The sequence below is a fragment of the Lycium barbarum genome, chromosome 10, assembly GCF_019175385.1.
Source record: "Lycium barbarum isolate Lr01 chromosome 10, ASM1917538v2, whole genome shotgun sequence".
NCBI classification, from domain to species: domain Eukaryota; kingdom Viridiplantae; phylum Streptophyta; class Magnoliopsida; order Solanales; family Solanaceae; genus Lycium; species Lycium barbarum.
Genome location: NC_083346.1, coordinates 124,560,434 through 124,632,522, shown reverse-complemented (window position 1 = coordinate 124,632,522; position 72,089 = coordinate 124,560,434). Strand labels below are relative to the sequence as shown.

The following is a 72,089-nucleotide window of genomic DNA, read 5'->3' as shown; positions in this document are numbered from 1 at the left end:
AGAGTGAGGTTATCACGCAGAAGTTGCATAATCAAAGTGCTGTCCTTGTAGGACTCCTCTCCAAGGGTATCAAGCTCCGCAATTGCCTCATCAAAGGCCTTTTACACAAACATACAAACCATAAACATCATTCAATAGATCCAAACATCTATTTTCTTTCCAGAATTACTCTGGATGCTCATTTGGGAAACAAGAGACACAATAAATTTGTTACCTGTTTGGCAAGATTACAAGCACGATCAGGAGAATTCAATATCTCATAGTAAAACACTGAGAAATTGAGAGCTAGCCCCAATCGGATCGGATGTGTAGGGGCTAATTCGCCATTAGCGATGTCCTGGAAATGAGAGCAAGATGTCAACTTCATACACTACATTGTTCAGCACAAGAAAACTTCTTTTTCCTTTGACAGTGACTTTTAATGGATATATGTTATTTTCCCCATTAAAGATTGTCATTCAGCAGTACTTCTTATGCAATTTACAAATTTGATACATAGAGAACATCGCCATTCTTTTCCAAGCAGAAAGAACATCATATTTTTCTCCAGCATTTGCAAAACGATAAGGAATTAAAACCTAACCATAGGGTTAATAGTACTTTTGGTCCTTCAATTATTCGTTCTAATTTTGCTCCTTGTGACACCTGACATTTGGCTCCTTGTGACACCTGACTACGCACATTTAACCTCCAATTAATTGAAATGTGTGCTTTTGATCCCTTTGCTTGTGAATATTCACAAATTAACCATAGTTATCAGTGTCATATGCATTATGTTAAGCTTGTACTGTTACTCCATATTTGACAACAGTATATTTCTAAAAATAGTTCAAATACAACATACTTCTTACATAAAGGACAAAAAAAAAACACATTTCGATAGGTTAAATATGCTTCGTCAAATATTGCAAGAACCCAAATCAAATTATACCTATAATTTAGGCACCATAAATACTATTATCCCAAGAATAAACCAGCCTGAGCAGCCTTGCAAAGGTTGTAATTTTATCTAAATATGGGCTAAAGCGTGTAAGTATTTTCTCCCAGTAGACATAAGGCGTAAGCCTAAGGAATGAAAATAGGGAAATCTTCAAAATATACAGCCCCACATAAATTATTCCGCCACATAGCCCAGTATACAACATTTATACATAATGTATCAAGTATAATAGTGTATAAAAGATGTTTATACACAAATATGGGCTAAATCGGGTAACAAACTCAAAGTATGTGCTACGCGGCATAAATAATTTCAAAGTATGTGCTATGCGACATAAATAATTTCAAAAATAGACATAGAGCGAAATTTTCCCATAAACAACAACCTGAGCAGCCATATTTTCAGTTTATACAACATTATACCTGGGAAAGCATTATACATAATGTATCAACCTTGTACAACCGCATATAACAGTGTATAAAATGTATTTACACACAAACATAAGCTAAATCAGGCAACAAACTCAAAGTACATATTTTTAAAAATAGACATCAAGCGTAATTTCCACACAAACCTGAGCAGCCATCTTTTCAATTTATACAACATCATACCTAGGAAAGCATTATACATAATGTATCAATCTTGTATTAGCACGTACAATAGTGTATAAAATGTGTTTACACACAAACATAAACTCAAAATATATATTTTCAAAAATAGATACAACATTAAAGCATTATACATAATGTATCAACCTTGTATAAGAGCGTATAAAATGTGTTTACACACAAACATAAACTCAAAATATATATTTTCAAAAATAGATACAACATTAAAGCATTATACATAATGTATCAACCTTGTATAAGAGCGTATAAAATGTGTTTACACACAAACATAAACTCAAAATATATATTTTCAAAAATAGATACAGCATATGTTACCTGTTTCAAAAAAAAAAAAAATAGATACAACATTAAAGCATTATACATAATGTATCAGCGTTGTATAACCGCATATAACAGTGTATAAAATATGTTTACACACAAACATAAGCTAAATCGCGCAACATAGAGTGTAATTTTCCAACAAACCTGAGCAGCTTTGTAAGCCGAAAGAGTATTCTCAGCAGCTTCTTTCCTTTCAGCACCAGTTTTAAACTCAGCTAAATACCTAAAATAATCTCCCTTCATTTTCAAATAAAACACCTTGGAATCACCATTACCAGCCATACCAATCAATTTCGAATCAAGCAACTTAAGTATACCATTACAGATCGAAGTTAATTCAGTTTCGATCTGAGATCTGTACGTCTTAATTGACGCCACGTGTTCTTCGTTACCACGACTTTCCTCTTTCTGTTCGATTGATGAGATTATACGCCACGATGCGCGTCTTGCTCCGATCACGTTTTTATACGCGACGGAGAGAAGGTTACGTTCTTCGACGGTGAGTTCGTCGTCGGTGGTGGTGCTGCACGCGCCGACGACCTTCTCCATGAATTCTACCATTTCTTCGTACCGTTCGGCCTGCTCGGCCAGCTTCGCCATGTAGACATTCTCTTCGCGTGGGGACGCCATTGATGGTTAGAGAGAGATTTTTTTTTTTTTTTTAGAGAGAGAAAGTTGTGAGTGTTGAATGAGCGGTTTTTGAGATTCGATTCTGAAATTTTGGGTTTTAGAGCATGTAAATTGGGCTTTGTGGGCCGGACTGATAGTTAGGTTGGCTCATTTGGGTCTTTTAATTGTACTGGTAAAAAAAAAGGAAATCTACGTGGTGTGGCAAACACTAGTAGGTAATTATATTTAGTAGCTACATTTTACTTTAATTACATTTCATAACTAAATTTGGTATATCAATTACACAATGTAACTATTTTCCTCTTATTTCACTGTATCCGTATTTTTCCCTCAAACCCCCCTATCTCTCTCCTCCCTCAACTCTCTCTTCTCTTTCACTCTCTCTTCTTCGTCGGAACCATCGCTATTCATCTTCTCTGGCGAAACCCGATGCTTTCTCTTCACCTTTCGACCAGCGACGCCGGAGCTCTGCTGTTATCACCGCCGGTGCATCCCCTCAGATCTGGTTGCTAGCAACAACGTCATTCAGATCTAGTTGCTAGCAACAACGTCATGCCTCCCGTTGCCGTCGTAGCTCCGTCGTGACAACGACCTGTTGTTGTTGTTGGCTGTTGTTGTTTTTATTCCTAAAAATCTATAGTTTAAGCTTTTCTAGGAAGAAATTTCTGTTTGCATTTTACTATTTTTAACGCTATATTTTGGTTTGGTTTAATAGGACTGTGAAAAAAGAGCAGTTACAGAGCTCTGAAAACTCAACAATGGCAGCTAGGTATGTGTAATAATCTCAGTCATTAGTTTTGGTTCCAAACGCTTTTCTCTCTCTCTCTCTCTCTCTCTCTCTCTCTTGTTGGCTGTTGTTGTTGTTAGTGTGAAATTTCCGGCCAATCTAGTCGGAAATTGTTGGCAGATCTGGCTGGAGCTAGTGGTTGGTGTTGTTGTATACACGAATACGGCGGTTGTATTCACTTTTTTGAGTTTTTTTTGTTTGTTAAATGTTTAGATTGTATTCATTTTTTTTATAGTGTATTTATTAATTTTTTGTGTATCTATGTTTTTATCTATTCAGTTTTTACTCGTTGTATTCATCAATATAGCGAGCTCATTTATGAATATAGATAGTTATTTCATGAATACATTGAAAAAATAGCTACAAATGAATACAATTGAGTTGAATATATTTGATTTGAATACAACTTTATTACCAAAAAAAAAGATTTGAATATAACTTATTTGAATACATCTGACTTGAATACATCGAAATTTGACTTGAATACCGCGAAATCTGAACTTGAATACAACGAAATTTGACTCAGCTAAATTTTGAATACAATCTGAATTTTGAATACAATTTACTGTAGCGTGTATCTACTGTAGCTACGAAATGTAATTAGCTAAAGTGTAGCTATGCCAAATTTTTAACCCTCAAAATGTAGTCATTTTTATAAGTTTCCCAAAAAAAAAATAGGGATAACTACGCTTTATGTGTTATAAAACTGTATAATTGGAAGTAAATAAGAGAAACAAATTAAAATAACTTTATAGAGAGAAATGACATATTGTATTATCACTTGTTAATGATGTCTCAAATGAGAGGGAAAATGTTTCTATTTATAGAAGAGTTTTTTCCCTTAATCTTCAACATACAACTTGTACAAATTGATTTACAATATGCTACAAGTAAGATACAACTAATCTACAACTAAAAAGTACAACTAAGATATAACTTGCTATAACTAAGATACATCTTGCAAGTGCAAGTTGTATTTTTATCACTTAATGTGCAAGTGATATAATTTAGACTTAGTAATACATCTAAATATCTTGTAACATAGTTCATAACACTCCCCCTTGGACGTTTTATTAATAGATAATGTGCCTCTTTAAAACCTTACTAAAAAAACCTGTGGGGAAAATTCTAATGAAGGAAAAATAGTACACATATCTAGTAATACGCATTGCTAGCTGCCTCGTTAAAAACCTTACCAGGAAAACTCAATGGGATAAAACCTTGGTTAAGGAAAAAAAGAGTACAACACGTATTTCACTCCCTCTAATGGAAACATCAAGTAATGATACATTCCAGTCTTGTATATCAACTTCTTAAATGTTGAAGTTGGCAATGCCTTAGTGAACAATTCCGCAAAATTATCACTTGACCGAATTTGTTATACGTTGATATCACCATTTTTCTGGAGATCATGTGTGAAGAATAACTTTGGTGAAATATGCTTCGTTCTATCTCCTTTTATGAATCCTCCCCTTAATTGGGCTATGCACGCTGCATTATCTTCGTATAAGATCGTGGGTACTTTGTCACATTTTTCTCGAATGAGATGTATCATTGATCTCAGCCACACACATTCCCGGCTTGCTTCATGAATAGTTATTATTTCGGCATGATTTGATGAAGTAACCACAATAGATTATTTTGTAGATCGCAAAGATATAGCAGTGCCCTTACATGTGAACACATAGCCTGTTTGAGATCGAGCTTTGTGTGGATCAGATAAATACCCTACATCGGCATAACCAACAAGATCGGGACTGCAATTGTTGGAATAAAACAAGTCCATATCAGTAGTCCCTTTTAGATACCGCAGTATGTGTTTGATTCTGTTCCAGTGTCTCCCGGTTAGAGCATAGCTATATCTTGCTAATAGATTGACTGAAAATGCTATGTCAGGCCTTGTAATACTAGCAAGATACATTAGTGCACCAATCGCACTAAGATATGGTACTTCAGGACCAAGAATCTCTTCATTCTTTTCTTGAGGTCGAAACAGATCCTTATTCACATCAAGTGATCGGACAATCATTGGATTACTTAATGGATGTGCTTCATTCATGTAGAATCATTTCAACACCTTTTCTGTATAGGCAGATTGATGGACAAAGATACCGTTTGTCAGATGTTTAATTTGTAAACCAAGACACAATTTTGTCTTTCCAAGATCTTTCATCTCAAATTATTTCTTTAAATATTCAATTACCTTTTGAAGCTCTGCTGGAGTTCCAATAAGGTTTATGTCGTCAACATAAACAACAAGTACAACGAATCCCGATGTTGTTTTCTTTATAAAAACACATGGGCAAATGACATCATTTATATAATCTTCCTTCGATAAATACTCACTAAAGCGGTTATAACACATGTGTCCTGATTCCTTCAAACTATACAATGATCTTTGCAATCTGATTGAGTATATTTCTGTCACGACCCAACCCCGTGGGCCGCGACCAGTGCCCTATCTGGGCACCTATACGTACCCGATACCCAAATTAGCATATTATCAGAATAATAATATAATAATAACATTAGTGGATGCTACAGAATTTAGCCGAAGAGCAGACTTGGCACACAGAAGCCGATAAGGCTATCATAAAACAAAACATCCCAAACATATGTACAGAACCCACACAGATGTATCCACAGACCTCTACAGAACATATCATAATCATAAGACGGGACAGGGCCCCGTCATACCCTGAACAAAGTACATATCCAGATAGCAGTGACAGACTGTACCAAAAGATGGGCTCTGTAGAAGAGGGCGCCCCAAAATAGCAGAAATGGGATCCTAAACGTGCGGATCAGCAAACCTGTCGTCTGTACCTGCGCGGCATGAAAACGCAACCCCCGAAGAAAGGGGGTCAGTACGAAATATGTACTGAATATGTAAAGCGGAATCACAGAAGTCAAATCATAATGATTACAGAAAATGGGTACAAAATCCAGAGTGTCAAATGCATATTTCCAAATCAGACAGAATGTGTACAGAAACATATGTCATATCATATCCGATCCCTGCCACGGGACTCGGCAGACAGAACGTGGTCACCCTCCCGACACTGGTGCCACAATACAGAGGAATCAGAAAAGGGGCGTGGCCCCGTATCATATAATATCATATCAAAATGGCCATAACAGATCAGATCAGAATAGGCGGACATGGCACATCATACTCCACAGACCCATGTACGCGTATACCTGCCCCCTCACATCGGGACGCGGCGAACAATGCAGAGAATTACGCTTGACAACATATCCTGGCCCGGGCTCAGTGGGGGAAGCATTGAGGCATCCACGAACGGAGTAGTGAGAAACTAAATGCACTAAAAATACCATATATATATTTCCAGAGACTCAATGAGGCATATCGAATGTCAAATCAAATCAATGAAATCGGATGGAAACATAGTAAGTAAATTTAGATGTCATAACGGGTTACGGAGGCATAATCTATCCGAGATCGTTTTCAAGATTCAAAACAATTTATAAGACTTAATGAAATATTTAAAATAGTTTTTATTTAGTAGATAAAGGAGTAGTTAGAGTATCTCTAACGAAACGCTCGAAGACAAGTCATAGACACATAAAGGGTAAAATTGGAAATAGTGGGCCCACCTTGGGACAAACGAAGCGGTGGGCTCAAATTACGTATTTTAAGCTTATAAAGTCACCTACGGAGGTTCTAGGGACATTCCAAAATTTTCTAGACAATTTGCGGAAGTTTGCACAATTCTTTCAATAAAGCATACTTATAGGGTTCAATTCAATTGAATGAAAAAAGGGTATTTTCAAATGCAGATTCCGATGAGCAGAATACTTTCCGAGGCTCAAATCCGATCCTAGTACACCTAGGACATGCCAAAAGAAGAATCGGGATAGCCTTACATACCTTATATGCTCTTTACGCCTTTCCAAATTCAATTCCCGTTTCGCCCAAAATCTGCAATTGGTCACATTTACCAATTCTCAATTTCCAATCTTTAAGTATTCAATCTTTATTCATAATTGCCTACAGAAATTTGGGCAGCATCTCCCCTATACATATAGCATCCCCGAGAATTTAACTCGGCTAAAACAATCAACAACAACCCAACAACAACATCAACAACAACAACAATCACTATAAACACAATATAACTTAACTAGCTATCTTTCCAACATAATGTCATAACCTTCATTTCAACTTCAATTTCCAAACTAATCTCAATGGTTTCACATTCATCATTAATCTAGATCATCACAATATAATTTGGAAATATTTCATATCATTTCTACGAAATATTCACAAGATATACAAAATATACAAACTTTCCACCAAAACATAATTCACCCAAAACTTCAAATCTTCAACCTACATATTCATAACATATTTCCATCTTCCAATTTCATCAACCATAATCATAATTCACATCTTAACAACTTCATTTCCATAATATCACAAAATCATTCTAAAGTGACATAATCTTCTACATTCCAACTTCAACCAAAATTCATTCAACTTTCATTCCCAATATAATTTTCACCATAACCACAACTAGAATACAACATAAAATTCAACTCATATATGTATACAACATATATACACTCATGGCTACATATATATATACATACCCACTTTGCAAACTTCCTTATTTCCATAATTTCTACTCATTTCCACATACCACAACATAAACAAACCTTCATAACATAAGAAAAAGGAATTGATTCTTACCTTTTTCTACAACTCCTTCACTTGAACAAGTTGTCAACTTGAAGAAATAAGTGCTCCTTCTTCCAAAACAATTACACCAAGTTGTAAAGGACCCTTAAATTAGTAGGAATACCACAAGAAAATAATTTTTGGAGGAAGATTTGGAGGGGTGAATTTTCTATGGCCAAACCCGAAATGGCCCTTTTTTTTGCTCTTGTTTTGTTTGTTCTTTCTCCTTCTAAGTTTCTTGAATCATCTAAGGGATAATGATCCCTTTATAATTAATTTGCCACATGGAAATTAATTAATTTGGTGGGCTTGGACCAGGTATGGCCGGCCACCCTCTCACCTTGGGCCTAAATTTTTCTTTTCATTTTTTTGGGCCAACTCGGTTGGTCCCGAGTTGGGCCTAGCCCACTGACCTTTCGACCTTAAAACGTCCATATCTCCTTGTACCGACGTCACCTGGGAACCCACGACCTATGGTTGGAAAGATAATTCAATTATCTACAACTTCTACTTCTTGGTATTTTTCCAAATTCCAAACATATAATACCGTTTTTGCCCCCCAAAGTCAGGTCACCCGAAAACGTTTTCTTAAAAATATTCGTTTGGAGGACTTCCACTTTGATTTGGCCCAAGGGTCCTTCTTGAGTTGTGTTTAACTTCACATATGTGATTCATATAATTTGTCACATGTCCCAAAAAAAAAAAAAAAAAAAAAAAAAAAAATCTTGACGTGTGGGCCCCACCTCAGCTTACAAATAATCCGACGTTCAAAAATACGGGATGTAACATCCTCCCCCCCTTTAGAACATTCGTCCTCGAATGTTAAATTAATCTTATAGGGTCTTGTAAGCATTTTGGGGAAAATATATCACAAAGTAGAGGCTAGATCTGTCAATACACTTATATTTCGAAAAAGACATTAGTATACCTGTATCCGCGTTTGGTAGCGCCTCCGGGTCCTGTCGACTAGTCAAGGCATAGATGCGGTTCGAAGGACCGCTTGAACTGGGAGCCCCGCCACTACCTCTGCCGCGGCCTGCTGATGTCGACGTACCCTGCCCCGCAGGGCGCATGGCTATCGAAGGAGACGATGACCCAGCGACTGATCCGGTAGGCTGCGCTGCACCTCCCAAATTACCCTTATACGGACACTCTCTCACAGTATGGCCCTGACGGCCACAAGAATAACAAGCACCTGTGGCACGGTAGCACTCTCCAGGGTGGTATCTCCCACAATAAGAACACTGAGGCCTGGGTGGCCTCGTCTGACCGGAACTCCTGTCTACCCGCGAACCTGAAACCCCGGAGCTCTGGCCTGCTCCTAAATACCCTGGGCTATCAAATCTCCTGCCTGAGAACTGCGGAGGTGTGCTCTGTGCCGGCTGGGAAGAATGCCTGCTAGACTGCTGCTGCTGCTGAGGCTGCCCACTCCGAAATTCCTCAAAATACCCAGATGATCTGGCCCTCTTGGGCTGTCTCCGATCCTGACTCCTATCGGGCTGATGACCCCTGTGCCGGTCCTCCATGCCCTGAGCGTGCGCCTGAATCCGGGCAATATCCATATCGGGCTGAGCGGCCAATACCAAGCAACTGTCGACAAAATAACGGTCCAGCCCCATAATATACCTGTGCATCCTGTCAGCCATAGTAGCTACCACAGCAGGTGCATATCGGGCCAATGAGTCGAACTCCATACTGTACTCTCGAACACTGCAGCCCCTCTGTCTCAGCAATAAGAATCTGTCAGCCCTGGCCCGCCGTAACTCCGGAGGTAGAAAATGGCTAAGAAAAGCCTCAGAAAACTCATCCCAGACTGCTGGGGGAGCACCAACGCCTCTGGCTAACTCCCAAGACTCGTACCAATTTGCTGCTACATCATACAACCGGTACGAAGCCAACTCGACTGACTCTGTCGCAGATGCCTTAATCAAATGTAACGTGCGCCGCATCTTCCTGATAAACTCCTCAGGATCCTCCTCGGGCTTTGTCCCGAAGAACTCTGGAGGATTACAGGTCAGGAACTCACGAGCTCTCGAACTGTCACGTCTGTCTGCACGACCATCCCCAAGTTCGTGCCTATGAACCTGCCCTGCTACCAGTCTGGTCAACAACTGGACCGCATCTCTCATAGCCCGATCCTCAGCCCCTGGCTGTGGAGCTGGAGGCTCAGGTACTGGAACCTCTGGAGCTACTGGTGGAGCTGCCCCAGACTCCTCTGATGATGAAGACGTAGCAGAGTCTGCTGGCCGGGACGCAATATCACGCATCATCTGAGCAAGGGTCCGAGTACCCTTCTGAGCCCGGCTGGTCTCTCCTACCACGCCCTTTTTCTTCTGGGCAGCCGTCGCCTTTTTCGGAGGCATCACTGAAAGAAAAACAACAACGGATCAGGACAGAATCATCCTAATAGCACAGCTCTATCGCACGATCTAAGATTTCAAAAAAAGAAACACCCTAAATGTCCTGTAGCTTCCTGTTTATAGGTGTGGTGCACAACACACCGATAAACAAGACTCTACTAGACACGGTCTGTGGACATTCCGAGGACGAACCGCTCTGATACCACTTTTGTCACGACCCAACCCCGTGGGCCGCGACCAGTGCCCTATCTGGGCACCTATACGTACCCGATACCCAAATTAGCATATTATCAGAATAATAATATAATAATAACATTAGTGGATGCTACAGAATTTAGCCGAAGAGCAGACTTGGCACACAGAAGCCGATAAGGCTATCATAAAACAAAACATCCCAAACATATGTACAGAACCCACACAGATGTATCCACAGACCTCTACAGAACATATCATAATCATAAGACGGGACAGGGCCCCGTCATACCCTGAACAAAGTACATATCCAGATAGCAGTGACAGACTGTACCAAAAGATGGGCTCTGTAGAAGAGGGCGCCCCAAAATAGCAGAAATGGGATCCTAAACGTGCGGATCAGCAAACCTGTCGTCTGTACCTGCGCGGCATGAAAACGCAACCCCCGAAGAAAGGGGGTCAGTACGAAATATGTACTGAATATGTAAAGCGGAATCACAGAAGTCAAATCATAATGATTACAGAAAATGGGTACAAAATCCAGAGTGTCAAATGCATATTTCCAAATCAGACAGAATGTGTACAGAAACATATGTCATATCATATCCGATCCCTGCCACGGGACTCGGCAGACAGAACGTGGTCACCCTCCCGACACTGGTGCCACAATACAGAGGAATCAGAAAAGGGGCGTGGCCCCGTATCATATAATATCATATCAAAATGGCCATAACAGATCAGATCAGAATAGGCGGACATGGCACATCATACTCCACAGACCCATGTACGCGTATACCTGCCCCCTCACATCGGGACGCGGCGAACAATGCAGAGAATTACGCTTGACAACATATCCTGGCCCGGGCTCAGTGGGGGAAGCATTGAGGCATCCACGAACGGAGTAGTGAGAAACTAAATGCACTAAAAATACCATATATATATTTCCAGAGACTCAATGAGGCATATCGAATGTCAAATCAAATCAATGAAATCGGATGGAAACATAGTAAGTAAATTTAGATGTCATAACGGGTTACGGAGGCATAATCTATCCGAGATCGTTTTCAAGATTCAAAACAATTTATAAGACTTAATGAAATATTTAAAATAGTTTTTATTTAGTAGATAAAGGAGTAGTTAGAGTATCTCTAACGAAACGCTCGAAGACAAGTCATAGACACATAAAGGGTAAAATTGGAAATAGTGGGCCCACCTTGGGACAAACGAAGCGGTGGGCTCAAATTACGTATTTTAAGCTTATAAAGTCACCTACGGAGGTTCTAGGGACATTCCAAAATTTTCTAGACAATTTGCGGAAGTTTGCACAATTCTTTCAATAAAGCATACTTATAGGGTTCAATTCAATTGAATGAAAAAAGGGTATTTTCAAATGCAGATTCCGATGAGCAGAATACTTTCCGAGGCTCAAATCCGATCCTAGTACACCTAGGACATGCCAAAAGAAGAATCGGGATAGCCTTACATACCTTATATGCTCTTTACGCCTTTCCAAATTCAATTCCCGTTTCGCCCAAAATCTGCAATTGGTCACATTTACCAATTCTCAATTTCCAATCTTTAAGTATTCAATCTTTATTCATAATTGCCTACAGAAATTTGGGCAGCATCTCCCCTATACATATAGCATCCCCGAGAATTTAACTCGGCTAAAACAATCAACAACAACCCAACAACAACATCAACAACAACAACAATCACTATAAACACAATATAACTTAACTAGCTATCTTTCCAACATAATGTCATAACCTTCATTTCAACTTCAATTTCCAAACTAATCTCAATGGTTTCACATTCATCATTAATCTAGATCATCACAATATAATTTGGAAATATTTCATATCATTTCTACGAAATATTCACAAGATATACAAAATATACAAACTTTCCACCAAAACATAATTCACCCAAAACTTCAAATCTTCAACCTACATATTCATAACATATTTCCATCTTCCAATTTCATCAACCATAATCATAATTCACATCTTAACAACTTCATTTCCATAATATCACAAAATCATTCTAAAGTGACATAATCTTCTACATTCCAACTTCAACCAAAATTCATTCAACTTTCATTCCCAATATAATTTTCACCATAACCACAACTAGAATACAACATAAAATTCAACTCATATATGTATACAACATATATACACTCATGGCTACATATATATATACATACCCACTTTGCAAACTTCCTTATTTCCATAATTTCTACTCATTTCCACATACCACAACATAAACAAACCTTCATAACATAAGAAAAAGGAATTGATTCTTACCTTTTTCTACAACTCCTTCACTTGAACAAGTTGTCAACTTGAAGAAATAAGTGCTCCTTCTTCCAAAACAATTACACCAAGTTGTAAAGGACCCTTAAATTAGTAGGAATACCACAAGAAAATAATTTTTGGAGGAAGATTTGGAGGGGTGAATTTTCTATGGCCAAACCCGAAATGGCCCTTTTTTTTGCTCTTGTTTTGTTTGTTCTTTCTCCTTCTAAGTTTCTTGAATCATCTAAGGGATAATGATCCCTTTATAATTAATTTGCCACATGGAAATTAATTAATTTGGTGGGCTTGGACCAGGTATGGCCGGCCACCCTCTCACCTTGGGCCTAAATTTTTCTTTTCATTTTTTTGGGCCAACTCGGTTGGTCCCGAGTTGGGCCTAGCCCACTGACCTTTCGACCTTAAAACGTCCATATCTCCTTGTACCGACGTCACCTGGGAACCCACGACCTATGGTTGGAAAGATAATTCAATTATCTACAACTTCTACTTCTTGGTATTTTTCCAAATTCCAAACATATAATACCGTTTTTGCCCCCCAAAGTCAGGTCACCCGAAAACGTTTTCTTAAAAATATTCGTTTGGAGGACTTCCACTTTGATTTGGCCCAAGGGTCCTTCTTGAGTTGTGTTTAACTTCACATATGTGATTCATATAATTTGTCACATGTCCCAAAAAAAAAAAAAAAAAAAAAAAAAAAAAATCTTGACGTGTGGGCCCCACCTCAGCTTACAAATAATCCGACGTTCAAAAATACGGGATGTAACAATTTCCCAAGACTTTGTACTATATGCTTCAGGCATCTTAAATCCTTCAGGGATTTTCATATGTATCTCACTATCAAGTAACCCATAAAGATAGGATGTAACCACATCCATCAAACGCATTTCAACTCTCTCATAGACAGCGAAAAAAATAAGATAACGTAATGTTATCGCATCCATAATCGGTGAGTATGCCTCTTCATAATTGACATCAAGTCTTTGTGAAAAACCTTATGCAACAAGGCGTGCATTGTATCTTTGTATTTCATTTTTCTCATTTCTTTTATGCACAAAAACCCATTTATAACCAACAGGCTAAATACCCTTAGGTGTTTGGACTACAGGTCCAAAAATGTTGCGTTTGGCAAGTGAATTCAACTCTGATTTAATTGCTTTTTGCCACGTTGGCCAATCGCATCTTTATCGACATTCTCTAATAGATTGAGGTTCAAGATACTGCCAATAGAATGAGTTTGCAAATGAGTCGGGCTGCTGGTTAGGTTAGCCCATCTCTATCTCAGGTGTTTTGTTGGGTCATTTACATTTTGGCTCGTTTTGTGCTGATCTTTAATTTTTGTTCCCCAAGGAAAATGCTCCTTCTGTCCCCAATTTATATGGTACAATTTCCTTTTTAGTATATCCCAAAAGAATATCACATTTCTATATCTAAAAGCAATTTAACTTTATGAGACGACTAAGGCTTGTTTCAGATCATAAACTGCAAAACTCTTCATTTCTTTCTTAAATTCCGTGCCTAGTCAAATGGTGTCACGTAAATTGGACGAAGGGAAAACTTTTCCATGGAACATAAGTTTAAATTTTTACATAATAACATCTCACAAGTTATGCTCTGCGGCCTTAAAGAATTTATGTCCCGCTAGTCATTAATTCGATTTTGAAGGTTAAAAATTAAAGACCAGCCCATTTGATGGTTAGAGAGAGAAAGTGAGTTTTCTAGAGTGAAAAAGTTGAGAATGGAATGAGCGGTTTTTGAGATTCGACTCCTTCCATTTTGGTTTTAGAGTTTGTAAATAGGGAGATTTGGGATTTGTGGGCCGGAGTGATAGTTAGGTTGGCCTATTTTTACGGACTGGGCTGTTTGCTGCTCTCTTTGGTGTGCCTCATTTGGGACTTTTAACGGGACTGGTAAAAAGATAAGGAAAATTACGCTCTATGTTTATTTTTTTTTGAAATATTTACGTCACCTAGTCAATACTTTTTTGTATAGACACATGATTTTCAGCATATTTGTGTATAACAACTTTTATACACTTTATTTAAGATTGATAATGTTTTCCCAAGACAGAAAGGTTTTTTTTTTAGAAAGAGGAAGTTGTGAATGGGCAGATTTTGGGATTTTCTTCCTTCCATTTTGGTTTTAGAGTCTTCAAATTGGGAGATTTGGGCTTCATGGGCCAGGCTGATAGTTAGGTTGGCCCATACATATGGACTAGGATGTTTGTTCTCTTGGATTATTTGCAATTTTGGCCCTATTTTGTGCTGGTCATTTGTTTTTGGCTTGCAAAACTTTTTTTTCTTTTCAATTTTATATTATCACATCATAATAGTCCACAAATTATGTCTCACATCCTTATAGCCCTAATTTGTGCTAGTCTTTAATTTTTGTTTCTCAAGGTAAATAACTTTTTGCGAGGCCTAAGTTTATATTTTCGCTTTACAGTATCCCAAAAGTTATGTTCACTGCTTTTAAAGAATTTATGTCCCACTATGTAAAATTCGATTTTGAAGGTCAAAAATTAAGGGCCAGCTCATTTGCAGAGTTAGATGATTTCAATAATATACAATCCAACATAAATATTATATTCATATAGCCATATTAATTTACATTTGCATAGCCATTTTTTTTGCAACAGTGTTTATACATGTGATATACAAACATAAGCTAAATCAGGTTGCAAGACTTGCAACAGTGTTAATCTACCATTTCTTCACGTGGGGAAGCCATTGATGGGTAGAGAGACAGAGAGTTTTACAGAGACAAAGTTGAGAAAGTTGAATGAGTGGTTTTGGGGATTTTTGTCCTCCCATTTTGGTTTTATAGTCTGCAAATAGAGAGATTTGGGCTTCATGGGCCGGGCTGATAGTTAGGTGGCCCCATATATGTGGACTGGGGTGTTTGTTGGGTCATTTTTACTTTTGGTCCTATTTTGTGATGGTCTTTAATTTTTATCATAAATGCAAATAACTTTTACATAGGATATAAGTTTATATTTTAGCATTGAAATATCTCACAAGTTATGTTCCGCATGCTTAAAAAACTTATGCTCAGTTGGACTTTTGATCCTACTTTGTGTTAGTCTTTAATTTTTGTCTCTCAAGATAAATAATATTTTTGTGGCGGCATAAGTTTAAATTTTTGTATCATGATATCTATGTCCCGTTATACATAAGTTCTGTTAAAAATTAAAGACCTGACCATTTGAAGGGTAAAATTAAAGACCAGCCCTTATGAAGGGTTAAAGTGTAAATATTTGGTTTGTTCTCTTTGGTGTGCCTTATTTGGGCCTTATGACTGGACTGATAAAACTAAGAACTAGTGAGCTTCACATCAAAGGTTACTACACTATTCGCATTTTGAAGAAGGTGTTATGGAATTATTGGTTGATAAGATTGGTATAAAGGATTTCACATTTTCATTAACTTTGCCAACTTGTTTGAGATGTTGTTGTTATTGTTGTTTATAATGTATCGAAGTACTCGATCGAGCTAAAGCAAATGCACCTAAAGAATAGTTATTGGCGAGTGATTTTGCAAGACCCTAGACTAATGTCATATACACTACTTAAAAAATGAGAAAAACAATAAATCTTTTAATCTTTTTTTTAAAGAAGACTGGCGTACTTCCGTCAGTTATTTTTAGCGCAAAAATGAGCGTAAATTATTATTATTTTTTACTAAAATAAACTGACGGGCTCCATCGCCTTTTTAATTTTTTTTTATACAAAAAATCGATGGACTTCATCAGTTTTTAGAAAGCAAAACTGCGGTTTAAGAGTATAAATTAAAAATGAAAATATTTGATCAAAGAATATGAGTGTCTATCGGTAGGGTTGCTCAATGCCAGGGTACATGCCTGAGTTCAATCCTTAGTTGCTACATTTTATTAAGTTATTTTAATTTATTTAAATTTTACATATCGGACTTTGAATAGTTTTTTAGTAGTGATATAACTTTCAGCTTATTGATTGGGCTGCTTAAAATAAGCTTGCTCACGAACTTTTGTTATAACGAGAAAAAAAACGCGCTATAAAGCTAAAATGCTAGATCCGTCTCCGAATTTTCACTTTCTTGTCTGGCTCAGGATTACGAGAGAATGATCCATTGAACTTTATGCCAAACGTTTTCACTTTTCAATGAGTGGAAGCTGTTTTCCATTCTGATCACTTGGAGCACCTAATGTTGTTAGAATTTCTAGACAGTGAAATCGTCATTTTGTAAGCTACATCCATCTTAATGTATCATTACTTATTAACTAATACGAGTAAATAGATCTTTTAGTATTTAGTATTTAAATTCATCTTTTTGATTTTGCCGAGTTCAGAGAATCAAGGTAAATTTTTGGAAACAGTACTAAGTCATGATATATAGCTCAAATAATGAGAAAATTTTCAATTTTGAGATACTATTACTATCGCTTTCTTTCTACGGGACCATATTATAACAAACATATAACAAAGTAAATGCATATAGAGTTAAACGAAGTGCTACCAAGTAGTAGTCTTCATTTTTTCCTTGTGTTTCTCTTAATTTCTTGTTTTGGGAATGCACTAAAATCATACCACGTTGATGGCAGCAATTTGTTTTTAGCTATTCCCAAATTGTAAATCATGGAATGGGTGACAGGTGTTCACCATTCTCCAAAGTTTCAAGTGTGATTCATGTCCTTGCAAGACATAGACATTCATGATTGATGAACATGGTTAGGAAAATGACAATGTCTATGTCTTAATTAGTTAAGGTTCCAATTACAAGAAAAGTGAGTCATTCATTCACAATGAATGAAGTTCAAAAGGCTCAAAGTCAAAAGAACCAAACTTAGCAATAAGAGTAACTAATCAATTGTTCCTTCTCCATTTTGAAATGGAACTGCCAACACACATGAGCAATCATGCAGTATGAAACTTTCTATTGCTTGTTATTTCTTTGATTGATTTTGTTATTTTTATTCCTTTTTGCTTATTTTTAAATTAAAAATATACCATACAGAATTTAGGACTCGTTTGGTTCAGAAGCATGCGGATTGAGATGACTAATGCAACTATGCAAGGGCTGGCATAGGCTGTATATATATATATATATATATATATATTGAAATTGGTGTTTAGCTTTTACTATAGGAGTGTAATTTTTGTCATTTTGGTTGTCAAAATTCATCTATTACTAATTTAGTATTTATAAGATTCAAATTGTAAAGCATAGAAATGTGTGACATGTGTTTACCATTCTACAAAGTTTCAAAGATTCATGTCTTTGCAAGACATAAACATTCGTGATAGATGACATAATTTAGGAGAGTGACCATGTCTATGTCTTGGTGTGTTTGGTACTGAGGAAAGCATTTTTCCGTTTTCTCATGTTTGGTTGGTCAATTTTTTTTTTTTTTAAATGATTTTGTCTAATGAAAATAGGGGAAACAAGTTACATAAGTAACATTCTACATTGATTGTTTCATTCTCACCTTCCACCCCCACCCTCGTATCTCCCACCCCTACCTCACATAATGTTTGACGAAACTATATACAATGCTCTTGGAACAATATTTTCTGCTCAGTTATCAAACACAAGGAAATAAGTAAGAAAATCACTTTTTTTCCATAATAAAATATTTGACGTGAGAAAAATTTCCTTCATAATCCGACTCTGCTAATGCGGGATGCTTTGTGCATCATGTTGAAACAAGCAATTTCCTTCATACCAATTTCCTTTCTCGGAACCAGCTAATGCGAAATGCTTTGAGCACCGCGCTACAAAAAACAATTTCCTTCGTGTCAAACACACCCAAATTAGTTTAGGTTCCAACTACAAAGAAAACTGAGTCATCCATTGACAATGAATGAAGTTCAAAGGCTCAAGGTCGACAGATGGACGATAGTGAAGATCGTCCAAAAAAACCAAACTTAGCGATAAGAGCAACTAATTAATTTGTTTCTTCTCCATTTTGAATTGGAACTGCCAACACACATGAGCAATCATGCAGTATGACACTTTCTCTTGCTTATTATTTGTTTGTTTGATTTTGTTATCTTTTCCTTTATTAACCAGCAACAACAACAATGCAATCATTGACCTTGCTGATTTGTAAATTAAAAATGTACAACCATATAATATACGTACCATATAAAATTTAGGAGTCGTTTGGTTCAAAAGCATGCAGGTTATGCGGAGATCAGAAATATGCAAGGATGTGCATGGATTGAAATGTAGGGATTAATTCTAATTGAAAAGTTATTTTTCATAAAAAAAAATTTAGTGTATAATGTAAAATTTGAAATATGTGTTATTTTTTACTATGGGAGCGTAATTTTAGACATTATGGTTGTCTAAATTCATGTATTGATGATACTTGTATTTTTATTTTGTATTCTATCTCGTGTAGAATAATACAATAGATTTTCGTATCACTACCAATTTCAAGTTTTATGTGGATGCCACCATCCATACGTCACCTAAGCGTTTAACACGTGCCATTATATTTTTCCCTTAAATTATTTTTAAAACTGTAAGAAAAAGCTAAAAGGGGACCAAATTCACAAGAGCTAATGATAAGGGTGGACAGAAAAAGAGGTCAGTTTTCATCAATACCAAAAATGCATGCACTTGTCTTCTTTTTCAGCTTGGAAACAGTTGATTTCTCAAAACTAGTGGTGGACACACCTTCGATAAATTAGTTCATCCAACAGTGGTTTGTGGAAAAAACTAAATTACACAATAAATTTATGTATATAAAAAAAAATCTAAAAAATGATGTGTATATATAAGTAGGCCAATCCTAATTGAAAATTAGAGCAAATGACAAATTAATTATGGATAGGAAGTGAGATTTTAGAACTCTCGCAAATACGAGCCCAATCATAATAGAGTTTATTTGCTTAAACAGTAATTGAACTATTGAAAATAGTTGAACAATGTCATTTGTTTCCTTTGGTACAAAAGAGTCACCTCTTTTTTTTTTTTTTTAATATATCAATCAAAAAGTCACCCAAACCGAAAAGTATATATCTGGTCACTTTTTAATGACTTCGTATTAGGTTAGCTAAGAGGTTTTTAATAAAAATAGGTGGGGTTTAATATTTTCTATTTTTTTAACTAAAGAATCAGATGCCCGTCATTACAATGTGACGAGGTATATCACGTTTTGATTTAAATGACTTTTGAGTGAAATGGTAAATAAGTGACTTTTTAAATATCAAAACTGATTCACTTATTTTCAAATTTAATTTGTCGACCATTTAGGCAGTAACACATTAACACTTCTTATACAAATGTTTAATGTATCTTAGGAGTTGTTTGCTAGATATCTTAGAGTTAAGTTATACATGTATTATATTCTGGATAACTGATAAAAATAATATACAACTTTCTATTTGTTGAGTGACTCAGTGAGAAGAGAAAATGGGTCAATTATGAATGATTTGTTTAAATTTTAACAAAAGGACAAATGTAGCATTTTCCTTTGAATTTCTTTATACCTGCCTATTTGCTTTTGTCTCTCCAATCGTTAACTTCATATTTGCAAAAATAATTGAGAATTTTGATGTTAATTTGCGTGACGGCAACGTCGTTTTCTCCTTGATGTGTTTGTCGTTTCAATGTGGTGGTCCAATAGTTTGAGAATTTTCATAAGAGGAAAAAAGAAAAGGAACACGAGAAACTAAAGAGAGTGCTTATTTAAAGAACATCAATGAAAAATTCTTTATATGAAAGTTGAATACGATGTGTCCTTTTTTATTCATTTCATGGACACGTCATTCTTGTGTGTAAATTTCACATTTAATAGGTGTAACATATAGGGTTTTATTTTCATTTTTATTTTTTTATGCTCCATAACTTTTTCCTAGTCGGGCTTGGGTGGAATAACAGGTCGGTAAGCATTTGTGGGGAGAGAATTTACCACATGAATTCAGGCAATGTAATTGGACTAAGATAAATATTTATCTGGTAGGCAAGAGAATAACAAGAATCAAAATCTGTTTTGATAGGAAACATTCTTCTATTACGATATTTCTAAACGAGTTCATGAATAATAAGCCTAAATGTTTTTTTCTTATGAGATTGATATTAATGATAATGACGACAACTTTGAGAACGTATAATGTCTAATAAGTCACTTTTAAGATAGAGTGGTTAGTGGAAAATAATGCAGAATTTAAGGAATTGTCAATGCATTTCATCTTATAAATCATACTTACGTACAAAGAACTGTTTAATTCACATACATTGCACTTCTGGGCTGTGTAAATCAAAATTTCTAGAGGGAGAATCTGTGGCTTTTCAGTTCATACATACATACTTGTTTTTTTGCTTCTCTTTTTTTTTTTCACCTCACTTTACGAGCACTGGTAGTATTCTCATTTATCTGTTTACAACTAAAACCTTTAAATGATGGTCTGTTTTAGAAAAAAATACACTTGTCACTCGCTTATTAATTGTGTACAGGTTTCCAAAGAGATTTATAATATTCTTGGCCGTTTCATTCATGATCTTATGGTTTTGATTGAATGTTCAGATTCGTTCACATCCCATCAAAACTAAAGTTTGATGTGCTCAGTTGCATAATAATTTTTTCTTCAAATTCTATTGCCGTAGGCCTCTTTCTCTCATTCAGCCTATCAGGCAACTTATATTATTTCAATTCATTCATTAGCCTGTTAGAGTCTAATCGATACTCTCTTTACCTTAAAGAAAACTTTGGTCCACGAATAAATGTAAGGATTGAATTACACGTGCAGAAAGACATTACAGAAAATACGTTTATCGGTTATCGATTGTGTACAAAATTCCCAAAGAATTATACTCCCTCCGGATAAAAAAGATTGTCCAATTAGCCTTTATCTTTTGGTTCAAAAAGAGTGTCTACTTACCAATTCAAGAAAGAATTAACCTTACTTTTTTTTTTTTTTTCAGATTTACCTTTATTAAGTGTTAAGTGACCAAATCGAAATACCTATTTAATTAGGGTCAGTTTAATCAAATTACCTATTTTTGTGTTAATATTTTCTTAAGGGTTGTACAAATGACTAAGCAGACACTCTTTTTTATCCGGTGGAGTAATGTTCTAGTGAAAATCTTGACAGTTCAAAGTTGAAACTTTTGGGTTGGTATGGACAAAATACTACTACCTCCATACTCTTCATCTCTTGTCACGCATCCCAATGATCTGAAGTACATGAAATGAAAAAATAATTGCACTTAGGAATCATTTGGTCGGTGAAATAAGGAATTATAATTTCGGAATAAATTGTTTCATATTTGATAAGGAGTATAGTTTTAATTTGGGGACTAGTACTCCAAGATTGTTTGTATTATAGGATTCTTCCTTTTTGGAACTTCCGGAGAAACTTGCTGCCACACGAGAGATGTAAAGCGCACTAGGTGATAAGCTTTGACTGAGAAAGCTGCTGGTCAGAGAAATCAATCCTAGGTCTCTGATGTGGAAAATCACTCACCCAACCAACTCAACCAAACCTTGCGAATTATAATATTATTTCTATTACCACAGGATATTTGAGACTACGATTTCAGGAATAAAAAATAACAAAATGCACATTTTTCCTTGTCTATAATTTTTCTCCCAAAGTTTTTAAAATAGACAAGATTAAATCGGGGAAGTTTATCCAATTTAAATCAAACACATATTTTATATTATGTCTCATATATCTTAGTTTTAGTCCTATAAATTAAAATATACCAATAAAAGTATATCTACTAAATAATTTTTTTATTATCATCTCATAATAACTTGTTCCCTGGTCAAAGTCCCTCTATACTTTCTCTATTAAAATAATCGGGATGGAGCAGCTGATATAGGGTATGCGTCCACCAAACAATATATGAGAGACCTAATTATCCACTAGTTTCCTGAGACAGTGCAGAAGTAAATAGATAAGATATTATCGTGGAAAACTCTTTGCTCAAGGGATTTAAAACCACGATCTACCTCGTAGGATTTCCAACTTACTGAGCAACTTCATATTACAACATGTTGTAACCTAGGAATTAAACCCTTAATCCCTCACAATAATCTTATTGTAAGCTACACGCTATGACTAACTCTAGTCACACACTCAACTAAGTTTGACTACCTCTAGCCAAACCAACTAATACACCTTGACTAACTTTAGCCAAGGGTACCACTCAATAGATTCAATAGGTAAGTTGCCTACAAACTACTATTGAGAATTTAAGCTACCTACAACAGCTTCTTTAGAGAAGAGTAGGTTTACAAGTTAAAGCACATAAACAAAGCTCAAAACAAACTAAGAGACATTGACATCTTCAATTGTTGGGATATGGTCCTTCAGTTTGTGCTCAGCTTTGTTTTGAACACTTGGAGAATCTCTTGATGGCTACACTTTTAAAGTGATTCTAGGTTTTCCAAGTGATGCATAATAAGTTGTAACATGTTGTATATATATATATATATATTGGAGAGCATGTGGGATGATATAGAGACCATTCATCCTTAAAACACGGCTGCAGCAACTCTGATGTACTAGTGCAGTGAGCAATGCAGCTTTACAACTGTTACTGTTGAATGTACGATGTACAGAGAAAACACATAGTAGACAGGTCCTTCTCTGCTTCTCCAGCTATTTGACAAATCATCAAAACATAGAATGTAACACAGCTTATCACTAGCTCACCGGGTGCGGGTTTGGTCGAACTCAGTAGCTGTGGTCCAAAACCTTATATTTATATTAAAATATCCATTGAACATACACAAATTATTAATTTAGAACCCAATAACTTTAAAAAATTAAAATCTCCAACCCATAAATGTCAAATTCTAGCTCTGACTTTGAAAATAACAAGGATATATTGTCAAAAGTCAGTGGTCCTTAGATTCTATTGGTGGCCGGTGCGTCTGCAAAGTCATCTTTAGGCACAGTACACTTATTTTCGAGAATTAAATATCTATCCAAAGTTTGAAGATTTTATTGCATATAAATCTGCTAACTTGGATAAATAACAAAAGATACAAAATGATCAAATAGGTAAAACAGTACGTAATACTGTTACTATTGCTTTTGCATTAATATTGCTTATTGTTGTTTCAACATTACATATGAGCTTCCTATTTATAGGAGCAAAATACAATGGATAAGTAACCAAGTAGACTTGGTGACTAATCCATAAAACTTACACGTATGGATGTCCAAGATAAGCACAAGATAATATCTTGGCGCATAAGATAATTAATGAACATCCACTACTTAGGATATTTACAACACTCCCCCTTGGATGTCTATTAATAGATGATATACCTCGTTAAAACCTTATTAGGAAAAAACCCCGTGGGAAAAAGTCCCAATGAAGGAAAAGAGTACACATATCTAGTAATATGTTTTGGGGGCTGCCTCATTAAAAACCTTGCCAAGAAAACGCAATGGGAAAAAACTTTGGCGTAGGGAAAAAGAGTGCAACGCGTATTCTACTCCCCCTAATCAAGACCACGATTCAAATGTTGGAGTTTTCGCATTCCAATCTTGAATATCATCTTCTCAAGAGTTGAAGTTGGCAAAGATTTGATGAACAAATCTGCAGGATTGTCACTTGAATGGATTTGTTGTACATCAATATCACCATTCTTCTGGAGATCATGTGTAAAGAATAATTTTGGTGAAATATACTTCGTTCTATCTCCTTTATGAAGCGCCATTTTAGTTGAGATATGCATGCATCATTGTCTTAATATAATATCGTGGGTATTTTGGTATCACATTTCAAGCCACATATTTCTCTGATGAAATGTATCACTGATCATAACCACACACATTCTCTACTTGTTTCATGTATATCTATTATCTCAACATGATTTAATGAAGTAGCTACAATATACTGCTTTGTAGATCGCCATGATATGGCAGTACCTCCGTATGTAAACAGATAGCGTGTTTGAGATCAAGATTTATGTGGATCAGATAAATAACCTGCATCTGCATAACCAACTAGATCTGTACTACCATTGTTAGCATAAAACAGACCCATATCGCTAGTTCCTTTCAGATATCGCAATATATGCTTAATCTCGTTCCAATGTCTCCGTGTAGGAGAAGAGCTATATCTTGCTAGAAAATTAACGGAAAACACTATGTCATGTCTTGTAGCATTAGCAAGATACATAAGTGAACCTATTGCACTAATATATGGTACTTCAGGACAAAGTAGCTCTTCGTTTTCTTCCTGAGGTCGGAACGGATCTTTGCTCACTTCAAGTGAGTGAACAACCATAAAAGTACTTAAAGGATGCACATTGTCCATGTAAAACCATTTTAAGACTTTCTCAGTATAGGCAGATTGATGGATAAAGATCCCTTATGCCAAATGTTCAATTAGCAGACTAAGACAGAGTTTTGTCTTTCTAATATCTTTCATCTCAAATTCTTTCTTCAAATATTCAATCGCCTTTTGGAGCTCTTCTGGTGTTCCAATGAGATTTATGTCATCAACATAAACAACAAGTATAACAAACTCTGACCATATAATGATGAAGTAGCTACAATATACTGCTTTGTAGATCGCCACGATATGGCAGTACCTCCGCATGTAAACAGATAGCGCATTTGATATCGAGCTTTATGTGGATCAGATAAATAACCTGCATCTGTATAACCAACTAGATCTGTACTAACATTGTTAGCATAAAACAAACCCATATCGCTAGTTCCTTTCAGATATCGCAATATATGCTTAATCCCGTTCTAATGTCTCCTTGTAGGAGAAGAGCTATATCTTGCTAGCAAATTAACGAAAAACATTATGTCAGGTCTTGTAGCATTATCAAGATACATAAGTGCACTTATTGCACTAATATATGGTACTTTAGGACCAAGTAGCTCTTCGTTTTCTTCCCGAGGTCGGAACGGATCTTTGCTCACTTCAAGTGAGCGAACAACCATAGGAGTACTTAAAGGATGGGCATTGTCCATGTAAAACCATTTTAAGACTTTATCAGTATAAGCAGATTGATGGATAAAGATCCCTTATGCCAAATGTTCAATTAGCAGACCAAGACAAAGTTTTGTCTTTATAAGATCTTTCATCTCAAATTCTTCCTTCAAATATTCAATTGCCTTTTGGATCTCTTTTGGAGTTCCAATGAGATTTATGTCATTAACATAAACAACAAGTATAACAAACTCTGAGTTTGTTTTTTTAATAAAAACACATGGACAGATGGTATCATTTATATAACCTTTATTTATCAAGTGCTCACTGAGACGATTGTACCACATACGCCCTGATTGTTTTAGACCATATAATGATCTTTGTAATCTGATTAAATATATTTCGCGAGACTTTGAACCAAATGCTTCAGGAATTTTATATCCTTCAAGAACTTTCATATAAATTTCATTATCAAGTGAGCCATAAAGATAAGCTGTAACCACATCTATCAAATGCATTTCAAGGGTTTCATATACAGCTAAACCGATGAGATATCGAAATGTTATAGCACCTATAACTGGTGAACACGTTTCTTCATAGTCGACGCCGAATCTTTGAGAGAATCCTTGTGCAACAAAGTGTGCTTTGTATGGTATAATTTAATTTCTCTCATTTCTTTTCCGTACAAAGACCCATTTGTGGCCAATTGGTTTTACACTATTAGACGTTTGGACTACAGGTCCAAAAACCTCACGTTTCTCTCAAGCCCTAGAACAACTTCCTACCCTCCTCTATCATCAAGAACACCAAGGTAAGCCTACTCTAATTATTCCAAATCCATTCTAATACCTATCCTTTTAATCTAAACAAGAAATTATCATTCCAAAACTAGGGTTTTCAAGAAAACCCATCTCAAGGTTCAAGAATTCAAGGTTTTGGAAACCTTCTTCAAAGCTCAAGTCTTTAACTCAAGTTTTGAAGCAATTACGGTATGTAGAACTTTCATCCACATGTGTGAATCTCTACATTCTTCCCCATGCTCCGTTTCTTGATATCCATGAAGTTCAAATCCTAGGGCATCAAACCCAACATATTGGTAGCTCGTATTTATGTATTTATGTACATGAATTTTGTATCTATATTCGTTATTGTATTTCTAATCTTCCATTACGGTTATTAGGAACCTTAGCTTAATCCATGAATCATGAATTCTTCCTCATGTGTTCTCATTATGTTTATCTGAAACTTTATGATTTTATATAGCAAGTTACAAGCATGTTTTCAAGTCAATTATATATATATATATATGAACTATTATTATTACTCATGAATCAAGAACATGTTTTCAAGACTATGACAAGTTATCTCATGAAACTATATTACAAGATATTTCATGAAATCAAGGTACAAGTTATTTCGTGAAATCATGATTACAAGTTATTTCGTGAAATCATGATTAAAAGTTATTTCAAGAAAATAATGGGATTTTTAGCCAACTATATTATGTTCATGTTTTGCGAGTTACATTCTGTTTCAGTTCATGTCCTATACCTATGCTGTGCCATGTTCTTCATTTTAGCAGGTTTTACATACTAGTACTATTCACCATGTACTAACGTCCCTTTTGCCTAGGGCCTGCACTTCATGGTGCAGATATCGGTTTTCAGGAGCATACATCTGCGCAGTAGGATCACTTCAGTTATCAGCTTATTAGTGAGTCCCACTTCTCACGGGGTTCAACATGGAGTCTGCATTAGTATTCAGTTTATGGTAGTCCAGGGCCATGTCCTGGTATTTAGTATTCAAACATATTTTTAGAGGTTTAATAGACATATGTTAGTTCACAGAGTCAGTTATGTTTTTATGTTTGCAAACTATTGTGTTTCCACGATATTTCATGCTATGAGATAATTTCAAGACTTTATTGCGCAAATTACATTTTCATGATTTATTTAAATTGCATCATATAGATTATTTTGTTTTGATGCCCATGTTGACAAGCAAGCCATGAGGTTCGCTTGGACACATGCAAGCAAGGCCCGAGTGCTATGTTACGCCCAGACCATGGTTCTGGGCGTGACAAAGCTTCGTATCATAGCCTAGGTTCTAGTGTCTTTAATGAGTCTATGAAACCGTGTCCAGTGGGATAACTTTTATATGTGTCAGGGCCCCATACATATAAATAGTTGACCACCAAGACGTTCAGGATTGTCTCAATTCTTTCATATTCTAGATCATGCAGTTAGAGCAGTACTTTTAGGATATCTTTCTAATTCGTGTGTGTACGTATTTTCAGAAAATGCCTGCAAAAAGGAAGTACACCAAAAAGGCTACAACCACCAGCCAAGGGGCTACTGCGGAAGCAACTCGCGAAGAGATCGTTTTGACTTAGACAGCAACCCCAACCGCTCCTACAGTTACACCTCCTAGTGATTCGGATGAGGATGTTAGGAATGCTATCAATATGCTCACACAATTGGTAGCAGCTCAGGCTCAACGTCAGGAGTTAGGGGCAAGCTCAAGAGGTAATTGAGAATCTTCTATGACTAAGGACTTTCTCAGGATGAATCCCCCAGTCTTTACGGGGACAAAGAAATATGAGGACCCTTAGGACTACATTAATGCTCTTCAAAAAATCTTCAAGATTATGACAGTTACGGAAACCGAAGCAGCTACATTTGGAGCTCGTCAGCTGCAAAGCATTTCTAATACCTGGTATAAATCTTGGGAATTATCCCAAGGTGAGGATGCACCTGATGCTACATGGGATGAATTCACAAGTGCCTTCATGGACCACTTCATGCCAATAGAAGTCAGATAAGCTAAGGCTGAGCAATTCTTGAAGCTTAAACAGAATGGTAGGTCAGTTCAGGACTACTACTTAGAATTTATCAGTCTGTCTAAGTATGATTCACATATGGTACCGGATATGAGGGCAAAAGTGAGGAGGTTTGTTGGAGGTCTTGATCCCTATTTGTACGATGGTGTCAATATTTCCGCACAAAAGAGAAAGAGAAGGAGTTCAACAAGAGGTCTAAGTCTACCGAACAATTCAACGGTAATGAAAACAGAAAGTTCTTTAAGAACAGGTTAGTCGAACCTACTCCGTCCACGGCAAATGCTCCAGTTTCCAAGTTCAGGAAAGGTAACCGTCAATAAAATTTCAGGTGGTCAGGCTCCCAGTCTCAGGCCAGTGTGACTCAGAGTAAATTCACCAATTCGATTTGTGCTAAGTGTGGGAAGAGGCATCCTGGGGAGTGCCGCTTTGGATCAAATATTTGCTATGGGTGTGGCCAGCCGGGCCATGTTCAGCGAAATTGCCCTTCAGTCAGACAGGGCACAGGAGGTAATCGGACTCAGTCAGTAAATTCATCAGTTCCTCATAATAACCAGAATCAGGCAGGACGTGTACCATCTAGGTCTGGCAACACAATCAATGTCCCAAACCGTTTGTATGCTTTGACCGGGTGCCAGGATATCGATAACCGTACTGATGTTGTCACAGGTATACTCACCGTTTTCAGTTTCGATGTTTCTACTCTCATGGACCTTGGATCCACCCTATCCTATGTCACCCCTTATGTTTCTAGGAAATTTGGTATTGAACCTGAAAAGCTAAAAGAACCTTTTGAAGTGTCAACTCCAGTTGGTGAGTCAGTCATAGCCCGACGTGTCTATAAGGGCTGTCCAATTAGAGTCTATCACCATGTTGTTCCAACTGACCTATGTGAGTTAGAAATGGTAGATTTTGATGTAATCATCGGCATGGACTGGTTATATTTATGTTATACGTCATTTAATTGTAGAACCAAAATTGTGAATTTCAAGTTTCGTAATAAGCCAGTCTTAGAGTGGAGGGGTGATTCTGTGAGTCCTAAGGGTAGTTTTATTTCTTACCTCAAGGCAATAAAGATGGTGTCTAAGGGTTATATATATCATCTCATTCGGGTTAGGGATTCATCTTCGCAGACCCCAACTCTTCAGTCAGTCCCTGTTGTTAATGAGTTCCCATAAATCTTTCCCGAGGATCTTCCCAGAATCCCTCCTGATAGGGAAATTGATTTCGCAATTGACCTACTCCCAGGTACGAAACCTATATCTATTCCACCCTATAGGATGGCTCCAACTGAATTACGCGAGCTTAAGGCTCAACTCAAAGATCTTTTAGACAAGGGTTTATTCGACCCAGTGTCTCTCCATAGGGTGCCCCAGTCCTTTTCGTTCGCAAGAAGTATGGTTCTTTGTGCATGTGCATTGACTATCGCCAGCTTAATAAAGTCACGGTCAAGTACAAATACCTTCTTTCACGAATAGATGACTTATTTGATCAGCTTCAGGGTGCCAATATTACTCCAAAATAGATCTCCGATCAGGTTACCATCAGCTTAAGGTTAGGGGACAAGATATTCCTAAAATAGCTTTTAGAACCAGATATGGTCATTTCGATTTATGTGTCATGTCCTTCGGTTTGACCAGTGCCCCAACAATATTTATGGACCTCATGAACAGAGTCTTCAAGCCATACCTCGACTTCTTTGTCATTGTCTTCATAAATGATATCCTTATTTACTCCCGTAGTGAGGTCGAGCACGCAGAACACCTTCATATAGTTCTTCATATTCTTAAGGACCGCAAGTTGTATGCAAAATTCTCTAAGTATGAATTTTAGCTCAAGTCAGTAGCCTTCTTAGGTCATGTAATTTCTGGTGAGTGTTCAGGTTGACTCTCAGAAGATTGAGGCCATTAAGAATTGGCCCAGACCCGCATCAGTTTTAGATATCCGTAATTTCTTGGGTCTAGCAGCTATTACCGACGTTTGGTAGAGGGGTTTTTATCTATTTCAGCACCATTGACCAAGCTGATAAAGAAGGAAGTTAAATTTCAGTGGTCAGATGCCTGTGAGCGTAGTTTCAAGGAATTAAAAATGAGACTGACTTCTACGCCAGTTTTGACTTTACCAGAGGGAACCGAAGGGTTCGTGGTTTATTGTGATGCTTCGGGAGTTGGTATCGGATGTGTCTTAATGCAACATGGTAAGGTTGTATCTTATGCATCTCGTCAGCTCAAGGTTCATAAAAAGAATTATCCGACTCATGAGCTAGATTTAGCAGCTGTAGTTTTAGCACTTAAGATATGGCATCATTATTTGTATGGAGTGCATGTTGATATTTTCACAGATCATAAAAGCCTGCAGTATATCTACAAACAAAGGGAGCTGAATTTTAGGCAAAGGAGATGGCTCGAATTGCTTAAGGATTATGATGTGGATATTCTTTATCATCCGGGGAAAGCGAATGTTGTAGATGATGCTCTTATTCGGTGTTACATGGGAAGTTTAGCCCATGTGGACGTGGATAAGAGAGTTATGACAAAGGAAGTTCAATATTTGGCCAATCTTGGAGTTCGACTTTTGAACTCCGTGGATGGTGGTGTGGTTGTTCAGAATAGGGCTCTTTCCTCTTTAGTAGTTGAAGTCAAGGAGAAACAGTTTAATGATCCCTACTTGTTGCAGCTGAAAGAGGGGATTCACAAGCATAAGACGATGGCTTTCGAACAAGGGGGATATGATGGTACCTTGAGGTACGGAGGTAGATTGTGTGTTCCAGATGTAGATTGGGCTCAGAGAGTGAATTATGTCAGAAGCTCACAATTCCAGGTATTTCATCCTCCCAGGTCCCACTAAGATGTATCATGATCTTAAGAAGATTTACTGGTGGAACGATATAAAGAAGAATGCGGCGGATTTTGTAGCTAAGTGTCTGAATTATCAACAAGTGAAAGCCGAACATCAGAGACCTGGTGGCTTGGCTAGAATATTGATATTCCTGTCTGGAAATGGAAAATGATCAATATGGATTTTGTATCAGGTCTACCTCGCTCAGCCAGGAGACATGACTCTATTTGGGTAATCGTTGACAGGCTTACTAAGTTAGCGCACTTTCTGCCAGTAAAGACCACAGATTCAGTAGAAAATTATGCCAAGTTGTATTTCAAAACGTATTTGGAATTTGGGAAAGCTTCCTTGATGAAAGTTGTAGAGCTTTGAAATAAATTTCCAACGGTATATTATGAGGGTCAAACAGACATCTGTGCAAAGAGTTATGGTTATTTTACTGAAGAGATACAGTGCATTCTGTATTGCAAAATACGGACCGTATTTTAATTTACGACCCGTAAACTGAAATACGGCTAGCACTGTGCTGGACGTAAATTGCAATTTCACAGGATAGTATATATTCGTCCATACCAGTTCAAGTCATTATTTTTCATTCCTTCAATCCCTAGAACGACTTCCTACCCTCCTCCATCATCAAGAACACCAAGGTGAGCCTACTCTAATTATTCCAAATCAATTCTAATATCTATCCTTGTAATCTAAACAAGAAATTATCATTCCAAAACTAGGATTTTCAAGAAAATCCATCTCAAGGTTCAAGAATTCAAGGTTTTGGAAATCTTCTTCAAATCTCAAGTCTTTAACGCAAGTTTTGGAACAATTAAGGTATGTAGAACTTTCATCCACATGTGTGAATCTCTACGTTCTTCCCCATGCTCCGTTTGTTGATATCCATGAAGTTCAAACCCTAGGGCATTAAACCCAACATATTGGTAGCCCGTATTTATGTACATGAATTTTGTATCTATATTCGTTATTGTATTCATAATCTTCCATTACGATTATTAGGAACCCTAGCTTAATCCATGAATCATGAATTCTTCCTCATGTGTTCTCATTATGTTTATATGAAACTTTATGATTTTATGTAGCAAGTTACAAGCATGTTTTCAAGTCAATTATATATATATATATATATATGAACTATTGTTATTACTCATGAATCAAGAACATGTTTTCAAGACTATGACAAATTATCTCATGAAACCATATTACAAGATATTTCATGAAACCAAGGTAAAAGTTATTTCGTGAAATCATGATTACAAGTTATTTACAAGTTATTTCAAGAAAATAATGGGCTTTTTAGCCAACTATATTATGTTCATGTTTTGGAAATTGTTTAGTTAACCGAGAAGGCTCAGATAGCCAGAAACTATGTAGCTGCCGTAGGATAAGGGTTGTCAACAAGGAGGCAACACCTTCATTATGCAGTTTGGATCCTTACATGCTTATTATTAATTAAATCTCATATCCCTGGTAAGGTTGTGAGTGTTCTGCTGGTAGGACGCAAGTATAAGACCATGTTGTCGGTTATACTATAACATTCCCCACTTTACAAGTAGTTTTACATATAAGTATTTCCATTGATTTACTGTTTTAAGAATTTACTCACGTTTCAAGCTCATGCTCAAGTTACATTCTGTTTCAGTTCATGTCCTATACCTATGCTGTGCCATGTTCTTCATTTTAGCAGGTTTTACATACTAGTACTATTCACCATGTACTAACGTCCCTTTTGCCTAGGGCCTGCACTTCATGGTGCAGATATCGGTTTTCAGGAGCATACATCTGCGCAGTAGGATCACTTCAGTTATCAGCTTATTAGTGAGTCCCACTTCTCATGGGGTTCAACATGGAGTCTGCATTAGTATTCAGTTTATGGTAGTCTAGGGCCATGTCCTGGTAGTTAGTATTCAGACATGTTTTTAGAGGTTTCATAGACATATGTTAGTTCACAGAGTCAGTTATGCTTTTATGTTTGAAAACTATTGTGTTTCCACGATATTTCATGCTATGAGATAATTTCAAGACTTTATTGCGCAAATTACATTTTCATGATTTATTTAAATTGCATCATATAAATTATATTGTTTTGATGCCCACGTTGACAATCAAGCCATGAGGTTCGCTCGGACACATGCAAGCAAGGCCCGAGTGCCGTGTTACGCCCAGGCCATGGTTCGGGGCGTGACAAAGTTTCATCCCATTAGGTAAAAATATAGTATCTCTTTCGGAGCCTTCAATTAATTTTGAATTTCCAGAAATTGTACTAACATTTCCCTTTTTCTTAAGCAAGTGAGAAAATCATTTCTCATCTTTGAATATGGCATGCATTGTTCCACTATCAATCACACAAATATCTTCATGACTGGTCACTGATCCAAATAATATTTGAGTATTTTCCATTTATTCTTCAAAATGAAAGAATAGACAAAGTAAACATCGAAGTAGATATTATGATTAGATAAAGCATTACACTCGCTTTATTACATATATTACTATTAAACAAAGCATTACACACACTTTATTTACATAACTATGAAACATAACCACATTAGCTAATAAAAACTACATGTATGAAATAGCTAAGTTATTACAGATCCATCACTGATCAGATGATCTATTTTCCCTTCTGGGTATTCAAAGATCTGCCACATCTAGATGCATTAGTTCAACATTATGTTCAGAAACGAAATTTGCTTTGGCATTCTTTTCGGCCTTTTTAAGGGAGGCTTGATACAACTCAACTAGGTGCTTTGGCGTACGACAGGTACGTGACCAATGCCCCTTCCCTCCACATCGGAAGCATTTATTTTTCTGAATTTTTCTTTTACACAACTTCATGCTTTTCCTCCTTTTTTTTACACTGCTGGTGATGAAGGGTATTATTTGGTGCAATACGAGAATCATGATTAAAATTCCTTCCTCGACCACGGCCATGATCACGACTGGGGCCACGACTTCTTCCATGCCTAAAATTGTGAAAGTTTGCCTCATTCACTTCAAGGACTGAAGCAGTACCAGTAGGTCGACTTTCATGATTTTTCATTAATAATTCGTTATGTTGTTCAGCAACTTAAAGATGTGCAATGAGTTCACAATATTTCTTGAACCTTATTTCTCGATATTGCTGCTGCAGGAGCATACTGGAGGCGGGAAAAGTGGAGAATGTTTTCTCCAGCATATCATGCTCAGTAACATTTTGACCACATAATTTTAACTGAAAAATAATTTTAAACATTGCAGAATTATATGCCTTAATAGATTTAAAATCTTGGAGCCTTAAATGGAGTCAATCATAATTTGCTTGTGGTAGTATGACCATCTTCAGGTGATCATATCTATCTCTTCGATCATTCTACGACGTAAGGGGATCTTTAACCGTGAGATATTCCATTTTCAAATTCTCATCAAGATGATGGTAGAGGAATATCATTGCATTGACACGGTCTTGATCTTATGCCTCATTTTTATCATTGATGGTGTCTGCCAGACCCATCGCATTAAGGTGAATCTCAGCATTAAGAATCCAAGACATATAGCTATTGTCGGATATATCTAAGGCTACAAATTCACGTTTAGTTAGATTTGCTATTAGTTAAGGGAAAAAGAAAATCAATACCTTCGAGGCTTTTAAAATATTTGTTCAAGATAACAGAGTCTCGTGCTGATAACGTGGTATGAAATAAAGATTAACTTAACTTATAAAGAACAAAAGATAAGAAATGATCAAATAGGTAAAACAGTACGTAATACTGTTACTATTGCTTTTGTATTAATATTGCTTCTTGTTGTTTCAACATTACACATGAGCTTCCTATTTATAGGAGCAAAATACAATGGATAAGTAACCAAGTAGACTTGGTGATTAATTCATAAAACTTACACGTATGAAGGGGCGGACCCATGTGTAAAGTTTGGGTGCTCCGGCACCCATTAAACTTAATCACGGAGTGTATAATTGTATAGAAAATATAAAGAAAACAGATATAAATAGTTAATAGAGCACCCCCGAACTCAAAATTCCTGAGTCCAGCACCCCCGAACTCAAAATCCTGGGTCCGCCTCTGCACGTATGGATGTCCAAGATAAGCACAAGATAATATCTTGGCACATAAGATTATTAATGCACATCCACTACTTGGGATATTTACAAACATAACTAATATTTTTTAAGTAGCTATTTCTGGCCAGTGGCTTTAGGCAAGGACAAACGAGTTGATTCACACTAACATCACAAAGAAAATTGCAAGTAGAGCCGACCAAGGTGTTGTAGTCTACTTGTCATTCTTTTTTTACAATTTTTCGTTTTTGACAACTAAATTATACAACCACGTTGAGGCATGCAACTTGTTTTAGCCATGCTCTAGCTTCAAGCAGTTAGATTGGTGGTGCCCCACTCATGGGCCTAATTACATAAACCGAAAAGAATTCAATTGAATTTGTGCCAATAAAATATAAAATACACTTTTTTTTATATATGTATGAACGTGACGGAGCCACGATTTTTATTAAAGAGTTAAAAAATATAAAGAAATAGGCATATGGAGACTTTGAGGGGTTCAACATTTAATATATATATATACATAAAAGATAATTTTAGCCTTGGATATACAATGTAAATTTTCGCCGACTCCTTGCCCCTTACTGCCCCGTATGTATACAAATAGTTTAAATTACATGCATTATCAGGGTACATAATTTTTTACACTGTCAGGTCATTCAAAGGACAATACCTACATATAAACCTCCTGAGCTTTCAATATCAAAGACTATCTACTATAACAGATAAAAATAATTCGGTATAAAAATTGCTTACACTAACACTGTATATATAACTTAAACTCATATATAAAGTATTGAATCTGCATGATATATCAAAAACTTTAGTGTAATGACAAATACTTTCAATTTCAAGTGGTGTATTCTTAATGTTTCTTTAATTTCCTTATATTTTGAAAAAAAATTGGCTACACCACTGGTCCCACCATTCTATGCCTCTTACAAATATAGGAAGCATGTCTATTGGAAGACCAAAAATCACAAAGAGAGTTCCATTCTTTCCAACTTAGCAAGATTTAGACAGCTTCTTCAATTACAACTCCTCCTTTGATATAGCTCTTTGTCTTTACATCTTTATAGACCTATATTTATATATATTAAATCTTAGATTCGTAAGTAGAGACCCTTTGTCTTTTTTTACCTTCTCATGCATGGTTATTTTGAGGTATTAATTTAAGCTGAAACAATATAGAAAATGGAAAGATATGAAATTCAGAAAGATATTGGTTCTGGGAATTTTGGTGTGGCTAAGCTGGTGAAAGATAAATGGACTGGTGAGCTTCTTGCTATCAAGTATATTGAAAGAGGCAAAAAGGTTTGATTTCTATCTCTATTATTCTCTCATCCAATTCTTCCGAAGCCGAACTAGGATTTTAAGTTTATGTATTCTGAATTCTAAAAAATACAGTTTGTTGGATTCTTGATAAATTATTGATACATATTAAGTGGATTTTTAAACACAAATATAGATCTGATCAAGTTTCTTTTGATCGGTTCTTCTAAACAAGTGCATATAGGGAGATATCGAATTCTTCATATTTGGCTATTACATAGTTTGTCATCTTGTTCATTGAAAAGATGACTTGTTTTGTTACTTCTGTTAATTCCTTTGGGTTATAATTGCAGATTGATGAACATGTTCAAAGGGAAATCATGAATCACAGGTCTTTGAGGCACCCAAATATCATTAGATTTAAGGAGGTAAATGCATCATTCTAATTTTTTTTTTTTACCAGATGAATTTTTTTGACGGGGAACATGGTCAGTGAGGATTCATATAACCGATACCAACTTGTTTGTGACCGAGGCGTAGTAGTAGTTGTTGTTGTTGTATGGCATCATTCTAAATAGAGAAATAAAATATATGTTCAGTATTGGATGAAATTGTGCTTTTTGAGGTTTCATTTCAGAAAATATGTGTGTTAATTGTTCTTAATACACTTTGTTTTTATGTCCAATTAGTTCCCATGATTGTATATTACGACAAATAAATTTTATGAAATCTTAGACATAATGATTTGCTAGTAGATGAAGCAGGATGTTAGGTTCTGCTTATCTGAAAGTGAAGTTTCCTTTTTTGTCTAGTTAAAGTTGGATATTTCTCAAGATGGTCCCTTTGAATCAGATTCCATATGTACTGAATTTATTTCTTCCTCACAAAGTGAAAGTTGGAATTTGGAATCATACAATGAATAGATGGTCCCTTTCTCTTTTTCTTCCACTAAGTGGGAATTTGGAATCATACGATGAATAGATATTTCTAACCAAATTGCACTTTTGTGGTCCATTCTTGATATTTGATGTTATCATTGATCTTTTAGCCTCCTTACTACCAATAGTTTAGAACCTGTGATGATCAGATTATGTTTTAAATACGCGAGTTAGTCAATGTTGGTTAAAATCGCTATTATTGACTTTGTAAATGATTCCTTTTCTAATTCTCTGCTACTAAGAGGGCTAAGACTCTGGATAATTTGATCCAGCTGCATAGATCGGACACTAAAAAGGTTTTCGTTATTGTACAGGTATTTCTAACCCCAGTTCATCTAGCCATAGTGATGGAATATGCTTCCGGAGGAGAGATTTTTGAACGAATATGCACTGCTGGAAGATTCAGTGAAGATGAGGTAACTTAACTCAAAATATAGAATTGTCCAAACTTTGAAATTCACGAATGATCCATATTTTCCCTTGAACTTACAAGTGGTCTAAATTTACCTTTTATGCTGCTGCCATTAGCCCAGAAGGGCAAATTGAGCCATTTTTATAACGGTGAGGGTAAAAACGAGACACTTTTATAACGGAGGGTTATAGTCATTGCAGTAAAAATTATCATGTAACAATAAGCCACCAAATTAGTTCCTCTTCTTGATGAAAATCTAGCGATAAAGGTTACTTTTCAATTTCATTCATCATATAGCAGTTATTGTCTCAAAATTTTATTAGATTCCTTGAGCTTGTTGTTAATTGATGTGATCTGTGCTATTGTGGTTATTTTTCTTCAGGCAAGGTTTTTCTTTCAACAACTTATATCAGGAGTCAGTTACTGTCACTCAATGGTATACACGAAGGCCTATTTTTAGTTCGTTTCGAATTGTTTTTTCCAAGTACATTAATTTACTCTTCGATTATGAGCTTGTGATGTGAATTATTTTCTTGAATTGCAGCAAATCTGTCACAGAGATCTTAAACTTGAAAACACATTGTTAGACGGGAGCTCTACGCAACGTCTAAAAATATGCGATTTTGGCTATTCTAAGGCAATAAAACAGAACCATATTCTATATTTGATTTATTTCTTTCTTAATTCAGTTTCTGACTTGTGTTATTTCATTGTTTTAGTCAGCAGCATTGCATTCACAACCCAAATCTACAGTTGGAACTCCAGCCTATATCGCACCAGAAGTCTTATCAAGAAAAGAATATGATGGAAAGGTATGACAATTGATTTTTGACATATAATTTCAATTAACAAATCAATCTGTTGACCTAATCTTCAAGATTTTATATGTATTTTGATGTGAAGATAGCAGATGTTTGGTCTTGTGGGGTCACATTATATGTGATGCTGGTCGGCGCATATCCGTTTGAAGATCCTGATGATCCAAGAAACTTCAAGAAAACAATAACTGTAAACTTCTGCCTCATTTCTTTAACAATCCTAGTTGACTTCTTGATTTTCCTTGTTAACATGTCTCAAAAATATGCATTTTGTGACGGGATATTTACACAAATATCCAGTCTGATTCACGGGTTACTTTTCCCAGCTAGTATAAGTAGATTATACGCTGATTATACACGGTTATAAACATATTATACATGGATTATACATATATTATACATCTGTTGGATTATACATATGTTAAACAACTACTGGTTTTTTTTTTTAGTTTAAGTGGTTCAGTGGGCAGCTATTTAGGTTAATTCTTCTTTTGTGACAGAGGATATTAAGCGTGCAGTACTCGATCCCTTATTACGTCCGAGTCTCCAAGGATTGTAATCATCTTTTGTCACGAATATTCGTAGCTGACCCGGAGAAGGTTGGACTATAATTCTTAATCGTTTCAATTTTTCACGTCGCACCTTTCTTTTATCTCGTGAAAAAATGAGCTAATCGTCGAATATTATGCTTGTAGAGGATAACGATCGCAGAAATAAAGAAGCATCCTTGGTTTTTAAAGAACTTGCCTAAAGAATTTATGGAAGGAGAGGAAGCTAGTTTAGCACAAGTGAATGGTGGAGACAAGCCTTTACAAAGCATTGAAGAAGCATTGGCTATTATTCAAGAAGCAAGAAAACCAGCAGAGGGGTCCAAAGTTAGTGACTATTTTGTTAATAGCAGCATTAGCATGGAGCTTGATGATTTTGATACTGATGCTGATTTAGATGATGAAATTGACACAAGTGATGATTTTGTATGTGCATTATGAGTGCTACTTTCTTGGCCATAAAATGAAAAAAATAATTGGTATTTAAGTCTCTACTTGGCACTTGGGGCCATTCTATAGCAGAGAGTTGTACTTTTTTTTTGTGTTTTAAATTCATGTTTAGTTTCATAAATCTTCAATTTCACAGGAGTTGAAGGTCTTTTTAAAGATATTATATTCAAATATAGTACATCATGTATGGCACCAAGGATTCCACATAGTTTTGTTTGTTTGTTTGCAATTGTAAATAAAAATTGTGCAACTAGTTTGTATGTAATTTAAATATAAGATCTTTGTCAAGTTTGATGATATTGTTAAATGCTTAGATTAACTAATCCATAAAGAAGTCCTAGTATTGGATCTTGATTAGTACAAGGAACATAAAATAAGTAGCTTAATTGCTAACCATTTGTCATTGACATGTAATTGGTTGAGTTTTCTTAATGTTGATCTTAATTAATTTGTATTAGTCAACATCATTAGCCATGGAAGGATTAGCAAGCTGGTGAGACATGGACTTTTGGCTATTTTATGTTAGTGCCTTGTCATTCGGGATAATAACTAGTTAACTACAGAAAAGGCTCAAATATGCCATCGAACTATCGGAAATGACTCATTTATGTCACTCATCAATAGTTTGGCTCATTTATGCCATCAAACTATCGGAAATGGTTCATTGATGTCACTCATCAATAGTTTGGTTCATTTATGCCATCGCCCGTTACCAAAATGACTCATTCATGCCATTTTTCATTAACGCCGCTTTTATAATACTGATAAGACACGTGGCCTCCAATTATAGGTCTACGTCGTTTAATTAAAACAGCCCAATTTTAAATTCCAAATTAATAAAAAAATTCGACTCATACACCCTACCCACCCACAACCATAACCTAGTTAGAGGCCACGTGTCATATCTAGTATTGTATAACCGGTATTAATGAAAAATGACATGGATGAGTCATTTTGGTAATGGCCGATGGCATAAATGAGCCAAACTATTGATGAGTAGCATAAATGAGCCATTTCTGATAGTTTAACGGCATAAATGAGTCAAACTATTGACGAGTGGAATGAGCCATTTCTGATAGTTCGATGACATATTTGAGCCCTTTCCGTAATAACTATTCCTCCTGTTCTAATTTATGTGATGCATTTTCCTTTTTAATCTGTTTAAAAAAAAATACATCTTTATATTTGAAAATAATTTAAATTTAAACTTTCGTTCTACCCTTAATGAGATAAATTGTGCAAGAGAAGGGGGTATCATCCGACACTCTCGCGTGTCAAAAAAAATCCACTAACTATATATATAAATAATATTCTTCAAAATTTTAATATGTATATAGAATACGCGTGTCAAAAAAAATCCACTAACTATATATATAAATAATATTCTTCAAAATTTTAATATGTATATAGAATATGGACAGTGTTTGAAAATTATATGAAAGTAAACATTTACATGTGACAAGAAGTAAAGCTTTAAGATACCCACAACCTCATATCCCGATTCAGATGATTGATGATAATAAATTTTAATATGTATATAGAACATGGACTGTGTTTGAAAATTATATGAAAGTAAACATTTACATGTGACAAGAAGTAAAGCTTTAAGATACCCACAACCCCATATCCTGATTCAGATAAAAATCAGATGATGATTGATGATAATATGCCGACACTTCTTATGTAAAATTCTGCGTGATTTTCGCTTCTATTTGATTTTGCTGGGGCCTCAACAATTCATGGCCACTATATATCTATGTCATGATATGCCTAAAAGTTTCAAATCTCTGTCACAATAATTGTTTTACACTGTTGATTCTATATTCCTTTTTAGACATGAATTGAGATTGATAAGGATCTGGATAGACTATTTCCTGAATAATATTGGAGAAGATAAAGAAAAATATGATTGTTTCGTTGACCTTTATACCGCCCTACACGATATGGACTTGAATGAATATCAAATAGAGGTTGATTACAAAATTGTATTATTAATTAATTTAGAAGAAAAAAACGATCATAATTTTTTAGAATATTCAACAATTTATAGATGGTGTATCCACGCAATTGGTCATTGATCTTGTCCTTTGAAAAATGAGCAAATGGCACAAGAGATTATTGAAAGATTTGCACGCCATTGGTTTATGTGAAGTGAACACAATTTTAAAAATATTCAATAATTTGTACATGATGTTTTGCACGCCCTTTGTTCATTATTGATAGTTTTTGGTGTTTCTGGAAGATTTTAAAAATTGAATCAGCCTTCTATTTAGCTACATAAAATACAAAGACTAAACATGAACAATAATATACAATAGCGCAAACCAAAGTATTTGCATTTTCCATTTGGGGTATGAACAACAGCCATAAACATATATTTACAACAATGGTATGTAAGTTCTAACGTAATCCAGATGGTGTCTACCAGAAATTAATACATCTGTAGTAATGGCTCAAAAATCTATCTGTCATATATCTCCACACAAAAGAGGCCATCTTCTGTACATCCCAATTATCATTTTTGAACAGTAAAGAGAGACTACATATTCCAAATATGTACAATTAATATATATATATACAGTATCTCAAGTTACCTTTACTTCCAAACCTTAACAGCTCCCTCTCTACCGCCTGATATCAGAAGTCTCTGATTTAATTTTACAGAAGCCAAAGAGAGAATACAATCACGGTGACACCCAGCGGAATCAACAGCAGCAGCTCCAAGGATTGCCTTTGCCGTTAATTTGGTGGCTAAAGGTCGCCTCTTTGCCTCCTTTTATGACAAGCAAACGCAAGATATTAACAACATACTCAGTGTAATCCCACAAGGGGGGTCTGGGGAGGGTGGGGTGTACGCAGACCTTACCCCTACCTTTTGTGGGTAGAGAGGCTGTTTCCAATAGACCCTCAGCTCAAGAAAAACGATTTTCAGAAGAGTTTTGAAAATGCAAGAGTAAAAAAGCTATGATGAAATAATGAAGACAGAAAAGTACTGACATCAAACATGGTAAAAATAACCAAAGTATACGAAACAAGTAGTAGTAATAAAACGGACGAATAAGATAATGCTAGCATAATAGTGATCCTGCTCAATTTATATGCTAACTCACATACCTGCACTATTTGTACGCCAAAGCTAGATTTTGTCTCATAAAAGTCATCATTAACAACCCCCTTTATAGATGGTCCGCAAACACAATAACTTCGTTCCGGGCTGAAATATGCAATATAGCCTTTTTGAGTTATATGGAAAAAGTGAGTGAATTTAGCATAGAGCTATAGAAACAGTCGCTTACCTGCAATGGTCCCAGCGACGTATTTTTAAGTCAGTACCCCCTGTTAACAAATCACCACCAGGTAATGGAAGCAATGCCCGAATGCCAGAAAGGCGAGGAGGCGGATCACTCAATTCATCAAGTCGGTACTTTGAACCAGTATTTCTTCTTAGTTCTTGTTTAGGATTAGCCTTATTTGATGGCTTCGCTAAAGCCCAAGGTAGGTCAGAGTTCTCAGCCTCATTCTCATTGTTTGCTACCCTCAAAACCTGCAGAAAAAAAAAAAAAAAGTTGGAAAAAGTCAAAAGAGTAGAGACATATTTTGTAACTCATAGCATGTCCCAAGAACACTGGTTCAGATTAAATAGATTACACAAGTCAAACGTCCATATTTTATACAAGACCATCATAAACGTAATTGAATTTCAAATTCAACAGGTACATCCAAGACAAACAATTCTAGCATGAATTTTCCAACTTATCAAACATCTATCAGCTATCAGCTACCACTGAGAAATTAGGACGTGCTGACTAAAGACCTCATTGTCAAAACACTTTCAGTATACAAGGAAAGAAAGCTGGAAGGCGCAGAGAGAGAGAGAGAGATTCAGACACTCTTTCCTTACAAGGATTTCAAACCCGTAGACACCATAGCTACTTCAAGTATATCTAAACTGGATACATCACATAAACCAAATAAAGGAAAATATCAAGTTATATAGACTGAAAAACTGACCACATAAAGACAAAGTTACCAACTAGTATTTGGAATTAAAAGCACTTAAGTCAAGCCTTCTTTTCTTAAGAACAATTCCACCTTACCTGGTGGCAGCTCCCATTCTCTGCATTCCAGAGAGAGACTTCATTACAACCTGCTGCAACATAAACAAGGGGCCTAGCCGCTACAGACACTGAGGTACTAGGAGGAGGAACAAAGAGAGACATTCTCTCAATTGGGCAGGCAAGAGAATATTGCCATGTGTTAACTGGTATGCAGAACCTCAAATCCCAAAGTGTAAGTACACCTCTTGATGAACCTGATACAAACCAGTTTCCACAAGGCCCTGCAACTAGAGATGATATATAGCCCTCTTTCGGATAAACCTTGGTGTTCCAGGCATGTGAGCTTGTTCTTGTGTCCAACAGATGGAGCCCACAATTCTGGGTGCTGTACAAAATCATTTTTGAGGCACCACCATCTGAACAATAGTTCAAGAGGCTTGCAATGGCACCCTCTCCCACTTCATTCTTTTTCACATCAGCAATACCAGAATACTTCTCGACAACATTACCGAGTCCTCGGGAGATATAATCAACAGAGAACACATGTATTGTTCCATCACATGCTCCAACAACAACTTGAGCAGAACCTTGGAGCACTGTAACGCATAAAGCTCGGCTTCCTTCTAAAGAATAAGTTAACCTTGACCTGAATGAGATATCCTTCTCCAGCTTTTTTGAATCCCAAACCTTAACAGTAGAATCGTCAGATGCGCTAACAAAAAAGCTGTTGTCCGCTGAAATGGATATATCATTAACAGCAGAACGGTGCTCTTGGAGGTGAGCAACCAAAACCCCACGAGGCCTCCATCCTGAATCAGTAATCATAGATGTTCTGGCAAAAGATGATAAATCAGTTCTATCTGTTGCGGTTGTGTTGTCTTCCATTGTTAGGGAACCCGTTTTAGATTTACCAGATGCAATGTCCTGAAACTTGTTATTCACATATGCTGTTTGATCAGCTTCCCTGTCTTCCACTTCATGTACAACTCTCCGCAACAGAGTGGAACTATTGCCAATGCTTATTGAACCTGACACAAGCTTAGGTGCTGGAACAGAATTTGCCAAGTTAAATGACTTGTTCACAGGATCCATCCAAGGCAAAGACGAAGATCCAAATCCAAATGAATTATATGGAAATGAGGAATCAGAAGCTGCTGCACCAGTGCCTACTGATCTCTTGTTATCCTCCTTAAAATAGTACAAAGGAATTCCTTCAGGTGATTTATCAATAAAGCTGCTCATACCACTGACTTGTGGGGACACAAAGCCAGATAGCTGTAATTTTTCAGAGGGGAGGCGATCCCCGCTATCCATTATGCTAGGAGGATCTTGTATTAAGCTTCCCACAGCTTTCACCTTGGTCTGACTATCATCACAATCAGTAAAATCAATTGGTTTTGTTAAATCACTAGCAGATTTATAGCCCGGGAAATCATGTTTCCTCCCAGGCCAGTATTTCAGTCGATCCAACTCACTGCTACTTCTGTCAAGTAAATCTGCAGTTTCCCATTGTTTTGACTGAGGTGGTGAATTGTACCATATCTTTCTTTGTCGCTCGAGCATATCTGAACTCTTTGCATTTTCCACAAGCTGACAGTACAGTTCTTTTGAAACTGGTGGCTTCAGGCATGAGAAAAGGGCTTTCTCTGAAGCTAGAGATGCTGGCTGCCTGCGAAGGAAGGGCCTTATTACTGGGACAAGAAAAACATAAGAATCAACTGCTCCTAAGCTCTCACTGCTGGCGGCAATAAAGGTTACAGCTGACCTCCTTACCCATTGGCTAGGGTAGCACAACAAATGGAAAGAACGGTCTATCATCTCAAGTAGGACCCGCTTGCGCAGAAAGCCACTTTTGCAGAGAATGGCCAAGCAATCTAGTGCATTGACGATTACGGCCTCAGTTGTATCAGTCAAAGCCTGCTCAATGTACGGTAAAAGATATTCTTCCACACTTCTTTGTCCAACAAAAAAACAGACATAAGTGATTTGCCCATAAAATACTGCCCTGAGCTGCTCATCTCTATCATTTAGAAAAGCAGGGAGAATGGGCAACAGGAAGTCATTACTTTGCCTCTGCCCAAAAAACCAACAAAGGTTACCAATATCTTGCAATAGTGCTCTCCTGATGTTTGGAGTTTGCTTTGGGCCCATCACGAGCTCTTGAATAACCTCCGCAACTGACTTCCTTAATTGAGCAAGTTGTGTATCACTGTTTAGACTCTGTGGCCGTACTGGTTGATCTGAGGTTGATATTGATGAATTCTGGGATGAATTTGTTTCATTTAGTACACCTGCCTCACTCAAGCTTATTGAGTGAATGAGAAAACCATAAGCAGTTAGTGCAAGCTTCGATATATTGCTGGCATAACAAATCCTAACACTCTCCTCTGGGTCATCAGGAAGCATGGAAAGCATAGGGAGAATATACTCAGGAAATATTTTGGCGTCACTTGGAGGAAAATCTCTAACTAAAGGAAGAACATCACATAAAGTTTCTAAGGCAGCACAACGAACAATTGCTGCTGGATCCGACAGCATTGCTATCACATGTGGAAGTACACGCTGCAACCGATCTTCGTCATCAATGTACAAGGAGCAAGAGTTCAACAGTAATACAGCACTTCTCCTCATAAAAGGCAATTTGACATTACGTATGCAGGAACACAACAATGAGGCTATCAGCACCATTCCTTCACAGCTCATTACATCTTCAGGAAATGGTAAGAAAGGCATTCCAAAAGTGTCCGACTGATTATCATAGTCAGACATCAACACAGTCAAATCTTCCATGGTGATCTTTTTTAAGAAGGGATGGTGGCTTCTCTTGAAAGAAATGGAGCTGACTGGGACCTGTTCACCTGGAGATCGGATGTGGCATTGTTTTTGCTTCTGCGAATATGCTGTATTGGCTATATCCTCAAGCACTGGCTTCACAACAGGACATTGATTATTTTGTTTCACATCCCTAAGCAAAGTGTTCACATTGCCAAGCAGATCAAAGCGATCATGAACTGAGCCCTTCTCTATCTCTTCTTTGTTGTTCAATGAGTCCTTCACTAAACACAGATTTCCGTTCATATTACTCTCCTGCAGTGTTTGACTGGCAGGAATTGAATGTCGACTCGCAGCCGGGGGGTTCCTGTCACCAGGCTTATCACTCATCATTTGTTTAAGGATCTCATGGAAAGAGGTCTGGCATATCAGAACCTACAAACGAGATGTGGCTACTGAGTACAAATCTTGAAGCGGGTGACCAAAAGAGACAATAGATGTAAGCTTATGATCTTACCCTTGCATCGGAATTAAGGGGATTCAACAAGGAATAGAAATTATGAAGAAATGGTGAGAAGTAGCTCGGGAACACAACTCCTGCATAGTTCTGCAGATAGCTTTCAGCAGAACACCGTGACTCTGGGTCCAATTGAATCATATGAAGAATCATCTTCCGGATTCCTGAATCTGGAATCTGCATTAAAGATATATGAATAAGCATTTATCAGAATAAAAGCAAGAATTCACGAATAGAACGCAAATAATTCTTACGGAAATTTTTTATTCATAACCTTAATCAACAATTAAGTCATGTTCCAAAATTCAACAGACTAAGGTGCTACAATAACACAAGAAATGTTTTAACAAGAAAAATGCTAAGCTAAGAAACTAGAAAGAAGACAAAAACAAAAAAGATACCTTTTCCAGAAGTTGACTGGGATCGTGTTGTCCTCTGCGATAAGCAAGCAGTTGAGATAATTCAAATAATGGCTGACCCTCGAGGAAAAGCTCAGCAATAACACACCTGGTGCAATGTATATAATGTTCAAATACTCAAATCCTTATTACACAACAATGACGTGTGTTTCTTACTTTTATGGGGGATTGATGTTCAACAACATCCCTTGCGTGTATGATATTCTTCCCTTCCTATTAGATACAAAACTATCACAAGCCAACATAAGGGTAATTAATCTCTTTATTAAACAAGAATACACCATTTCCTCAATAGTGAAATGTTTGTTTTTCTTCATTCGGCAGGTCCCAACCAAATACACCTTGGTATAAAAAACTCTCTCCAGTCTATTTTAACTGATTCCGTTTGGCTATTAATAAGATCAAGAAGAAAGATTCAATTGGTTATTATAGTGTGCAGTTGGAACAATAAATCATACAATAGTCAATTTTCCTTCTTGATAAAGTAAAACACTTTTAGTAGTTTTTTTTTTTTTGTTCGATGTGAAATCATTACAAAAAGTAAAAAAAGGCAAACTATTGAGCAAGCCATAACTTTCCTAAATCTTCCGATTACTGTACCTCATGTCGAATAGCAATTAATCTCTTTGATACTTATCAGTGGCCATCATGCTGACACCATTGCTACCATGGAAAATGCCACAACACAAATAATGCTAGAGGGAGGACCACATAAAGAGTTGATATATAAATATTCTGGTAAAGTTCTAGTAGAAGTTTTAGTTCGGTACCTTAATAGTAAATTTGAAAGGAGAAAAAAAGAAACAGTAAAGTTTTGAGAGGCCATCCAAAATAATGACTCAAGAAAAAATCTCACCCGACAGCAAAGATGTCCATAGATGGCTTCAAAGGAGCATCTTGTGCAACGTGCATCTCACCTCCATGCTCATAAAATCTCTGAAAATTAGTGCCATTTATGCAAAAATTACTTTGACATCATGGTGCATAAAACAATGTATCTATTAAAGAAGGGGAGATGGTGTGGGACAACAAGGATGCCTCTAGAAGAAACATGCAGTTTTTCATTTGTCATTTTTTTTCCCCTTTCAGCTAAGATACATGCAATTCTAGCATACTATTGCTTATTCAAGCTTATTGATGTCTCCCAAAGTTCACTCTATGCCTACACTGAACAGCTCTTGAACACACTTATGACCAATAATTCGTTTTTCTTGTACACTTTGCACTAAGTTTCTACTAACAAAACTACTACTCGAAATCTCTTTACAGGTGTCCACTGAATATGAAGGTTAAGACTCGATTAGAATCACAAACAGACATCTCTGACATAAGGCACAGTTTCTTCCATCCAAAGTGGGAAATAGTGAATAGGTCGCTGTGTTCGGACTGAAATTGGGCAGTGGAGCAAGTGAAAAACACTTCTGACTGCCCTCACCAGTCAAACATGCACAAGATATCTGTTTGCCTTTGTTCAAAATTAGAAACTGGTGGAACTCACAGATATCAATGTACTTGATAATAGTACTTCAACTAAGCAAATTTAAATTCTGTTATGTGTAGTGTCCACTACTCGCAACAATCATAAATACAGAAGAGAGACTTAAGAATTCGAAATGCTGATGTGTAACTTGTTTGCATTAAATCACAATTTTTTCTGCCAACAAATAATTTATAATAAAAAAGCAGTTAGTTTTACTCATACTAAACAACAAAAGGAAACAACTTATTCAAACCTCAGGTGCAAGATAGCATCGCCTTCGTCCACCGGTATCAAAGAAGAACGAGAAATCAGAAGGATCATCATGTGGAATATAAGTGGGTTTGAACGATGCAAAGTCCGCAAGATAAAGCCAGTTCCAAGATGTGACCAGCACATTCTCACACTTGATATCACCTGCAACCGAGTTCATGCCAGTCTTTAAAAAGAGAAAAAATAAAGGCCTGACCAAGTTATAGGTTTTCCACCTCACGAGTCATTTATAATTTCATATCATGAGTCATCTCACCATGACACACTCCATGCTCATGACTCTGCTTCACTGCATAAAGCAACTGCAAAAGTAGCAGTACATGATATGACTATTTGCAACTTGATAAACCAGAACTATAACAATGGATGACAGGAGAAGAAGTATTACCTGGAAAGCAAGCCATTTCTTCTCAACAAGACAGAGGAAAGGTCGAGTACTAAGACGATCATGAAGATTGTTAAAGAAGTATTGTCTCAACAAATAAGCAGCTTTATCTGTTTCAAGCCAGAACTGCAACATTTTGCATGAAGCAAAGACTCAGTATTTAGATTCCTGTTAAACTAATATGCTGCTGATATAAGATCTTACGTCCACCTGCCAACATATTTTCAAAGTTCTCCCCAGAAAGAAAAAAAAAAAAAGCAAATTCAAAGTCAATGTAGGTAAAACATTAGTGAAGAGTCTGCCAATTTTACTTTGTCTCAACTAAGCAGCTTTATCTATTTCAAGCCAACAACAACAGCATGCCCAGTGCAGTCCCACAAGTGGGTTCTGGGGAGGGTAGGATGTAAGCAAACCTTACCCCTACCTTTGTGGGGTAGAGAGGCTGTTTCCGATAGACCATCCGCTAGAAAGAAAAGAAAAGGATTTGACGCATAGTATCCAGAAAAATATGCCAACAAAATAGCAAGATAAAAAGCAAATGAAGCAACAAATAGCAATACACATTGAAGAAAAGGAACTACATGTTTACTAACTAATACTACAAATAAGGAAGATAGTAAAACACATTGAAGAAAAGAAACTACGCGATCAATAACTAACTCGGCTACCTATTAACTGTCTAGCCTAATCCTCGACCTCCACACCTTCTTATCTGTTTCAAGCCAGAACTGCAATATTTTTACATCAAGCAAAGACTCAATATTTAGATTCCTTCTAAACTAATATCTTGGAAATTTTTCAACAATATACAGCCCAACATAAAATATTACGCCATGTAGCCTAATATATAATATTATACATGCGGAAAAGCATTATACATATGTATCAAACTTGTATAAAAGGTGTTTATACACAATTATGAGCTAAACATGGTAACAAACTCAAAATAAACTCAAAATATGGCCTACTGCAAGTAAATATAGCGTAATTTTATCCAAAAAAAAAAATCAAATTTAAAGTAAATCAGGCAAAAATTAAGTAAAAAAGTCAGCCAATTTTACTTAACCTGGAAAGGCCAAACATGTGAATGATCTAATGAGGTGAATATATCACGAATTTTCTCAAGACGGTGTTCATAATCGCGTAAATCAATGAAATCGCCTCTTTTAAAATAAACCTTAACAAGGACAAGTCCTTCATCATGTTTACACAAAATTCATTTCAAAAAACGACCTCGTCCTATTACTTCTTTAAGCACTAAATTATATGAAGACAGCAAGTCGAAATATACTACTATTTTTGTTCAAATTTCCCATTTTTTATGTCCAAACGCGTACTTAGATTCCTCTTAAACAAATATGTTACTAATATAAGATCTTCAATCCACCTGATAACATATTTTTCAAGTTTTCCACAGTTTTTTTTTTTTTTTAAATTCAACGTCAATCAAGCAAAAATTTAGTTAATACAACACATTTGAACCAATTTTACATTGCGTATTGAAGGTTTACACAAGTGAAGCAGACCTGGAAACTAGGGGAAACAGTACAATTTATCAAATGTTGTATTCATCAAAACAATACAGTAACAATTTGTAATAATCATCCAAACAGAGTGTTAAAAAAATTCTCAAATTTTTACTTAACCTGGAAAGGCCAAACATGTGGATGATCAAGTGAGGTAAATATATCACGAATTTTGGCAAGACGATGTTCGTACTCCCTTAAATCAATGAAATCTCCTCTTTTAAAATAAACTTTAACAAGGACAAGTCCTTCATCATGTTTACACAAAATTGATTTCAAAAAACGACCTCGTCCTAATACTTCTTTCAGCACTAAATTATATGATGAAGGCAAATCGTGTAGGTAATACTCCATCGCTGATGCTTGTGTCGTTTTCGCGATCTTATTCCCCATTTTTGAGCACTCAGTGTTTTAGAAACTTCTAGAAGCTATAAGGATCCACCGGAAACTGTGGAGGCGAAGACGAAGATGGAGTAAAAATTTGGGGTTACGTGTCGCCGGAGTCATCTGAGAGCAAAATAAGGACGAATTTAGATATTCGTGCGAAAAGACGAAAATATCCATATCTTTAGATTGCTGTCAGGCTTATTTTAGAAGATTACAAAATTAAAATTAGTAGTAGTCGAGGGTTGTCTAATTTTTATTTTATTTTTGGTTCAATTATGTATTATTTGTTGTTTTTACTGTTTTTTTTTTGTTTTTGTTTTCAGCCAGAGTGTACGCAAGTCGGTTTGGATGATTTTTGCTTAAAATTAAAATAAAATCAATTTAGTCGGTTTTTAAATTATTAAAATTAAATCAAAACTAAATATAATATGCATTTATCCGTTTGATTTGGTTGTTCGATTTGTAATCATATATTTCCTCTGTCCCATAATAAGTGTTATCTTAATAAAAAACACGCATATTAAGAAACCAATTATGAAGTGTAAAGTTTATCAAATTACCCTTATGTAAAAAAAATATTTCTTCTTGATGATTGGAGCACGTACGAGTAGTTCATCTTTTGACATTGGGAATCCAACCATCATCATTTGCCATTTCTTGTCCAAGGGCAAAGATGGAAAAAACTAGTCAATATATGTATTGATATCCTAAGGTGACACTTATTATGGAATAAAAAAATTGATTAAGGTAACATTTATTATGAGACGGAGGGAGTATATAACTTTTTTTTGCCTACTATTATTTCTTGACATTATACAAACAAATAAAGTGGGATTTTTTAAAAAAGTTTAGGTAAAGGTAACATGATTTCATTAAAATATACTCAAAACATGGCAAATATATTAAACTATGCAATCTCTTAATTAGAATTGGAGCTTCCAATGTGAATGTACATGATAATTCTCAGCACCAGATTGGAGCTTCCATTTGCTGATGCTTGTGTCGCTTTTGCAATATTATTCCCCCGGTGAAATGACAGAAATATCCATATCTTTAGTTTTATTTTAGAAAATTAAAAATGGGAACACTGCTAACCTATTAAACATAAATCTCATTTGTTGAGTGGAATTTATCATTTGGTACTATAAGCCCCGAATATTTGGTAGATGGGGTAGGAGCTAAGTTATTTATGTATTAAATCCTATATAAATAATGTAACATGTTTGGTAGCATTTTTTTATTATGTATAAAATTTAATGTACCTAATACATGTTTGGTTTCTACGTGACGTACCCAACCTTTGCGGGCGACCTATTCCCCTCAGTCTTAATTTTTCAGTATTTTAGTGACCTTTTAGCGTTGATCTGGCAGTGTGCGTGACTACACGACCAAGCAGCACGTGAGGGGGGCATTTGACCAGTTATTTTTTGCCACGTGGATAAAATTAACGGGAAAAACCCACCCCACCCCCCTCCCCCTTTATTTTCTCTTCCTTCTTCTTCATTTTCGATTCTTCACTCCATTTTCGCCAAAGCTTGAAGAAAAAAAAAATTGAAATCTGTGCCATGCATTCTAGTGGTAAGTAATATTTTCTCCAAACTCATTATTATTCTTATCTTTTATTTATATGTTATATCTTTCACTTTTTTTTTCTTTTTCTAGAGTTCTTAATGAAAGAGTTCAAATCGGAGTTGAACAATCTTTGTAGTCAAAATGACGATGATGAAGCGTCAAGTGCGATGCCAGCACGGAGTATTATTAAAAATGCAGATTTCTTGGTCTCCCAAGTCTTCCAAACTGCCGAATTCATACAAAGTGTTTAATATCCAAAAGCAACTTAATTCTAGTAATCTAAGTAATGGCCATCACTTTCATGGCCTCTTTCCTTTGCTGCTAGTGGCCTTGTTGAGTTTGTCCCTTCTAATCTCATCAAGCATGCTTCTTAAGTAGCATGGTTTGCCTTTGTACCTCATCGCTTGTCGTGCCTTGTGACCAAGGTCTCCTGTGACTTCAGCAGATCTTATAGGCTGACTTGCTTGATGTTTACCACCAAAATTCAGCACTCTACTAGTAGGCATTCCATGTTGCAATAAGCAAATTTGAAAATTAGTAGTCACTTCACAACTTCACATACCAATGCCATTGTAAAGAAAATATTAAACTTACATTCAGGGATGTATAACCACTTTCAGCAACAAAGACTCCCATACCAACTGTTTAGATCTTTTATTTGGGTAAGAAGGGGGACCCTCAGAATCAACTCTTTTGAGAACAGCAGGGGCAGGACTAGCAACAGCCTCTGTTACCTTTTTTGGCCTTCCTCTAGGCTTTGGAGTAGCAACTGCAGATTCTTTTCTTGGCCTTCCTCTAGGCTTTGGAGTAGCAACTGCAGGTTCTTTTCTTAGCCTTCCTCTAGGCTTTGGAGTAGCAACTGCAGGTTCTTTTCTTGGCCTTCCCCTTGGTCTTGGAGGAGTTTCAGGTACCACAGGTGCTTTTCTTGGTCTCCCCCTTAGCCTTGGGACATTGTTTGAAGCAGCAGTTGTTTGAGAGGCAGCAAAGGTTTGAGAGGCATCATTAGTTTGAGAGGCAGTACTGGCTTGAGAAGCAGCAAATGTTTGAGAAGCATCAAATGTTTGAGAAGTAGTACTGGCTTGAGAAGCAGCAAAATCAGCCTATGTTCCCCTCTACAAGTAAAATGCAAAGTCATAAAAATTCAATAGTGCAGTGCAAAGTCAAACCACCTACCCTTCCTTCTAAACCTCTTTCATTAGGTTCTGTTTCATCAAATTCTATGTCTTGTTCAACTTCACCTAAAGGTACATCATCAATGTTAGGTTGCCCCTTTTTCTCTCTTCTAATCCTTCTCCTATAAGCTTTCCTTTCAACCCTAAATGTTCTAACTTCCTCATGTACATCAGATCCATCATCACCATCTGGACCATTAAATACTGTCACACGGTCTGATTCTACATCACATTCAACATCTGATTCAACATCAGAATCTGTTGATTGAGAGTCAACATGGTCACTACTTACTTGCTTTGCGTTTTCACCATCTTCAGGTTCAGTTTGTTTGGGTGAATTTTCAGCAGCTTCTGTTTGTGGGGTTGAAGAATTAGTGGTAAATTGAGAGGGTGAAGTAGTAGTTGCTGCAGTTTCAAGTGGTGTATTTTCAGTGGCTGGGTTCTCATTAGGGTTGCTTTGACAAACATTTGGTTCACATTGGATACCTTCACCAACTTTATTAAAAGCATCACTTTTTGTTTAGTTGTTGGGAACAATAAATTCCAAAGGCAATGGGGGCACATCTGGTTCATCTACCATGTGACAGACATAAATCTCCACAATGTCCCCATCTTTCAAACTTAGGGAAAGGTCCAAAATATCCTCGTCAGTAAGTACATCTACAAGAATGTCACTATTAGGGGGCTTCACCTTAAAACCACAACTTGGACTATATCCTAATTCCTTTATGTAGTCCCTAAGTTCAAAATATGACAACGTATCAACATCAACATCTAAGAATTTTGTACAATTACCACCCTCATATCTTGGCACACCACTACTTAAATCAAATACCCCACCATAAAACCATCTCAACGTAACATAAATAAAATCAGCCATACCTGAAAGTTACAAAGCAACAATACTTAACAAAACCCTTAAATTACAAATCAACAAAATTTCTCACCAACAAGCAACATCAAAGGGAAACATATGTTTTTTAACAAAATCAGCAGCAAAAGTTATTCGTTCATTTACCTCATTCTACTAAAAAACCCTACATTAACAAACACCGATTCAAAACCCTAGAATGCAAGCAAATAATTAAATGTGTCAAAACCCTAACAAATGACCTTACATTAACAAACACCCGATTCAAAACCCTAGAATGCAAGCAAATAATTAAATGTGTCAAAACCCTACATTTACCTCACGAATGATAGCCTTCTTCAACAAAACAAACTTCACCAAACTTGAGAATGCAAAAACGACCCTAGAAATCACTAAGTATTACGCGAATTAATGTATGCGGTGGAAGATCGGTTGAAAATTATCAAGGTAAACAGTGCAAAATCTGTGAAAATCGATGAGAGAGAGAGAGAGGGGAGTTTTAAAATCTGTGCCTTTTAATTTTGTTTACGTTTAAGGGTGAAATGAAAAGGGAGTTAAAAAAATAATGCTGAATTGGAAAATTAAAAGGCGCCTGTACAACACGTAAGATAAAAAATTGGGGGTCACTAAAAATCAGCGCTAAAAGGTCACTAAAATACTGAAAAATTAAGACTGGGGGAGGTAATAGGTCGCCCGCAAAGGTTGGGTGTGTCATAATTAATCCGGCTATACATTAGAGGGTTTTAATGTATTTTCCCAAAAGGTAACTTCTCCCTAAAACACTTTTAAAAACACAAATTGCTACTCTTTCTATTAACGAAAGTGTTATTCAAATTGATTAGTCAAACACAAACTGATGTTTTTTAAATGCACTTTTGACAAAACAAAAACACCTTCAAAATAAGCATGTTTTTCGTAGCTTGGCCAAACAGGCTACTAGTCGTCAAAATGACATTTTGCTCCTCATTAAAAAAAATTTGGCCTCAAGAATTCAAACCACACATTTAGATCAATTGCAATCCAAGAAAATTGAATATGAAATGATAAAAGCGGAAAACATCCAAACACTGTCCTATAAAGGTTGAAGAAGCTATAGAAGAATGAAAAGAACAAGAAAAACCTAAACCAATGCCCTAAGGCAAAAGCTTATGGCTTACCTTCAAATTATATTGAAAGATTATGTTATGAAGCTTAACAAAAACATATTATAACTCGCCTCACTCCACACAGAGAACAATATAATCATTTCCTTTCATAGAAACATCACAAAAACAACATGAATTTACAACCAAATACATGAGATTTTCAAGAATTACCATCAGTAAAACTTTGAAACATTAATACAGTAATACTCATTAAAATTGTCACCTAAGTTAAAGAAACGCCGAATCCCGATATCTCAAGATCTACAACATGCTTTCTTTTCTGGGATAACTTGTCCGGGACCAGGTACAAGAATCTTCTTCCCAGCTAAAGATGCCGGATTCCCGTTGGACTGATTCTCATCTGCAGCAAGATTCTTCTTGTTTACGATGTTGAATATCTCTGTCAATACAGTCGAGAATGCATCCCCCACATTTGTCGCTTCCAATGCAGAAGTCTCTAAGAAGAATAATCCTTCCTTCTGGGCAAATTCTTTAGCATCCTCGGTAGGGACAGCTCGTTGGTCTTCGAGATCTGTTTTGTTTCCGATCAGAATGATCACGATATTCCTATCGGCATGTGCACGCAACTCTTCCAGCCAACGGGGTATGTGATCAAATGTTTGGCGTTTCGTTATGTCATAAACCAACATAGCTCCAACAGCTCCTCTGTAGTATGCACTTGTGACAGCTCTATATCTAAAAATGACAAGGAAATGATGAAATCAGTTACAAAATTGTTAAGTTTCTACTTCAGTTATCGAGTCTAAAAGCAGTCTTAGACAAGGAAAAGTGTTAAATTTGGAAATAAAGCTAATCAAATCCCTATCGCAATATCAGTCCGACGGGAACATCAACACTTGGCAACAGGTATTTATAAAAGCTGGTGAGAATCCAGAAGGGCAAACTTAAGTACTAAACACCAATAGACCACTTGGCAGTGCTACTAACTCCAACAGACTATTTGGCAGTGTACTTGTATGATAGTAATTTGATAGTAGCATAGTAATTCGAATAAATACGGCATATGATCGATAACAGCATAATATATTGCACATTAAGAAGTAGGAAGCAACTAGCAACCAGAAAAGCCATATTTTATCCCAATCTCAAGTGGCATTGATGTTTTAGAATGTTCCCATTCATCCCCCATAATATTGACCAACTCCAATTTGAAGATGCATCTCAATGTGGCCTTTACGCCCAAAACTTGGGGTCTTATATACAATAGAGGAACCTGTCATATAGGGGTACTTTTAAGAAGACTGAACAAAAAGAAGCAGATGGAAGCTCACAAAGAGAACTGATATCTCCTCCAAAGTTAGGCTTGACAAATGTGGATACTAGCGTAAACTCATAATGTGGCTACTTGGTGCAAGGGATAGATGCACCACCAAAGCGAAGAATTCAAGCTGCACAAGTGAGCCATACAGAGAACTCCGGAAATGAGATTTTCCTATCCATGTTCATCTTGAAATGAAGCAGTTTGTTATAGGACTTCTAAATGAAGCTGTTGGTCTGGTCAATTGAAAAATTTGATGACTACTTAGGACATGCGACATGCAACACGCAAGAACTTGAACAGTGCCAAGTTCAACTTAACACTAAGGTCTTTTAGTGAAGTACACGAGTGTTGTAAAAACGAGTTAAAAGAAGGAGAAGATCAAGGATAGGCATGGAAGGCCAACATCATTTTCAACCTGAGATTGACGAGGATACAGTACTAGCAAAGTAATTGAAGATGGTTGGACCGATACTGGATCATGATAAAAATTGATAAGACTATATTTATTTCAAAACTGGGTGGCCAGCAGACACAATATGAAGAACAAGTTAGAGAGATGCACAAAGAAGGATTATCTTTTTGATATTGAGAGAGAATCAAAACTTTATCTAATACTAATCAAGTAGCTACCATATAAATCCAGGGATGCTCTATCAATCTTATCTCAGTTTCCTCTTTGGTCCTAGCTTAGATGCCAGATGACCTTAGTAGTTCCCATCAAGACTCGTGATAACATAAACTATATAAGGAGCGATTTGATGCATTCCTCTTCAGCTAAACGGGTGACAGGGGGCAGTTTGTAATCTAGATTTTCTACGGGATACTACAAACATTTACAATCTATCCATTTAATCTATGATGAAGCAACTTGAAATCTAGACTAAATCTTTATCACCTGTCCACTTTACAACCAAAAAGAGCAGCTGAACCTATAGCTTTCTTGTCCAATGATAAGACACTTGAACAATTATACTTCACAGCTACTTACAGATTCATCAATACACATTTCTCGATAGGTAACTTCAGAAAGGCTGAGCGACAAAAGGACAGAAATTTTTCACATGATAGTGAATAGAAAAACAACCTAATAGTTCAAGGAATATGAGTGGATTAAGAGCTATCTGGTTACCATCAAACTGGATGGAATCAAAAAACAGTAAAGGGAATCCATCAACCTAACATACAATATCCAGGACAGATACCTTCCGTATTCAAAACTATATCAAACTACTGCTAGACAAGAGAACATATTTGACAAACAAAGAGCAACAAATAGAAGGTTGGCTCTTCATGTGTTGAAATTCAACTATCAATACCAAGATATTTTCGACTCCGGCCTATACTAAATTTTGTATACGGTGCATAATCTTGAAGAATGTACTAAAGTTACCAAGTGAAAAGGAAAACTAGGACCGAGCCTACCCAACTCAGTCAGTTCAACTGATTTGACAAAAAATTAAGCCCGAGTCTACTCAACTTGGTCAAATACATATTGTTGAGTTAAAATGATATTTTACCGTACGTTTCTACTCAAGACACGTGGATGTTTCTACTCAAGACACGTGACTGTTCAATTTTGAATCAATTCTAAAAGATCAAAATTCTGTTGCATTTACATTTATGTAAAATATAATTAAGTTATGCCAATTGACAATCAAATTTAGAAAAATTAGATATTTATGATTTATAGTAGTCAAAAAAAAAAAAAGTTATGATGTTTTATGTGTATCTTCTTTCTATAATACATAGATGAGTGACGCTTGCATTTTGGACTTGACTAACTCTTTGCTTTAGTTCACTTTTTCTCATTTGAGTGTGAGATTTAAGAAGACGCAAATTTCCTAATTTATCCAAGATCCCAAGTAACATCTCAATTAATTCTTAAGTGACAGCCACTCTCTGAACAAACAGACTAAATTATCAAAAGAAGTTTTAGGGATCATTTAAGATAAACGGGAAAGGGCCAAAAATTACCCTTCAACTATAAGAAATAGACCACTTTTACCTCTGTCATCTTTTGGTATCAAAATTACCCTCGTCGTTAGTAAAGTGGAGCACTTATACCCTTCAAAACTAACAGCTGCCATGTCAGCTTAAAAACTCACAATAAAGAATTGTCTTTTTCTGATTTGGAAGGAAAAAAATCCACCTCTACCACTATATTATGTTCAAATTTATGCCCAAAAGTTTGATCTTCTACTCCTAATTCCTTCCATACAAGGGGTTCAAGTTATATGCACTGCAGTGTAATCAATTTTATCATCATCATCATCATAATTTAACCTATTATAGCAGTTTACTTACCATTTATTCTAGATCACCAATCAATACGATTTAAATAGAGTTAACTGAAATTAAGTCACTTTTAAGTAACCTAATTGTGCAAATCCTTAGTTCATCGAACTTAAGCTCATGCAAAAGGAGAAATTGTAACACAACAAGAATCGAAGAGTACCGAGATAAGTTATCCTTACTAGATGGTGGAATAATAGTACCGGAATTACTTATTCCCGGATAAAACAATAAGAATGACAAAAATACCCCTGACGTCCCTCAAACACTTTTTCTATTAAATAAGGTGGAGGGTATTTTTTTAAACAAACTTCTTCTTAAAAATTACAATGCTTACTTTTAATACAACAAACTAAATAGTTAATAAGTAGCAGGACAACTGATCCCAACATAACTAATCCCAGCACAACTAATCCCAGCATAACTTTTCTTCAAACCAACAACCCGTTAATTCTCAAGTGACAATCACTCTCTTTCATCCAAAGAGACTAAATTATAAAAAGAAGTTTTCGGGATCATTTAAGATACAACAACAACAACAACCTAATGTAATCCCACTTGTCTGGGAGGGTAGAATGTACACAAACCTTACCTCTACCTTTGTGAGGTAGAGAGGCTGTTTCCAATAGAACCCCAGCTCAAAAGAAACGTAGCTAATGCAGGATTGCAAGAAAAATAGCACAACAAAATATTAAGATAGAAATTAAATGGAGCAACACACAAGGATAATACTGGACGTGATACCTAGTTACTACTACTAAGAAAAGAAGAAGAAGAGGAGCTGGAAAAACTAGCCCCCCCCCCCCCCCCCCCCTCCTCTCACACACAGCGCGACAAAACACACCTACCTACTAACCTTCTATCATAATCCTCGATCTCCAAATCTTCCTATCTAAGGTCATGTACTTAGTCAGTTGAAGCTGTGCCATGTCCAGTCTAATCACCTCCCCAGTTCTTATTCGGCCTACCTCTACCTCTCCTAACTCCTGCGACCGCCAATCTCTCACATCTCCTAATTGGTGCATCCTCACTCCTCCTCTTCACATCATTTCTGGCTCCGCCACTAACCATATTCAAACTTATGCTCAAAAGTTTGATCTTCTACTCCTAACCCCTCCTAACTGAAATTAAGTAACTTTTAAGTAGCCTAATTGTGAAAAATATTCAGTTCATCGAACTTAAACTCATGCAAAACAAGGAGAAATGGAGTTTGCTATAACACAATAAAAATAATAGATTTACCGTTCTTGACCAGCAGTATCCCAGATCTGAGCTTTAACAGACTTATGTTGTATAACAAGTGTTCTTGTCTGGAATTCAACACCAATAGTAGCCTTAGAATCAAGACTAAATTCATTACGAGCAAATCGAGCTAGTATTTGAGACTTGCCTACAGCTGAATCACCAATTAACACAACCTTAAACACATAATCTATCTTTTGACTCGCATCCCCATACCCGCTACTCGCCATTTATTAATTTACCAGAAGGGAAAAAAAAAAGATTGTCTATAATCAAGAATGGAAGAGAGAGAAAGTGGAAATAGTGGAGAAGTAGATCTTTGACTAGTCTTGCTGGGATCTTATTACTGTCTGAAAATGGGTTTACATACTTATCCAAGGACCGCTGTCTTTATTTGCTAACGATAAAATATTTTTAAAAAATTACGTATGTATAAGCTGAAATTAAGGCAAATATTTATTTAAACAGTATTTACAATACATTGTTATAGTTTCAATAAAATATAAAGGGTAAACCTGCAAATATACCTCTCGACTTTATGATTCACAGTAGATATACCACTTGTTACAAAATTGGTGTATATATGCTGTCGTTACAAAATAATGCAAATATATCTCTGCTGTTACAAAATGATGTAATTATACACTTTTTGTTGATTTTTTTTAAAATCATATAGGTTATTATTTAATTAAAAAAATGTCATGTGACTTTAAAAAAAGTCAACCCATTTTTTGAGTAGACATACTTTTTTAAAAGGGAAAGGACATTGTGTGTCCACTTAGCTAAACTATTTCACATTTAACCACTGTTTGAGCTTAATTCCACCAGGAGTCCGATCGGCTCAAATTAACGCCAAAAAAGGGTTAGCCGGCCCAACAGCTCAGACGTTCCTTTTTAAGAAGAGACTTTTTGTGGCGACTAAGTCGCCACAAAAACTTCGCCACTAAAGGGCTGCTATAACATATATACATATGTCGGAATTATATATAGCATATATACATATGCTAGAATTAATCATACATTTATTATACATAAATTATACGTTAATTATACATTTATTATACACATATTATACAATAATAATATGATATTTTTTTTTACGTATACAATAGTGACACATATTATGTACCACAATGATACGGTTTCTATAATACATTTTTTTATACGTATGATACACTTTCTATACAAGACTGATACAGTTTATATACATGTTGGAATTATATATACACTTTTTATGCAAGAATGATACAGTTTATATACATATGATACATTATATATATATATATATATATATATATATATATATATATATATATATACACAATAGGAATACATATTATATACACATATAATACATTTTCAATACATATGATATATTTTATATACATATATAGCAGGGATACATATTTTTTTTCTTCTATCTATCTATCTTCTTCTTCTGTTATAGAAATGACAGTTGGATGGGATGAACAAGGCAAAATGGGACGAACAAGGGCAAAAGGATAATTATAATTGTTTGTCAAGGGTATTTCCGGTAATTTATTCTTACACTACAGCCCTTTCATTTCCACTTTCATTTTCTCATATATTTTTCGGCACGCTCCACTCTTCATTTTTCCATATACTGTACCTTGCTGCTAAAATTTGGGTTTGTCTTTCCATTTCTCAATTCTACGATTCCATGATAGTTTTGCTTCTCTGACCGTCTTCTCTATATCTTTTCTATTTCATTTTCTTTCTTAATATTTTCTCAGTTCTTTCTTATGGCCATGGCAGGTTGCTTCATAAAATTGGACTTAGTGATTGAATTTATTTACCAACACGTGTATAAAATACATCAATTTTCGTTTTTTGGGTCGTGAAAATATCGATGAACATACTTTGATGGTCTTTTATATCTAAATCTAAATGCTATAAGAGTGGTTTATAGTTAGTGATAGTTTCTTTCCTACTGGCTGTATTTTTACTTTTTTTCCCAGTCATTTAATCGTTTTAATTCTTAGTTTACTTGACATGATACAGATAAATCTAAGGTGCTTGATGATATGCCTGAAAGAAAATTGATGATTATTTTGGTAATTGAAATGTTTTATTTTTCAACTGGACATTACATCATACAAGATATACAGATGATAAACTTCAACAAGAATAGATTTTCATGGTTTAAGCTAATGAAATTAATCTCTACCGATGGTTTCCCAGTCTACACTATTAAAATTACAACTACGAAAGAAATGGTATCTTATGTTTTGGTCTTCTGAATTTGCTTTGGAAAATTGCTTATTATATTTCCACGCCGCTAAATATGTTATGTGCATGTATTGATGTTCAGTATAGTTCATCCTTGACGTATACAATGATCAGGAATCCGTGACTTAAATAGCACAAAAAATAAAAAGTTGAACCAAATTAGTACCAAAAAAAAAAAGAACATAAGTAGTATTCACGCACGAATTTTGTGCGTGAAAGGACCAAACTGCAAATTTGCAGGGTTGGCCTTTGGCGCACGAAAATCGCACGAATTTCGTGCGTGAATGGGTGATCATATATTGACCCGACTTGTCGAACACCATGAGAATCAGAAATCAAGACCTCCGATGGGAGTGCAATATTCGACCTATACGGGATACCCAACAGTAACCTTTTCAGAGAACCACCGTAAAAGCTTAATCCCCAAGTATAAGCTCACTTTGATTGGGAATTTCTTCCATAGGAGGCCAAAAATGAAAGAAATCCGAGTTGATTTCAGTGCAAAGAATCCTCTGAACGGCCAGGTGAAGATTAGGGCTTGCACTTGTCGACAAATATTACTTTGTTTCACCAATGAAGAGGATTACTACACTATTTTGTACAAGAAATCACTCTTCGTTGCTGGTGCCGTCATGCTGATTTCCTGGTCCCCAGATTTCCACCATGAAGTAGTGAGTACTTTAAACCCAGTTTGGTTGCATCTACTGTTTTTATAATGGCACTTCTTCTAATGGGAAGCTCTGTCATAACTGGTGGCTCCCATGGGAAAAGCTGTGTCTATTGCATGTTTATGGTTTTTGATTTTGCATAGATATGATATCTGATTTGTTTTTATTTACAGTTTATCACACATGTTTGTGTGAGGATACCAAGGCAGTGTTTAGCAAGAGGTTTTGTCTAGTAGAAGACTTACTACATCTTTACGCCGCCTCTTTAAATATATGAGCACCCCATTTCGTGCGTGAAAGGCCAAGGCTGCGTTTTTGCAGTTTGGTCCTTTCACGCACGAATTTCGTGCGTGAATACTACTTATGTTTTTTTTTTTTTTGGTACTAATTTGGTTCAACTTTTTATTTTTTGTGCTATTTAAGTCGCGGATTCCAATGATCAGTGGCTTACTTTCATCCACTACACCCCTAAAAATTCTTCATTTACATTCTCATGTTTCCCATAAGTACTAATAGTTAATATGAGTTAGAAAGGACTTCAATGTTAAACAGAAAATTAAGAAATGTTGGAGATTTTGGGTGTCTTTTTCTTCTTCAACTTGGCATAATCGATCTGCAAGAGATTCTTAGCAGCTATGTTACTCGGACTCTTCAAAAATGGATACGGGTGCGTATCGGATCCTCCAAAAGTAGTGCATTTTTGAAGGATCTCATACGGGTGCGACATCATTTTTGGAGAGTCCGGGCAACATAGCTTAGCAGGACTTCAGAGTATAATAATCTGTTCTAATTGTTTAGTTTCCATCCAGCATGGATGGTTTTGCAACCAGATATTACCATGCATTTGTGATCCATTTAATTGGAATGTAGTGGTCGCGGACTAGCAACGACAAATGATGGATGTTGACTTTCTACAATATAGTACATACTGAAATTATTTTAAAAAAAAAAAATCTCGTAAGTCTTTTGATTAGCTACAGATATATAATGTACTCCTATAATTTCATGATTTTTCAGATTGCAACAAAAATGGCACAGAGATTGGGTATACATGCTATGACTCTTTGAGACTGACGATGGACGTGTAAACTGCAGGTTGTTGATAAATGTAAAGCACAAGAAGGTAAAGAAAATTGACAATATCTGAACTTTATCTTTCAGTATGAACAGGTACCTTCATATTTGGGTAGATAATTAAACCATTTATTTTCGTTGCACGTGACTTAAATATATTTGTACTGAACTTTTTGCTGACTGCATTCTGTTAATAAAAAATTAACTAACTCATCAAAAAAGAAAACTAAGTCTCTTCTCTTTTCTTCATGGAGCTTATTGTTCTTTTAGTTTTTATTCTTTCGGTAAGTAAATGAGAAAAACTTATTGTTGTCTATTATGTTTTTCTTTCTTAAATTCCTCGCTATCTGGGTTCCCTGAGAGGAATTCCTCAACTTTTCAACTATTGTCATGCTTCGTTGGTTTTCTTCTAGCTTAACTGGAGATTTGCTTCATATTTTATGAACACAAATGTAATGTTGCTCAGGTTGTTTAATGAATAAGGTGACTTCTTAAAATGTTTTTAGTTGCCTAAATTTATATATGTTCCAGTTCAAGAACTTCTTATCAAATATTGACTTGACAAATAACGTATAGGCAGAACACACAAGATATCATCTTTCTCAATGGGCGAGGAAATGAAGTCATATGCAAATAATTTTGCGTACAATACTTTTTGCATATACTACTAGATCCAACTTCCACAACACCATCTGGATAGTTGCGTCAGGTCAGGACACTTAAAGTAGATAGAACCTACTTTTACCTTCTATGTGTTTAGTTGTTTTCTCTGTTTGTGCTTATTAGTACATTCATTTTTGGATAAGAAAAAATTTCACCTGAATAGAATCATGATTTGTAGGTCGAAGGATCTTAACTTTCGAAGAAGCTCGGGGGTGTTGAGCTAGCTGTACTTGGTAACCATTTGATGGAAAGCAGATCTATTTTTATCTGGGAGAAATAGTACTGAGCAAAACTATAAATCTTAATTTCTAGCTAGCCTAGCCATCTCTGTCATTTCGAGGTAGTAAGATCAACCTTTTTTGATTTCACATCTAATGTAATGCTGAAAAGCTCTCTTCCTAAAATCTGAATTTGATTGTTTTCTTGCTTTGCACGGTGCTTTTATTCATCTGTACATCTGTGTATTCTCTATCGAATGCATTTTTAGTGCAACAATTTGCTTACGTGTGGCTTTCATTTAAGCAAGATTAAAATACTTGTAGTAGATGAACTTATCTTCATTTTCTTATTTGTTAAAAGGTTTGAGCGGGAAGAAGTTCAGATTGTAGCTCGCTTTTGAGTTTGCAACATATACATCTTTTGATAGCCACCATGTGCATGGAAGAAGAATAACTCAAAGTATAGCTTGTTACCATTTCCCATTTACGGGCCATGTGGTGATTTTTTTTTTTTTTGGGGACATGTATAGGAGTTGGACAAGGATAAATTGCAAGAGGGTCATATGATGATACAGTAGAATATACAAGACTCTGGACTCAAAGTTCACTCTACATAAATCTTGAACATTTAGAGCAAGCTTGAAAATAAATGGAGAGGTTAGTTACTTAAATTTCAATTGCTTAATTCTCCATTTTGTTCCAAGTCATCTATGCTGATTTCATCGTTCTCAATAGCTAAGTTACTCGGACTCTCCTAAAATGTCATTGGGTGCGCGTCGGATCCTTAAAAAATAGTGTATTTTTGGAAGATCCAACACTGGTATGGCAACACTTTCGAAGAGTCCGAGTGAAAAACTATTAATTTTTTGTGTTCTTTTAAATAGTTTCTTATTGGATGTATACATGCATGTTGGTGATAGTATCAATTTGTACATAGCTTAGGGTTGGAAATAGATGCCAAATTCAATTTTTGGGTAATCAATATTAGTTCTTCTTTCCCAGGTGAATTTTTGTATTTATTGTCTCCTTAACTGTAGTAAGCTAAAATTGATTTTTTAGATCATGAAATCTGTGAAGCAAATATTTACAGTAACGAATTTAGTAATGAATTTTACACGTCTTTAAAGTTCATGAGATGGTGGTTTCGTAGTAGTTGTGTTTTCAGAGCTTATTTTCCCGTGTAACCTTCGACGGATCTCTGTGTTCATGTCCATGTGAATGTAATGTATATATATATAGTGTCTCAATTGTATTTCGTGGTAGTGGAAATTACTGTGAAATATGATCATTACGTATTTAGTAATTTGATGTAAAAGAGGTCACATATTTCTTACCCTTGTGCCAAAAGCAAATCTCTACAGAAAAGTTTATACTTTTAGCCACATTATGTAATATAGAGATCATATTTTTGGCAAAGAAGAGAAAGAAAAAGAAGAAGATGATGATGATGCCAGCTAGGAATAGAAGTTGATATATTAACGATTCACCTTTCAAGTGGCCATATCAGATTTCTGTGGATATAAGTGATTGGTTCTCTCATGATTATCTTTGTCTTTTCATAACTCCACGGTAAGTGGGGAAAGGTGAGAATATTTTCTTGCTAAATAGTTTATTAGAGTTGATTGACGAGAGCCTCATTCCTAAGGAAGTCTCAGATGTTTCGAGATGTAAGGGCTTCAAATAAATTGGTTGTATTTCTATGACTATAGACTCAGAGTAGCTATTGAACATGAGTTTGTTTCTTTTAGTTGCATAATAGCATTGACAGTGCATATATCTAGAGAGAATAAAAGTATCCGCTTTGAGATTTTCATAAAATTTAATATATTCAATGAACGTAACAGGTACCTTATATGCAAAAACAACACTAATAGTAGTCTAATATGGTGTTCAATTTACAATAATGGTCCCAATAGCCTCTGAGTTGTTTTCATTTCCAGAAATTTGGTATTGTTTCAATTTCATGTGCTAGAAAATCGGATAATCCTTTAGGTGCTATATCTTCTGAGTTCTCCTGGATGGATTTCTGTTTGATAATGACGTAGCAGACTAGCAGTTACATACTGCATCTCACTGGTGTCCTAATTTATGGACTCATTTTCCTGGTTATAGCTGCTGTATGGTACATGCACCTGTTCACTAAATCTCTTGTGCCGGAGGATCCTTTTTGCTATCTCAGAATTCAAATCATTGAGGTATCTTGAAAAAGCCTGACCAACTTCATGCGCGAATATTCTAAACGAGAGCAAATAGATCAATACTTCATTTCTCATGAGTTCAAATTTCGGATTATTTCGACCCATTTCCATTGTTGAAATGATTTGTTTGAGAATTGTTGTGATTAGCATGGTATGTTGGTGAATTTTGGGAGTATGCTGTTTTCCTATTGACGATGTTAGATTTTGTTGATTCCTTTCTCTCTAGGTTTTTTTAAATTACCAGTTTCAGAGCTTATTTCATGTTAACATTTCTTAAATACATGATACTATCAGGAATATAAGTTTTAAGGCACAAGACACTGTGATCTTGGAGCCAAGCGTGGAAGTGAAAGTTCGCAAGATTTGGGCTGTCTACTAGGGTCCCATGTATTGCTGCTGGAAATTTTGTTCATTTCTTTTTTATTCTTCTCTGCCGCATATATACGAAGAGGTGCAATTCCAATTGAATATGCAACTAGCACTTTGCAGCTGCACGTTTCTAGCTTTTAGTGAATAAGACATAGTTATGATGGAATTAGTGAATAAGACATACTCCACAAACATCATTATAACTATAGTGAATTAGTGGATACCTTAATCTCTTATTTTCTTTGTCTTAAACTATAGCTGCGCAAGATTTTGTTTTCCTATGATGTAATGTTTGATGTTATCCTTAATCTATTGGATCCGAAACTCTTGATTGCTTAGTGATATTAACGGGAAAAGAGTGTCTGGAGACTGGAATATGGATTGGATGGGATAAACTTTTCCTAAAGGCAATGGGTTGTATATTTTTTGTCACGCCCCGAACCATGGCCTAGACGTAACACGGCACTCGGTGCCTGACTGCATGTGACCGAGCGAACCACATGGCTTGCTGAATCAGCATAATACATAACATAAGCGGAATATAACGTGAATGCATGATGAGCCTTTATAAAACATGGTAAGTCACAATACTAAATAAAATACTTGATTAAACATGAGTGAACCAAAATGGTTATACGACTCCAAATGTTTGACATGCCATAACTGACTTGTCTAGTCTATGAAACCTCTATCATGAGTCTGTCTGGAAAACATACTTACTGGGACAAGGCCCCCAGCATACCTCAGATGCATAACTAATCATAAACAAAAATTAACTAAACCCCGAATGAGATGGGGCTCACCAATAAGCTGATACGTGCAGATCCTAATGAGCAGAGGCGTCGTCCTGTAAGTTCGTACCTGCATCGTGAAATGCAGGCCCCCGGGCAATAAAAAGGGGACGTCAGCACATTGAATGTACTGGTATGTATAGCAACTGAAAGAAATAACATGGGACATGGAATAACATGATGAGAACTGAAACTGCAAACCTGGACATGAACATGAGTGCATACATATACATATAAAAACACGGTAAAAATATCATAAGTAGGGAGAGCAATAACTTATAACCGAATCCATGGTCTGGTGCTTGCGTCCCGCCAGCAGAACACTCAGTCCTTGCCAGGGAACATGAGATTTAATAAAATATGAAAGGATCCAGTCATTATGAGAGATCGTCCGGGACATGGGTGGAGCGATCCTCATCCTACGGTGGCTACGTAGTTTCAGGCTATCTGAAGCCCTCCTCGGTAATTAATGCAACTCCCAAAACAAGAACATGAAAATAGTGGCACTTGCTGCCCATGGTATATCATGAATCATAACTTGCTTGTACATGGTTTCATAAAATAACTTGTCATAATCTTGCAAAAACATGTTTTTCGTTCATGAGTAATAACAATAGTTCGAAATCATATATATATATATATACTTGTCTTGAAAACATGCTTGTAACTTGCTAGATGAAATCATAAAGTTTCATATAAACATAATGAGAACGCATGAGGAAGAATTCATGATTCACGGATTTAGCTAGGATTCCTAATAACCGTAATGGAAGATTAGGAATACAATAACGAATATGGATACAAACTTCATGTACATAATTACGGGCTACCAATATTTAGGTTTAATGCCCTAGGATTTGAACTTCATGGATTTTACGAAACGGATCATGGGGAAGAATGTAGAGATTCCCACATGTGGATGGAAGTTCTACTTACCTTAACCTCCGCCTTTGAGCGTATCACAATGTACTTCAACCCCTTCAACTTCAATCTATAGCAATACAAGTCATAGGGATTCTATATTAGCAATCATATCCATATTTTGTTCATCTAAGCATTTTATCAAACACTTGGTGGGCATGAAGCTCCACAACCTTCATTAATGGTGATTTCTTCACCCAATTCCCATTCTATTACTTCTAGGTGATTCTACAATCTTAATTAGATGTAACTAACATCATCCTTCATCACCCATATGAATACAACAATCCCAAGTCAACAATCCAAAACTCTAGCATTGTTCATATAATTCTCTTTATCAAACCCATTTACTATTCTCCCAAGAACTCATCAATTCACAACTATAAATGTTCAGAGAGTAGAAACATTACCTTTTCGAAGTCCAATCCTCTTGAGTTCGGGTTCTAGGGTTTTCACCTCCAACTATAATGTTCCAATCATAACTCTATAGATTAGAAGGGTTTACTCAAGTTAGAACGGGATTAGGGACTTGGATTCAATCTAGAATCATGATAGAAACTTACCTTGGAAGATCTTGAGATTTGGGACTTGTTCTCTATGAGTTTAGAGAGTATTTTCGTGAATGGGGAGGCTGGGGAAATAACCCCAAGTCCTAAATATAGCTTAAAACGCGTAAACCTGACTTTTGACCCGAAAACGTACTTAACGGACCAAACGACGGTTCAAACGACGAACCGTCGATCAGATCGACGGAGCGTCGATCTGCTCCGTCGAATTGGTCAAATTTCCAATGAACAATGCACAATCGACGGTTCAAAGGACGAACCGTCGATCAGATCGACGGAGCGTCGATTTGCTCCGTCGAATTGGTCAAATTTCCAGTGAACAATGCACAATCGACGGTTCAAAGGACGAACCGTCGATCTTCCCGTCGAAGTCACCCATTTTCCAGCGAAGACAGGCTTCAGTAAAATGGGCATAACTCTTTGCAAAGATGTCCGTTTGACCTCCATAATATACCGTTGGAAAGCTATTTCAAAGGGATACAACTTTAATCAAGGATGTTTTCCCAAATTCCAAATTAATAATGGGGTTATAATCGTTGGAAGTATGACCTTCTATAAACTCTCTTGCAAACATGCTCCGTAGAGTGGTTTTCAACTTTGCTTTGCCCAAAGACATTTCTTATGACTTAATTGGTTTTCAAAACACTTCCTATAACCCTCATATTGGTTCCATTATATTATCATCTTATGAGTCAAACTTTCGTCCGAAGTTACGAGGTGTTACAATATCTCCCCCTTGGGATCATTCGTCCTCGAATGATAACCATTCGGGATTCTACAAAAATTTCGCTAGAGTTTCCCCTGTAATAAGGCACTACCAACCTGTCACAAAAACCCATAATATCATTGCCTCACAGGGCTACATCACAATAGCATTATAAATTGGCCACACACGACCAAAAACATGAAAAGAAAGCTTCCATACCTCAAAATCTTGGTGCTTCATCATAAATCTCTTCTGCAGGCTGAAACAAGTGCGGGTACCTGGATTTCATATCCTCCTCGGCTTCCCATGTAGCTTCCTCAAC

At 36.1% G+C, this 72,089-nt stretch overlaps 5 protein-coding genes and 1 long non-coding RNA gene across 13 annotated transcripts in view; 2 read left to right on the top strand and 4 right to left on the bottom strand.

Annotated features, from left to right (window-relative positions):
• Positions 1-2,605, bottom strand: part of LOC132613495 (14-3-3-like protein A) — a 3,006-nt gene extending 401 nt beyond the window's left edge. The window contains exons 1-3 of the mRNA XM_060327528.1: positions 2,035-2,605; positions 215-337; positions 1-98 (exon numbers count right to left, since the gene is read on the bottom strand). The exon at positions 1-98 is cut by the window's left edge and continues 19 nt beyond it. Of these exons, the coding sequence (XP_060183511.1) occupies positions 1-98; positions 215-337; positions 2,035-2,520 (707 nt within the window). The 5' untranslated portion in view covers positions 2,521-2,605. The remainder of the gene's footprint in view (positions 99-214; positions 338-2,034) is intronic.
• Positions 2,606-6,954: 4,349 nt separating this feature from the next.
• On the bottom strand, positions 6,955-10,418 carry LOC132616138 (uncharacterized). 2 transcript variants are annotated; one of them, XR_009573021.1, is made up of 2 exons: positions 8,022-10,418; positions 6,955-7,250 (listed from the first exon to the last, which is right to left on the bottom strand). XR_009573021.1 is itself a non-coding variant. In XM_060330734.1 (2 exons), the coding sequence occupies exons 1-2, from the start codon at positions 10,370-10,372 to the stop codon at positions 7,228-7,230; spliced, it is 1,458 nt and encodes a 485-aa protein (XP_060186717.1). In that variant the 5' UTR covers positions 10,373-10,418; the 3' UTR covers positions 6,955-7,227. The 2 variants fall into 2 exon arrangements, 1 of the variants encoding a protein (XP_060186717.1); XM_060330734.1 differs by having other exon boundaries at positions 8,938-10,418.
• A 25,984-nt stretch (positions 10,419-36,402) lies between these two features.
• LOC132613470 (serine/threonine-protein kinase SAPK2-like) lies at positions 36,403-40,241 on the top strand. Its single transcript, XM_060327490.1, has 9 exons — positions 36,403-36,829; positions 37,141-37,215; positions 38,040-38,141; positions 38,520-38,573; positions 38,682-38,774; positions 38,857-38,949; positions 39,041-39,145; positions 39,456-39,554; positions 39,651-40,241. Exons 1-9 carry the CDS (start codon positions 36,710-36,712, stop codon positions 39,942-39,944), a joined length of 1,035 nt encoding a protein of 344 aa, XP_060183473.1. The 5' UTR covers positions 36,403-36,709; the 3' UTR covers positions 39,945-40,241.
• A 2,022-nt stretch (positions 40,242-42,263) lies between these two features.
• LOC132613469 (serine/threonine-protein kinase VPS15) lies at positions 42,264-51,958 on the bottom strand. 2 transcript variants are annotated; one of them, XM_060327488.1, is made up of 11 exons: positions 51,501-51,958; positions 49,858-49,980; positions 49,726-49,771; positions 49,453-49,613; positions 48,576-48,655; positions 47,702-47,807; positions 47,301-47,477; positions 44,051-47,218; positions 43,250-43,497; positions 43,068-43,167; positions 42,264-42,726 (listed from the first exon to the last, which is right to left on the bottom strand). In XM_060327488.1, the coding sequence occupies exons 1-11, from the start codon at positions 51,771-51,773 to the stop codon at positions 42,550-42,552; spliced, it is 4,659 nt and encodes a 1,552-aa protein (XP_060183471.1). In that variant the 5' UTR covers positions 51,774-51,958; the 3' UTR covers positions 42,264-42,549. The 2 variants fall into 2 exon arrangements, with proteins under 2 accessions (XP_060183471.1, XP_060183472.1); XM_060327489.1 differs by lacking the exon at positions 51,501-51,958 and adding an exon at positions 50,921-50,939.
• A 4,519-nt stretch (positions 51,959-56,477) lies between these two features.
• Positions 56,478-61,695, bottom strand: LOC132614215 (ras-related protein Rab11D). Its single transcript, XM_060328618.1, has 2 exons — positions 61,344-61,695; positions 56,478-57,223 (listed from the first exon to the last, which is right to left on the bottom strand). Exons 1-2 carry the CDS (start codon positions 61,571-61,573, stop codon positions 56,782-56,784), a joined length of 672 nt encoding a protein of 223 aa, XP_060184601.1. The 5' UTR covers positions 61,574-61,695; the 3' UTR covers positions 56,478-56,781.
• Positions 61,696-62,845: 1,150 nt separating this feature from the next.
• Positions 62,846-69,136, top strand: LOC132615464 (uncharacterized). 6 transcript variants are annotated; one of them, XR_009572701.1, is made up of 6 exons: positions 62,847-64,264; positions 65,279-65,384; positions 65,912-66,044; positions 66,177-66,873; positions 68,329-68,411; positions 68,709-69,136. It is a non-coding gene; the product is annotated as an uncharacterized LOC132615464 (long non-coding RNA). The 6 variants fall into 6 exon arrangements; XR_009572702.1 differs by lacking the exon at positions 68,709-69,136 and having other exon boundaries at positions 62,848-64,264; positions 66,177-66,676; positions 66,747-66,873; positions 68,329-68,625; XR_009572700.1 differs by lacking the exon at positions 68,709-69,136 and having other exon boundaries at positions 62,851-64,264; positions 66,177-66,338; positions 66,578-66,873; positions 68,329-68,625.
• The last annotated feature ends 2,953 nt before the right edge of the window (positions 69,137-72,089 follow it).

Bases quoted from the DNA above. Each gene is read 5' to 3' on its own strand.
- LOC132616138 (XM_060330734.1), bottom strand. From the start codon at position 10,372: ATGCCTCCGAAAAAGGCGACGGCTGCCCAGAAGAAAAAGGGCGTGGTA. The intron at 7,251-8,937 runs GTATACTAATGT...GACCAATTGCAG, and splicing joins GCTACCAAACGCGGATACAG to ATTTTGGGCGAAACGGGAAT.
- LOC132613470 (XM_060327490.1), top strand. From the start codon at position 36,710: ATGGAAAGATATGAAATTCAGAAAGATATTGGTTCTGGGAATTTTGGT. The intron at 38,574-38,681 runs GTATACACGAAG...CTTGAATTGCAG, and splicing joins TCAGTTACTGTCACTCAATG to CAAATCTGTCACAGAGATCT. The intron at 39,146-39,455 runs GTAAACTTCTGC...CTTTTGTGACAG, and splicing joins ACTTCAAGAAAACAATAACT to AGGATATTAAGCGTGCAGTA.
- LOC132613469 (XM_060327488.1), bottom strand. From the start codon at position 51,773: ATGGGGAATAAGATCGCGAAAACGACACAAGCATCAGCGATGGAGTAT. The intron at 47,808-48,575 runs GTGAGATTTTTT...ACATTGCACCAG, and splicing joins ATGGACATCTTTGCTGTCGG to GTGTGTTATTGCTGAGCTTT. The intron at 42,727-43,067 runs GTATGTGAGTTA...TTGTCATAAAAG, and splicing joins TTGGCGTACAAATAGTGCAG to GAGGCAAAGAGGCGACCTTT.
- LOC132614215 (XM_060328618.1), bottom strand. From the start codon at position 61,573: ATGGCGAGTAGCGGGTATGGGGATGCGAGTCAAAAGATAGATTATGTG. The intron at 57,224-61,343 runs GTAAATCTATTA...TGTCATTTTTAG, and splicing joins GATACTGCTGGTCAAGAACG to ATATAGAGCTGTCACAAGTG.